This window comes from Phragmites australis, chromosome 12, assembly GCF_958298935.1.
Source record: "Phragmites australis chromosome 12, lpPhrAust1.1, whole genome shotgun sequence".
Taxonomy (NCBI): Eukaryota; Viridiplantae; Streptophyta; class Magnoliopsida; order Poales; family Poaceae; genus Phragmites; species Phragmites australis.
This window is the reverse complement of record NC_084932.1, coordinates 29,103,762-29,175,850: the sequence shown is the minus strand read 5'-3', so window position 1 is coordinate 29,175,850 and position 72,089 is coordinate 29,103,762. Positions and strand designations below refer to the sequence as shown.

The window sequence follows — 72,089 nt, the reverse complement described above, 5'->3', positions numbered from 1 at the left end:
CTCAAGGTCGTTGACTCGCGTGACGAGGTTAGCAATGCTTGTTCTAATGTCTGTCAATAGCCTAGTATGATCCTACAAGGCTTTGTTGAGTTCTTCCTTGGACACACAATCCTTAAAGTCCTACGGAGAGCCATCACCTGACATGGTTAGTACAAAACAAAGGACAACACAATATTATCCCTATCACTACTAGGTTGTGGAAGGTGGAATCACACACACTCAAGCGTCTTACCACGCTCTTACAAATGTTCTTACCAACGCAGCAAGGAGGAACAACCGGTGACGAGTCTGGAAGCGTGGGATGATTGCAAGAGTGAACCTGTTCAAATCAAAAGAGGTGGAGCTTGGAAGGCACAATATGGTAGCAAGGATTAGCAATAACTGTAATCAGAAGGCAAAAAAGTTGGGGTTCCACAAACACTTGTGGCGGCCTAGTCGGTCCGGAACAAGAGCGAAAATCTCACAATTTGTGTGTAGATCAATATCTAAGCAAAACTCAACCCTAATTAGGGTGGAGGCTACTGTATATAAAAAACTAGGGTCGGCCAAGGACCCCTGAACGCGTCCCTAATGGACTCCAACACGTTACACGGCCCAACGGCCCAAAAGATGGTGGCGCAGCACCCTGACAAATTCTGGACGTCCAATTGTTTCGACGAGTCCTCTTGACTCAGAAAGAATTTGGACATGGGACTAGTCCCGTTGGAAAGCTTATCTCCTTAGCTTTCCAACCATGTGTAGAACGTCAAAAACGGAGTCCGTATGCGTCCTGGGCGATGATTTTAGTGCGGGCTGGTCCTGGACTCCGAAACGGACTCGAACTTGATTGGACCTCCACCTTGGCTTGGGCGCCCTTGCTCTTCTTCTCCCGTGTTCCTAAGTAACAATACATCACAATTAATCAGTAGCATCCCATCCTTATCAAAATATAAAGGAACACTAAGGAATGAGCTCACCTTATGATTTAGTTGACGTGCACGAGCTCGTGTCAATGGACCTATTGTTGGAGGAATACTCGGTGTGTGTGTATCCGAAAGAGTGATGTCCTCATCACTACGTTTGGATGGGGGTCAGAGCTGGAGGAACTATGACCCTGGGCTGCCATCTCCTGAAGTGTGGTAGCAAAAGCGGACTGCACGATAGGAGGAGGCTTGACTGAAGTTTATTGCACAGGGACGATTGGCTGCAGTGAGTTCTCAAAACTGAGAGGTCTAGTGGTCAAAGAAGTCATCAACGGAGTAAACACTGGCCTCTGAGAAGTCCCGGTAGGCTGAAAGAAGACTCCAGTGGAGATGAGTGGTGACATTGGGAAGCCTGAAACCGGAGTAGCCAAGAAACCACCAACGCTGTATGGAAGAGGACTCAGAGCTAGAGCAGGGACTCGAGGAGCAGCTAGCAGCTGAAGGTCCGTAGCCTAGAACAAAGATCTCAAACAACCAGAGATGAAGGTGAACATCTTGCCGTTGTTCTCCCTATTTGATTGAAGAGCTGTGAACATGGCCTGTTGCTGCTGCTGTAGAGACTACATGAACACCAACTGTTGCGCCTGCTGGCACAAAAGGTTGGCTTGAAGCTTCACCTGTGTCTCTGCCTGAATGGCCTGCTGCTGCTGCAACTGCTGAAGTATGACGATAAACTCTGAAGGTGGTGCAGCAGGAGCCACGGGAGGTGGCATCTCAAGTGCTGAAGAGAGTGAAGCTGAAGTCTGCGGAGCAGCCTGGGAAGGACCTCCTGCCTCGATGTCGTGTGACCTAGCGACTGGAGGAAAATACTCAATGTCGTCTGAGTCTGAGTCGCTGTCCACATCACAGATAGCATGAGGTAACTATGCCTTAGTCTCAGCTAGGGCCTGGTCCTCAACAGTTACCCTCTCTCGCTCGTCTACTGGAATCTGCTCCTGAGCGTAGAACATGGCACGCTGACCTCGACGTCTGTTTGAAGGTGCAATAGGCGAGTACTACCTGAAGTAGGTCGGAGACTGCTCGTAGGTCTGAAAAAACTCAGGAAACCTGACCGAGCGAGCTAGCATATATGAGATCAAGTGCGCATACGGCTGCTGTTTAGCCATGGTCATCCCCTTTGCTATCACACCGTCAATCTCATAAAGAATCAAATCCACAATATCGAACTGCTGGTGAGTGGGGATGAAAGGAAGTAACCACTGCTGAATATTGGTGATAGCCTCTGCATTGCCGATCCTTGGCAACAAACTGTGTCTCATGGCCATGTGAATGGACTTTGCCTCAGATGTGAGCATATCTGGCAATCTAGGTGAACCTAGGACGAAGGGTTGTTTGAATAGCGGCCTGATTTCCTCATTTGTCAGGAAGTGTCCACCAACCAAAGGTCGGCGAGGGGTGTTGGCATGCAGATGAACGACCTCATGAAGGTACCTGGCACTCACCTGAACCCCTAACGCCTGAAGAATATTGTTTTGGTATAATCTGATCTGCTCACCCTGAAACATAAACTGAATGCAATCCCGCTCTGGTGAGATCCAAACTGTGGCATAGAACACTCTAACCCACTCCTTGACGTATCTCTTCACATCCGTGAGCAGAGCCGATAATCCATGGAATGCATCAAAGTGATGTCTCATATAGACTCCTCTTGCAGCCAACTACATGTAATGCTAGTTGAGCGTCTTATGCTCGCTCAGGCTGACCTTCCTCCTCAGATAGGATACATGGAAGCTCTCCTATAGTATCATCCAAAACTTAGGATTTACCCCCTCATCTCTCTGTGGGGTAAACCACTCATTGACTGGCACAAACCTTAGCTTCTTGATCCTTGGTGACTTGAAGGACATCAAGTCACGCAACCTGATCTCTGCTTGTGTTGGAGGCTGCTCTGTCTGCTGCTCCTCCTCATCCTTCTCTGGCTCTAGCTCCTAGCGAGCCCTCTTCCGGCTGCCTGACTGGCTGGAAGGCATCGAACCCAACTCTGTGGTAGAATGAGTGTGGGTGGATCAACGCGGTGAAGAACTATCACCTCTGATCTGAAACCCTCTCTGGGTGATTGATGCATATGCAGCTGCTATCACTCTATCCCATTCTTTCTGTTTTTTTGTCTTCTTCTTCTTCGGCTGCTCAACCGCCTTGCCCTTGTCGTGGCACTCATGACCCAACTGATAGATAGAATAGATGACACACAGATGAGTGGGCGCTTCGGGTTGAAGGCATAAGATTTGATTAGATTACACAAGATTTAATCGAATTTGAGCAAACTTGAGAAAAAAATTGACTTAGTTTTGCACGAATTACACTAGTGATCAAATTTAGGGCAAGAACATGCAATCCGACCGAGTGATGCTCACCATGATAAAAGGCAAGGAGAAGCTGGGGGTGAGGGAGGGGCACGGCAGCTGGAGGAACGAACGGTAGCAATAGGGTGTCGGCTAGGCAGTGTGCGACTGTGGTGAGGCAGCTGCGGTGGCTGCGGCAAGGCGCTGGGCAAAGGTGTGCGGTGGTGCTCTGTAGTGGACTTGACGGCGGTTGGAGCATGGAGGTGACTCGGCGAGAGGCGTGGGAGCTCGGGCAGCGCAGATAAAAAATGGTGGAAAAAACGCCCGAGAACGAAAGCAATATATGACAGGTGGGACCCACAAAAAATTTTGAACTCCAGACAGTCCACTACTGCTTTGTCTGAACACCAGTTGCTTACGCTGGACCAATTTCTAGGAGAGTCGCAAAACTGAGCCAAAACCAAAATTCACACACCGGATAATCCACTGACCATCTGGTATGAACTCTGGACCTTTTCTGAGGATAAACTTACTTCTGAATGCCGGAAGGTCCGGTGAATAAAACTTTGCACGCCCCGGACAGATTTCCAGAGATTTGAGAACGCTACGAGACTACTAAATGCCGGATGGTCCGCTGAGAAGAAAAATGAGAACGCTGGACCATCCGGTTAGAATAAAAACCTTCTGCAGAACTAAAATCTCCCACTAAGTCCAAATTTCAAATAAACACACAACAAAAACTCATGTTTGGACCAAATATGAGTGAAGACCTTACCTTCTCAAACAATCATTTGCAAATATTTGCCAAATGAGGCTATAGCATACATAATTTTCATAAAAGGCAATAAGAACCAATAAAGAAGGGAGGGAGAAGCTCCAAGGAAATATATGAGCCATATTGCCTATGAAGTTAAAGATTAAGGCTTTAAACTCGCTAGGACATGACTCAATAGGCACTAGGCACAAACATCTATTTAATCACACTTATAAAGGTGTATGTCCACATCGAGAGTGAACAACATTCTCAAAGAGTGATATCCTCCTTTGTAATCTCTCTACTGCCAATGCATATTGTATGACCGAGAGTGGCGACTAGAGGGAGGGTGAAAAGGCGTCTTACCAATTTCTTTCGAAATAGATGACCTTCTCCTTTTATCACCCAACGAAACTCAAAAACCAATAGCGGAAGCAAAATTAAAAAGAATCAGGTTGCTAAGGAAATATCTAGAAAAACACATGACTCTCGTGAATGTATACGAACTCTAGGTTCCATTGAACTTATCTCATGGGTCAACGCCATAAAAGATAGCGACATAAGGAAAGAAGCCTTCGAAGCAAAGAAAAGATCACTAGTAGAAGAAATTCTCCAAGTTGATGATTTAGAGGCAAAGGAATTCAAGACCCGCTGATATACATTGGTATGTGAACTTTTATGCCTCTAGCAACAAGAAGAACAACCTCACACTGAAGAAAAATTTCAGCCCAAAAACCAAAACAAAAATATAATCCAAAAAGAAAAAACTTGCAACAAAGGAACAGAGCCAAAGGAGAGAAACTAGAAGGAGATGAGCACAGGTAAGGGAGACAAAATAAACTTCATTTCATTAAGAGGTCAGCCCTATTCTAGGCAGATTATAAAGTATTTTTTCTCACAAAAAGCTCTCACCAATTAAAAAGGCTAAGTTCTCCACTCTCTCTCTACAAAAACTCAACCACACAACTCTCTAATGGCTGGCTCACTCTCTCCCAACAGCCCTACCCCTCTATTTATATGTCTTGGAAGGTTCCTTGGATGCCAAGTTTTCTTGTTCCCAAAATACCCCTCTCTTGTAGTACACTCCTACCTACCATCGAGGGTATTTTGGTCTATTTTTTGCTCTGTCCATCGAACGGCTGTGGCTTCTTTACAACTTACCTTCGCCTTGACGCTAGCTTCACGATGATGCCATGTGCACTCCATCTACCCTCGATTTTGAGGCCAAACCGAGAAATAGATTTGCACGCTTCTCAAAGCGTGACTCACTGCCGCTTGTTCTGGCCCCAAGCAAGCATCCTGATGTCGACAAGTGTAATCCATCTTGCGATCTTGACCACTTTTAAGTCTTTCCCGCTCCCGATCCCTCGGGCTGAATTATCACTTGCACCAGCATCCCTTTTTCTTGACTTTGTCACCATGTCGTCTTCACCCATCTTCTCATGCTTCACTTGATCTCCACGTGTACAGCTCGGATCACCCTTGACTCCGCTCAGGTCCCTCGATTGTCCGGCACCAAGCTCCCCGCTTAGCCCCGATCTTCCCACCGTCGGCCGCCAAGTTTCATCCATCACCTACACATTATGAGACAAGCAAACATGCATCTCCAACAACATATTGCTCAACTTGCAATTATCCCAAATTGTGATCCTCAGTTCAAAACACATCTCAGAAAAATCGTGAACGCCGGATGATCCGGCGCACACTCCTTCGGAGCGTCGGACCATCCGACGTGTGCAACTCAGTAGAGCCCTCCGTCTAGAATCCTCTCTGCAAGAAATAGTCTGGCGTGCATTCATGCCATTGCCAAACCATCTGGCGTGTTCAAATCTGCTAGAGCCAGTTTACAACCTCTCTACAAGAAATGCTCTGACATTTACTTCACCACTAAGCCGGACCATCCGACGTGTACTTCAAGTTTTGCCTCTGTCTTGAAATGCTCTAGCGTGTACTCCGTCTAAACGCCAGACCATCAGGCGTGTTCAACTTCTAAAGCGCCGGACCATCCGGCGTGTACATTTTTCCTGGACTCAGAGATAAACACGCCAACTCGATTTTCTTTGCGACTTTGGTTAGTCATGATCATAATTGCAGTACATCTACATGTATTTGCAATCCCAAAAACCATCAAACCAAATCAACACACTTGTCAATCACTCATCATATATAAACCAAGGCACATTTCCACTTGGTTTCTCAATCTCCCCTTTGATGAGTGCATTGACAACCCTTAAAGCACAAAGATTTTGGTTTGAAAAAATCAAACAAGAGAAGCTCATCCAAGTGACCAAAATCTCGAGGAGCAGAAAATGTTACTTGGCATAAGAAAATTGCAAAAGCTCTAAGAGAGATAGAGACAAGCCAAAAACCTCAAAAGCCCAAAAAAGCACAAATGCTCATGCTCCCCCTTGATGAATGCACATCTTTCACATATTTTCTCCCGCTTTCATCATGCAAGATTCTTCTTTGTGGCTTAGTGCATATTTTTCTAGCCCTTTGACAATGCAAATATCAAGGACAAAACACCATGCAATGCATGAATATGCAATCCTAATGAGATTTTACAAGTATACCATAAAGTATTTGCAAATGCTAGAGACATCAAAGGGCTATGGACAGTAGAATGTGGAGCTCACAAGCGCACAAAGGCTTAAAAAGATACAGTGTCATAAGAACATAAAGCTAGACAAGCTAAATAGAAGAATTATTGCTGCATTTAAGTTCACATAGCCGAATCATGTTAAAAGTGACCACCACATAAGCATCCACCCGTGCCGAGGTAATACAAGCATTAAGAACTAGCTAACTTCAATCTCAAACTAGAAAAACAAGCATTCATGATAATAGGCTTTGCAAACACTCACATATGAAACCAAGACTTAGTTAGATCAAGTGATTAAAAGATGTAACATTGAGGCACATTTCTTTGTTTTCTTTTTATCCTCAAGTTTCCTCTTATCTAAGCAAAGTATCGCTCGACTGGGTACGACAAATACCTCGAGGCTTCAAGACAACGATATTGAATTATATTTTAGCACAAGAAACTTGATTTCTCAATATTATTCAAATTTGCACAAATTATCAAGTTTTCACATGATCAAGTCAAGTAGTGCCTTTACGACACAAGAAAAACATGTTCCCCCAAAGTACAGGAGGGAGCCAATCATACTCTTGTACTCCCGCTGGTCTATCTCCTCACCATCTTCATCCGGATCAAGCACGGTCGAGGTAGCCATCGGTGTCACCAGGGGCTTTGCATCGCTCTTGTCGAACTTCTTTAGCAAATCCTTAATGTACTTCATCTAGTAGACAAATGTACCTTGCTTGCATTGCTTGATTTGAAGCCCCAAGGAAGAAGTTGAGCTTTCCCATCATCGACATTTCAAATTACCTACTCATAGTATCTGCAAACTTGGCCGCAAGTGTATGAGAAGAGCCACCAAAAATAATATCATCCACGTATATATGAACAAGAAGAAAATCATTGCCATGCCTAAAAGTAAACAAAGTTTTATCCACCAACCCCATCACATACCCATGCTCTAGCAAGAAAGACTTAAGCCTATCATACCAAGCCCTAGCCGCCTGCTTAAGCCCATACAAAGCTTTCTGAAGCTTGCATACTCTATGTGGGTATTTGGAGTGCTCGAAACCTGGGGGTTGCTTAACATAGACCTCTTCTTCTATGAAACCATTTAGGAAAGCACTTTTAACATCCATTTGATACAACTTAAAACCTTGAGATGCCGTAAATGCAAGGAGGATCCTAATGGCTTCTAGCCTAGCTACCAGTGCAAAAGTCTCTCCAAAGTCTATCCCCTCTATTTGAGTGAAACCCTAAGCCACAAGTCTAGCTTTGTTTCTAACAACTGACCCATCCTCCCCCTGTTTGTTCTTGAAGACCCATTTGATGCCTATAGTATGAATGTTAGGGGGTGGCTCTACAAGGACTCAAACTTGGTTTCTCTCAAAGTTTTCTAGTTCTTCATGCATGGCATTCATCCTATTTGAATTAGAAAGAGCGTGTCCAACATCATGGGGCTCAAAAGAAGCAACAAAAACAGAATCTGTGAAATGAGCATGGTGAGCAGATTTTGATCTCGTTACCCTTCATTGAGGTCGCTGATCATCATCTGTGAAGGATGTCATCGCTGAATGTGTTGAGGGACTTCGCGCTGCGAGATGACCTCCCCCTTAACCACCGTTGGTGAAGGCTCGAAAATAGCTGAAGTGGAAGTAGAGCCTGCAGGACCCTCTACCGGTGTAGAAGAAGCAAGAGTTAGCTCGGGAGCAGGGGTGATGAAAAGAAGAAGTGGATCATCCCCATCATCACTGAGAATTGGAAGGTCATCATCTACAAAGATGCTTTTGCTAATCTTTTTGTAACTTGCACACTCGAAAGCAGAACTAGCACACAGGTTTGATTCATCAAAAGTCACATCACATGATTCCATGATGGTGTTAGTGTCAAGATTATAAACCCTGTAAGAATGACCATGACGGGAATACCCTAAGAAAATTCCACCAGAAGAATGAGACTCGAACTTGTCAAGATTGCCACGCTTTAGGATGAAGCATCAACAGCCAAAAACTGTCAAATGTGAAACCTTCGGCTTCCTCCCAAAGCGCAACTCATAAGAAATCAAATTCAAAATCGAGCACAAGAAAATCCGATTAGAGATATATCAAGCTATGCTAATAGCCTATGCCCATAACTTTCTTTGAGTCATATGCTCATCGAGCATCGTCCTAACCATCTCCACCAAAGTGCGATTCTTCCTCTTAACCACACTATTCTGCTGAGGAACGCGTGGGGCAAAAAATTGATACTCAATGCCATGTTCAAGACAGAAAGCATCAAAGAGATAGTTCTTGAACTCGATGCTATTGTCACTATGAATTGCTTTCTATACACTAGGGAGTTCCTTGAACAATCTTAAAGCCAAGCTCCGAAAGTGTAAGAACACTTCATCCTTGCTCACAAGAAAAAAGACCTATGAGTAGCAAGAGAAATCATCTACAATGACAAGTACATACCACTTTCTACCCACCGAACGAACCCGGGAATGACCAACAATGTCCATATGGAGAAATTCTCCCGGTCGTTCAGTCAGCACCAGATTAACTGGTTAGTGAGATGCGGCAACCATCTTGCCATGTTGACAAGGAGCACAAATAAGGTTCTTCTCAAACTTAAGCTTGGGCAATCCTCGGATTAAGACTAGGACACTCAAACGAGAAAGCAAATCAAAACTCATGTGCCCTAGTCTCCTATGCCACATCCAAAGCTCAGAAGAGGGTTGAGCAATTAAGCATCGAGAAGAACCAACAGACTCAGAAAAATCAGCTCCAAAAACTCTCCCAACTCTGGAAATCCGACATATCAAAGCGTCTGAAGAATCAAGAACTCGAGAAGTATCGCGTTTGAAACACACTTCCAAGTCCTCATCCAACAACTGAGATACAAAAAGATAATTGTATCCCAAATGCTACACCAAAGCCACATCTTTGAGAGTGAAACGCTCATTCACCTTTAGCATACCTTTCGCTTTCACCCTTCCTTTCCGATCATCCTTGAAAATGATGTACTCGTGTCTCTTCGTCGGGGGACGTTGGAGAACCATGATGAATCTCTGGTCATATGACGTGAATAATCAGAGTCGATGAACCATTTGTTCTCCAGGCCTCCGCTTGCCACCTACATATGAGAAGAATAATGGGTGGATGACTCAGTACTGGGGTTAGACAAAAACCTCTTGGGAATCCAGCATTGGGTCATCCGCCATGAAGCAGTAGAAGCACGTGCATGGAAATCAATTCTAGTGCGCTGAGGGCGAGTGCCATGATAGGGAAAATGTGGTCTGCCAAAACGATGCAACTCAAAGCCTCTTACACGTGAACCAAAATCATATGAATCATGGTAAGATCTATGCCGGGCACCACCTCTAAGAGGAAGCTGAGGAGCCATCGAGACTCGTGAGTAAGAATGAGACAAAGGCTCATGTACACCAAAAAAGGGGCAATACATGTCCTGAGTACTCCACTCCCACTCACGCTGCTCATCCCTCCTACGGCAAAAGCAAAACCCAACAAGGTGACCTTCTCTCTGGCAGTAGGTGCAATGGTAGCGTATCTCAGGAACTCGATTACCGGTCACTCTAGACTCTTTCACAGGGGCTCTTATCTTGGGCTGTGGAGCTCTCTTGGGTTGTAGTGTGGCTTTCTTCTTTGTGGGTTGTGGAGTGGGTTTCTTGATGGATTGTGGTGTGGCATTGAATTTGGACTTCTCGGCTTCTAAGGTAGTAGGTGAGGTGAAAACAGTGTTACCAACCCCATTGAAAGCCACCATCTCAGAACTCAATCCTAAGGCTAAACCCGCCTTATCAGCACACATCTTGGTCTTGATCAAGAACAAATCCATTTTTCCCTTGCCTTACGAGCACTTCTACACAAGAGAAAGGAGGTACTCATTCTCGGCCATGAGCTTCTCAACTTGCCCTCTAACCCAGCTGAGCTTGTCCTTCAGGATGATGCAGGTGAAATAGTTTGGCTGCACATCCTTAGAACTCTCAGCACACTCCAATCTAGACTCTAGCTCCTTTATGCGCTTAGCTTTCACATCAACATTCTTTGAGGGCAAAGGACAATTCTTGCAAAGGCCTAAGAGAGTAGGTCTAGACTCCTCCTTAAAGAGCTTCTTCTCGGCAGTCTCAAGCCGACTGGTGACTTGAGCATGCAAAGTCTAAAGCTTGGCAAACTCACGCATGACCAACAGACAACTATCACACTCCTCATTATTTGCCCTAGACTTAAGCAACTCTAGCTCAGAAGGTGAACACTCTAGCATAGACTTGAGTTCCTTAACCTCACGAACTGCTTTCTTAAGCAGTCTATCATGGCTAACAAGCGCATCATTCAAGATATCAACCTGAATAGAAAGTTGGTCGTAGGAGGGTGATACCTCAGAAGAATCAAGCTTGGGGTTGCTGTCATTGTCGTCCGCCATGAAGCAAAGGCCGGTACAGTCCTTAGCCTTATTCTTGTTCTTCATGAGCAGCTCCTCCTCCTCAGAGCTCTCCTCTTGAGGAAGTGTTGACGTCCTTGAGCGCCACCACAAATGCCCTTGAAGCCACCTTGGCCGGCTTCTTGACCATCTTGTCACGGTTCTTGAAGAAGGGCTTCTTGGACTTCTTGTTCTTGTCGTGGTCGCGGTTGCGGTCTTCCCTCTTCTTGAGCTTGGGGCAGTCCACCTTGAAGTGGGCAGTGTCACCACACTTAAAGGAAGCCTGAGAACCACCCCTTGTCCAGTCAAGGCGATAATTGTAGAAGCGGGTGAATTTCTTCACAATTAGTGCAATATCCTCATCATCAAGCACATCCACCTGCTCCTCTGTGATAGAGACTAAAGAAGGCAAAGCAAATCCATTCGGTGAAGTGTTAACACAAGAAAAGCTAGCTCCAGCTTGATTGCCACCAACGCCATGTTCTGAGACAGGGGGTTTTTGAGACCTATCCGAGTCGCCTTGGCTATCTCAGTGGACTTGAGCTTGCTGAAGAGTTCATCACAAGTCAATGTGTCATAACTGGATGACTCTTCAATGCTCGAGATCTTAACTTCCTATATGCTATGGTCAAGAGCATAGAGAAGTTTGATCGTGTTCTCATGGTCAGAATAGAGCAAAACACCAGTGGATCTAAGGTTGCTAATAATTCCATCAAATCTAGCAAACATAGCATCCAAGGATTCACCAGGCCCTTACACAAACATTTGATATTCTTGGTTGTATGTGCTTTGATGTCTAACCTTGATTTGATTGATACCCTCATGAAAGACACTAAGGGTAGTCCAAATCTCACAGACAGTACGGAGGTGTTGAACCTTGTCAAACTCATTCCGACTCAGGCTCGCGAAGGAATATTTCTGGCCTTGTTGTTGGTCTCATACTGTTCAATTTGAACTTGAGTTGTGCGAGCAGCAGAGATCTCATAGTTGGAATAAATTATTTCCCATATTGCACTTTCTTGGCTTAGAAGATAGAAATCCATGTGTAACTTCCAGTACGAAAAATCACGACCATCAAACAGCGGAATGTTCCCATTTCTCTCCATTGTTGCCTACGTATCACAAAGCCGGTTAAGGTCAATAGGTGATCAAACCGGCTTTGATACCAATTGTAGAACCGAGAGTGGCGTCTAGAGGGAGGGGGTGAATAGGCGCCTTGCCAATTTCTTTCTAAATGGATGACCTCCTTTTATCACCCAATGCACCTCAAAAACCAATTGCGGAAGCAAAATTAGAAAGAAATAGGTTGCTAAGGAAATATCCAGAAAAACACATGACTCTCATGTATGTATAAGTACCTTAGGTTCTATTGAAACTCATCTCATGGGTCATCACCATAAAAGATAGTAACTTGAGGAAAGAAACCTTCGAAGCAAAGAAAAGATCACCAGTAGAAGAAATTCTCCAAGTTGATGATCTAGAGGTAAGTGAATTCAAGACCAACAGGTATACATTGGTATGTAAATTTTTATGCCTCTAGCAACAAGAAGAACAATCTCACACGCTACAAAAATTTCAGCCAAAAATCCAAAACGAAAATCTCATCAAAAAAGGAAAAACTTGCAACAAAGCAACGGAGCCAAATGAGGGAAACTAGAAGGAGATGACTCACAACTTAGCTGTGACTTCTTCACAACTTAGCTTCGTCTCGACGCTAGCTTCGTGATGACTCACTGCCGCTTGTTCTAGCCCCAAGCAAGCATCCCGATGTCGACACGTGTACTCCGTCTTGTGATCTTGACCGCTGTCACTTGCACCAGCATCCCTTTCACTTGACTTCGGCACCACATCATCTTCGCTCATCTTGTCACACTTCGCTTGATCACCACGTGTACAGCTCGGATCACCCTTGACTCCGTTCGGCTCCCTTGATCATCCGGCACCAAGCTCCCCGCTTAGCCTTGATCTACCCGCCGTCGGCCGCCAAGTTGCATCCATCATCTACACATCATGAGACAAGCAAACATGCATCTCCAACAAAATATAGCTCAACTTGTAGTTAGTCCAAATAGAGATTCTCGGTTCAAAACACATCTCAGAAAAATCGTAAATGTCAGATGATCTGGTGTACACTCCTTCTAAGCGCCGGACCATCCGATGTGTGCAACTCAGCAGAACCCTCCAACTGGAATCCTCTCTACAAGAAATAGTCTAGCATGCATTCATGCCCATCGCTGGACCATCTTGCGTATTCAAATCCAGCAGAGCCAGTTTGCAACCTCTCTATAAGAAATGCTCCGGCGTTTACTTCAACCCAACGCTGGACCATCCGGTGTGTACTTCAAGTTTTGCCTCTGTCTTGAAATGCTCCAGTGTGTACTCCGTCTGAATGCCGGACCATCCAGCGTTTTCAACTTCCAGAGCACCAGACCATCCGGCATGTACATTTTTCCTGGACTCAGAGACAAACATGCCCACTCGATTTTCCCTGCAACTTTGGTTAGTTAGGATCTCTAAAACATTGATATGCCACTTTGGTCGCGTATCCACACCGAACACCGTATCTGATATGGTTACGCCACCGATACATGGCTGATACATATCCAAGCAGTATCCTCTCAAAAATAAATACACAAAAATTAGATACTTGGGCCGATACGTATTGGTCCACGAAGTCGATACGGCCCAGCCCAAGCCGATACATCAAGTCACAAGTGCACCAGTCGGTCGCTCCATGACCTAAACGCCGGCACGCACGGGTGCAAAGCAGTGGTAGTAGCGCCACCTCCACGTCCACAGGCTGCAGCGATGACTGGCGGTGAGTCGGCAGCAGTGAGGTGAGCTCCTTTTCCTCCCTAAGTCCCTATTTCTTCCTCTTCATCGCCAGCTCCTCGCCTACCTCTTCCTTTCAACCGGCAACCACCTTGCCCTCCAGCCGTCAGCTGCCCCACTATCCCATAGCTCCAGACGGAAGTCACTCTGCCCTCCCGCTCGGCCACGCCTTGCTGCCTCCAGCCGGCAGATCCCCGCCTGCCTCCAGCCAGCAGACCCCCACCCACCTGCGCCTCCACTCCTTCCAGCTGGCAACGCCTCCACTAATCTAGTGAGTAGCTGCTCTCTACTCCTTCTCTGCCCTCTAGCCGGCAGCCTGGCAAAGCATGGTATGTTCTTGTAGTTCTTGTAGGGTTCTTGTAGAGCAGCCCTCCACCCCAGCAAGCAGCTACAAATGACAAGTATTTACTAGTGCTTTGTAGTTGCAAATGATCAGGCCCTCAAGCCTTGATTACCATGTCTTTTTCTAATCTCCCAGCATGTACTTCTCACATAAAATTGGGTTCAGCTGAAGAAAAATAGTCTGGCTTCATCATCTTTTCATTGTTGCAGTCTATTAGAATTGAAGAACTGTCATGCCATGTTTCCTTGAGGAATTTTTCATTTATCGATGTAGCACTCTGTTGAATGAGCAAACTTCAAGGAATTTTTCATTTATCGATGTAGCACTCTGTTGAATGAGCAAACTTCACAATAATTCAAAGCTCAGTAGAATTCTGAACTTGTTTCATGCATTTTGCTACCATTTCCACCCCAATTCATTGGCTACTCAGATGTGGTTTTCTTGTTTCCGTCAGATTAAATTTGTGAATTGTGATGTGCGATGTCAGTGCTGACTTGCATCCTGCCAGGATAGTTCTGTCAGCTGCATCCATCTGGCAGGATAGTTTCCCTACTAGCTGTCAATAGCTTGTCTGATTAATTGAGACTTTTAAGTATGTTATGTAATAGGATTTAAGTAGAATATGTGAGTAACTTACTTATGTTTTTTTTTAAATGTAAACGTATTCGCGTATTGGTTTTTTTTTGGGAAAAATAGCATATCTCTCGTATCCGTATCAGTGCTACATAGTTCATGATCATAATTGCAGTACATCTACATGCATTTGCAATCCCAAAAACCATCAAACCAAATCAACATACTTATCAATCACTCATCACATATAAATCAAGGCACATTTCCACTTGGTTTCTCACACATGCATTGCAAAACTTATGCATTAAAGTAAAATGAGTGCAAGCTATATGACATGTGAATGCAAAGCATAAAATAAATCTATCTTGTTATATTACTTCCCTTCTTATGCTTCTTTATGGTGAATCCAACAACTTGCCTTCAATGAAACTAGGGGGCCACCAACTCAAACAAAACCCATGTTCACCACTATCTTAAGAAGGTTAGACAAGCACCTATCATGAAATGCATCTATATGACAAGACATCACATGACGTTTGAAACATCTATCACATTCAGCTCACTTCACAATCTACAAAATGTAGCTTCATCTAGAGGTTTTGTGAAGATATCCACAAATTGATCTTCCGACCTTACACTACTAAGAGAAATATCATTTTTAACCACATGATCTCTAAGGAAGTGATGACGGATATCAATATGCTTTGTGTGAGAGTGTTGAATGTGATTGTTTGCAAGTTTTACGAACTCTTGTTGTCACAAAGGAGTGGAACTTTCTCTAGACGAATACCGAAGTCTAACAAGGTTTGCTTCATATAAAGGATTTAAGCACAACATACTCCGGTTGCTATATATTTGGCTTCCGCGGTGGAGAAGGCTACAGAGTTTTGCTTCTTAGAATACCATAAAACTATGGATCGCCCTAGCAAGTGGCACCCACCCGTTTTACTCTTATGATCCACACGACATCCAGCAAAGTTCGAATCTGAGTATCCCAAGAGTAAGAAACTAGCGCATTTGGGGTACCACAAGCCTATGTTAGGTGTATGCTTTAAGTATCTAAGGATTCTTTTAACTGTGCTAAGATGTGACTCCTTAGGATTAGCTTGAAAATGAGCGCACATGCATACACTAAACATAATATCGGGCCTAGATGCGGTAAGGTAAAGAAGTGACCCAATCATAGAACGATAAAGCTTTTGGTCAACCGGTTTATCCGTTTCATCCATGTTGAGATGTCCATTTGTAGGCATAAGGGTCTTGATTGGCTTGCTATCATCCATCTTGAACTTCTTGAGGATGTCCTTCGTGTACTTCTCTTGATGGATGAACGTCCCTTCCTTCAATTGCTTGATTTGAAATCCAAAGAAGTAGTTGAGCTCACCAATTATCGATATCTCGAACTACCTAGACATCATATCACCAAATTCCTTGCAAAACTCTTTGTTAGTTGAACCAAATATTATATCATCAACATACATTTAACATTAGAAAAGCTCATTGTCGATGATCTTTGTGAACAATGTAATGTCCACCCTCCCGATCTTGAATTCTTGGTTAATGAGGAAGTCACGTAGGTGTTTATACTAAGCTTTTGGGGCTTGCTTGAGTCCATAAAGCGTCTTGTGCAACCTATAAATATGATTATTATATCTAGGATCTTCGAAACCGGGGGGTTGTTCAACATAAATGAGTTCATTAATGAAGCCATTTAAAAATACACTCTTCACACCTATTTGATAAAGTTTAATGTTATGATGTAAAGCAAATGCAAGAAATATATGGATGGCTTCAAGCCTTGCCATGGGAGCAAATGTGTCGCTGTCGAAGAATGAATTCCTCAAGCGGGGATCCTGATGGACCCCCTTTGAGATTCGGCCAGGGGGCTGATTCTGGATCTACCTCGTACATGGATTTAATGCGAGTATATGAGATGTAGGCGGGACGGATGATCGTCTGCTAGTAGGAGTAAATGCACAAGGGATTTAGATAGGTTCAGCGTGCCCAAAATAGGGGCACAAGTTTCCGTAAGACATAAATAGAAAACAACCATCATGGGTCCACAGTTTGATGTTACAGGGGGTTAAAAATGCGCCTTCAGCCGGTCTTGTCGCCCATTACGCCCAACTTTAGCAGATGCAGGGGGGCCACCGGGTAGCCGCCGAACTGCCCTGCATGCTCTCTCGGTCAGAGTAGATCTGACACAACAGGGGGGCAGGCGATATGCCTCAAGCCCAGCGATGATATCTCCAAGCCGTTTCCTTCATGGGCCCCGCAGGGTGACGTGCGATGGGACCTGTCGCATTAAATGTCCCCACACCCCCTGCCAGGCGGTGACAGGGACTGACGTACTCAGTACGACAGGCGTGGGGGGAGTTGTTGGGTGTGACAGGCCATGCTTCCTCTTAAATGCAGGATCGGGCCTCTCACCGATTGACATCTCACCATGGAGCCCTTGCGGGGTCTCCCGGCAAGGGGCTTCTCAAGTCCTCGGGGAACTCTGGGTACTCGGGGACCCCTGTTCATAGCCCCGAGCGCCCTCTCCCCGAACTGACTCTTCTCGGGTCCTCGGGGAACTACAGGTACTCGGGGGGGCCACTTTTCATGGCCCCGAGCACCCCTCCCGGAACTGGCTCTTCTCGGTCCCCGGGGGGATCGATCCCCGAGGGAAGGCACCACGTGGCATTCTTCTGTCCTGGCCTCGGGACTCGGGGATCCCCGGTTCCCATGTCACCGATAGTTGCAAAAATCCAAACTTTCAACTTGTGCAAATTCTTATGCGACTCGTCTTGCCTTGTTGCATACCACCACACCATGTTCATCTTGCTTGTTGCGGAAGACTCACTTGGTTCCAATTACGTTCTTATCTTGAGGCCTCTCTTCTAAAATCCATACTTCATTGCAGGTGAAGTTGTTGAGTTCTTCTTCCATTACAATCACCCAATCCGGATCCTCAAGAGCCTCTGTATATATATATGTGTGTGGGCTCCAAACAAGAGACAAACGAGTAATGTTTACAAAATGGAGCATATTGACGAGAGCATGCTCTTACTCCCTTAGATGGACTCCGAATGATCAAGTCAATTGGGTGATCCTTGGAAATATGTGTTTGCTTCACTTGTGGTTCTTGAGGTGTATCTTGAGGTGGTCAAACATATTGAGCTTGAGCTTCCTTTTGAGAGATATGGACATTTTGTGATGGAAGTGGTTAATCATCCTTCTCATCATCTTGATAAACTTGAGTCACCATGGAGGTATGTGGAGTGGAATTAGAAGGTACATCTTCGTCATCCTCCTTTAGCTTGATGTCCCCAATTGTCATCTTCTTAATCACATCTCTCAAGGGTTCATCACCTACATCATCACAAGAAATACCTTATCCTTGGAAGCCATTAGATTCATCAAACTCCACATCACATGTTTTTCAACAAAACCGGTGGTATTATTGAATACTCAATATGCTTTGGAGTTCGATGCATAATCAACAAGAAAATCAGTAACACAACAATGCTCAAACTTTCCTAGGCGTTCTCTTTTCTTAAAGATAAAGCATATACACCCGGACACCTGGAAGTAGGAGATATTGGGTTTGCTCCTAATGAGAAGCTCGTATGGCGTTTTCTTCAATAGATGGTATAGATATACTCGGTTGGATGCATGACACGCTGTGTTGATTGCTTTCTTTCAAAACTTCTCTGGCGTACCATACTCATCCAGTATTGCTCTTGCAAAAGTGATCAATGTCTTGTTCTTCCTCTCTACCACATCATTTTGTTGAGAGGTGTAGGTTGATGAGAACTCATGCTTGATGCCTCTATCATCACAATAATCTTCAACTTGTGTGTTAGTGAATTCCTTCCCGTTGTCACTCCGGATCTTCACAAGTGTGGCCTCAAATTAATTTTAAGCTCCCTTCGGAAACTTCTTCAAGATCCCAACAGTCTTGCTCTTGTCATCTAAAAAGAAAATCCAAGTGTATCTTGTATAATCATTAACAATGAAAAGGCAATAGAGATTACCACCAAGACTTTTGTATGTAGTTGGTCCGAAGAGGTCCATGTGTAGAAGCTCTAGGGGTCTTGATGTAGGCATCATGGACTTGTATGGGTGAGAGCTTACAACTTGCTTCCCCGCTTGGCAAACACTACACAACTTGTCTTTCTCGAATACAACGCCCTTCAAACTAACCACCATTTCATTCTTGAACACCTTCTTGAGTTGGCTCATTCCAATATGTGCAAGCCGACGATGCTCCATTGAAGTCTTGGTGAAGAGGCACGTTGTCAAACTAGCTTCATTAGAGGAAAAATTCACAAGATAGATATGTCTATGTCTAAAACCTTTAAAGATTAGATCATTATACTTCTTGCTAGTTATGACAATATCAACATCACTAAATAAGCACGTGAAATATAGATCACATAGTTGAGCTACGGAAAACAAATTAAAACTAAGAGACTCTACTAATAGCACATTAGAGACAGAAAGATCATTGGAGATTACCACTTTACCCAAACCTACCACATTTGCCTTAGAATTATCACAAAAAGTGACTTTGTCAAGATCGTCCACTTCATCTTCTAGTGAGGTGAACATCTTTACATTGCTGGTCATATGTTGTGTGCATCCACTATCAAGCATCCAATATTTGCCACCGACTTTGTAGTTCACCTACATATAAGAGATCAAACTTGTTGTTCAGGTACTCAAACAAGTTTGGTACCCTTGAGCTTTAGGCATCCAAAGTTGCATAGGAAACTTGCCTATAGCTTGAGTTCCAATGAATTTTGCCATAACTTTACCATTTTAAAGCTTATGCAACAAGAAATAATTTTCATTGAAAGTGGACTTGTAGTTAGAAGGTAAAGTAGGGAGAGGCTGAGTAGGAATTGGACACTCCCCTGTGTGGTGACCAGTGACTTCACAAAGTTAGCAATATGAACCAACTTTCTTGATGAAGTAATTCTTGATTTCTGGTCACTTGGTAATCTTCTCTACCGGGTTTGGAAAGCACCCAAGACCTCTCTTGTTGAAGTTCATTGCATTCTTCATGAGGATTTTCGTGTGCTTATATTCCCCCTTGGTCAACCGAGTCACACACAAATTGAGATATGCAATCTCATCTTTGAGCTGTTGCTCCCTTGCATGGTTAGTCTTAGAAGATGACATAATATTACATGAAGAGGAGCAAGGTACATCAATAAGATCATCACAAGAAGTAGATGCATTGACCTTAACAATATCAATATTAGACAATTCATTTGTTCTAGGATCAATGACATCATAAGCTAACTCAAGTTCTTAATATTTGCATTTTAAGTCTACATGCTCAAGTTTTAGCTTCTTGTTGCTAACCTCAAGTAACTTGCTAGATGCAACTACTTCATCATGTTTCTTAAGCATATCATTGTATTTAGCAAGTAACTCATCATGACTAAAGCTAAGCTTAGCATTAACATTTTTAAGAGACTTGATTTTAGCTTTTTGCTTCTTGATGATAGTAGCATAGTTATTCATAAGCTTAGATAGATCATTAGGAGAAAGACCATCATCATCACTACTACTATCATCTTCCCCACTACTCACCTTGTTGTTACATTTTGCCATGAGGCACATAGGTGGTGGAGGAAGTGGGGGATTATCATTGGTGATGGCGAGGCCCACGAAGTTGTTGTCTTCATCATCGCTTGAATAAAGACTTGAGCTCTCACCAAAGATCCATTCACCAGCAATGCAAGCCTTGTGACATCCACCCTTCTTGTTGAAGAGCTTCTTCTTCTTCATCTTGTCTTGGCCCTTCTTCTTGTGCTTGTCCTCATCCTCACTTGCATCATTTGGCTTGCTCTTGTTCTTGTTTATCTTATCAGGATGAATGCAATCATATGATATGTGGCCATAGTCACCACAATCGTAGCACTTCTTCTTTTCTCTACCACCGAACTTGTCAAAAAATTTTGAGAGAAATTTGTTCTTCTTGGGATTATGGTTGTAGCCATTCTTGCCCAACTTAGATATCATTCTTGTGGTTCTTCTCATGAGGAGGGCAAGCTCGGTGTCATAGTCATCATCGTCATCATCATCTTCATCACTTTCACTTGATGATGGAAGCTTCATCTTCGTTTTCTTCTTATCAACCATCTTAGCCTTGAGAGTAAGATTCTTCTTGGATGAAGACTCTTCACCTTGATCTCCAAACAAGAATATCTTATGAGCACAAATCATCCTAACGGTATCGGTGACAGTCATATCATTGATGTCCCTTTCATGAAGAAGAGAGATGACGATGTTGTATTGTGACTTAGGAAGCACCATAAAGATCATACGAATAATGTCTCCTTGAGACAATTGAGTAAGTTCAAGAGAATTGATTTCCTCAACAAGTGTATTCATGCGAGAATACATATCATTGCATAACTCATTAGAAAACATCTTAAATTGATTAAGATTGTTTATTAGCACAAGATATCTTCCCTTCTGGATTTTCCTTGAACCCTCATTAATTTCACATAGACCGGTCCAAATATCATGAGCTAACTCCTTGCTTCTTACTCTAGAGAAAACCTCTTCACTAATTCTCTCAAAAATAGCATGTTAGCCTTAGCATTCCATCCAACTTGTTGTTCGATAAAATATTGATCAAACCCAATGAAGATGGCTAGCCAAACTTTGAGCGAAATAGCCTCAAGATAGCTCACCATGCGAACTTTCCAATAGGCGAAGTTCTTTCCCTCGAACTTTGGCACACTACCGTCATTCCCGGGGCCATTGCTCTAGGATGTTAAGCCTATCAAGAGAACAGGGCTTTGATACCAATTGAAAGGATCGAATGACCTAAGAGGGGGGCTGAATTGGGATCTAATTAAAACTGTTTCTACCAAACTCTAGAACAAGTAAGCAACCTTAACCTAGATGAATAGTAAGGCAACTACACAACCAAGCTAGAAGGAAATCAAGTAAACAAGCAAGCTATAACAACTAGCTGTTGGTCTCGCTCCACGATGGATGGCTGGCCCAGGAACTTGTCTACTATTTTGATTGCTTGGTCCAGTGTGAGGCAACTCCCTGAAACAAAAAGGTATTTCACATCTGCTGATTCGATGCTAGACAACGGAGAAGACTCACCCGAACTAATGGTGGGCCCGAAGTACTCGTTCGGCTCGCCCTCCTCACCTTGCTTAAAGGCATGGTCCCAGTCCACCCAAAGGGGTTGGGCGTGTAACATCGTGAACTCCTCTGCGAGATCACGCATGCTCATCCGCCGGGCCACATGCAAAACTGCTGCCACACATGCATTACGTAGGATGAAAAGTGCCTCAAAGTGGCCTTATGGGGGTAAATTATACGGTTTTAATAGTTTTGGAGTGCCGGGTATCAGGTTTTTAGTTGACGCAAACGTGAAAGTTGTAGGAGTAAAGTAGACTTAAGTTGTAGGCGTAAAATAGAATTATAATAATCAATACAACAGGCAAGAGATACAAATGGCTGTGAGGCTGTCCATGACAATCATATATCGGGGTATGTCCTTGAGAAGTACAAGAATTGGTTCACCTTAGCGAGACCGCGCGGGCATGTCGATGAAACCAAATCCGAAAATGGCACTACGAGTTTTGGCGGAAGAAATCACATTTAGTGCGAAGAGTACATACGTGTATCACTCGTTGATGATGGGATAAATCTTCCAGATGGCATTTACAGAATGTGGCTCTGAATTATACATCCCTACGACCGTTCCTTCCTTGACATATCCGTTTATCCCGTTGAGGGTCTGGGAGATGTCTTTGAGCGTTCTTATTTCGGCAAAGCCGCCGGGGAGTTGCACGCCCAACGACCACAGCATCGAGAGCTCCACGGCTACATCGCCGCTGTAGGGAGCCAGCCGCACCACGTTGTTTCTGTTCACCATGGCTTGTCCCGTAGTTCTATTCACCAGAGCAAATGCCCTGCGGCCCTGGTCATCGGTCAGCTTCCCGACGGCGTCGTGGTCCTGGAACCAGTGCTGTTCATACGCAACAACAGTGGCAAATACACGCAAAAAAGAAGATAAAAGTTATCACAAGTACGAGCGATAAGATCTGGGTACGATAAGATTGGTTAAACATATAATCCGAGCCATAGAACAGAAGACATGACTGAGATTTGGGCGAATTCACTGGGTGCAGTTTACAAGCAACTACACCGGATTTGAACCCCCGTCCTACCTCATTCCGGGCACGAAGGTTGCCTAGAGCATCTCCAGTGGCCGAATGGTCGTCCTACGTAACATCCTCTCAACCGAATCAAACCATGAGGCCTTGAGAGGAAAAAGCTCCTCCGCCATCACCTCCCGTCTGTGTACTCTCCTTCGAATGTTTGCCGGGAGATACATTTGAGGCCTTGAGGGAAGAGACCGGTTGGGAGCACATCAAGAGATGCGGCCATGAGGGAAGGGAGTTGGTGCCTGCCTACTTTCTGGTATGGTAGGCGAGCAGATCAGGCGGCAGAAGCTTCATGTGCATAAATCAAGCAACCAGGGAAGGGACTATTGTGCCAGAAAACCAAAAAAGCGAAGCAAAACCAAGCAACCAAGCACGGGAAATGTACCCACTATTCTAGCTTTGAGATTTATAGGTGGGAAATTCCGCACATATATGAATCGGCGGGATCTGTCTATCAAATCAATCTGTATGCATTACGGCAAAAAAAAATAATGTGTATGCTAGTCAGACGTGCATGATCGATCCTTACCTGGGATTTGTCGTTGGAGTCGGCACGGACGAGAATCACCTTATCGCCACGGACGGCCATGTTCAAGGTTGTGTTCCCCTTGCAGAATATCCTCATCGGCTCCATGCTGGGCCGCCTGTTCTTGTTGGCTACCACAGGTATTTGGTTTGATGTACTCTAGCTCTCTGTCTCAGTGGTGTGATTTAACAGAAACTAGAATCTGGACTTGGGTTCCCCCGGAACTGGCTTCCCTGCCGTTGGATCGAGATGCAACAGCACCAGATGGCCTTCACTCTCCTGCATGTTTTTTTTTTAATTGATTAGGAGAGAATCTGAAAGATATTTGTGCAAATCTTGTTCGATTGATTTCCGGGGCAGCCGAGAATCAAGCCTTGCTGGGGTAGTTAGTGAAAGTGGTTGCACCATCTACCAATCAGGGGTTAAATCTTAAGTTTGCTCCTTGTATATCTTATAAAGGCAGAATTTTGTTTCAGTGGTAGGTGACGTACTCGCCGATAATAAGGCGTTTGTGGTGACTTCGACAATCTTCAAGCTCTATATCTCTGATCTTCAGTATGCACTATAGTGATGTAAGTGTGTGAGTACGTCTCCGAGTTGTACTAGTCTTTTTTTTTTTAAATTCCTGAGCAGTCCAAACCTTGAGTTCATTCGGTTTTTCATGCGTGGTCTGCAAATGTGCTCGTCTGTGATGTTCTTGTGCAAAGATCAAGAGTCTGAGGAAATCCCAGATCAGTGTACAGTTGTTGCATGTCCATGTTTTTAAAATTTTATTTAGCATTTATGTTCTCCCTCCATGAGAAAAGCCAGATCAATGTACTTTCTTTAGCATTTACATTTTCCCCCATGAGCAAGCCCAGATCAATGTACTTTCTTTAGCATTGATATCTCCCCACATGTGCAAAGCCCATAGTACATTGCTACAGAACGAGTCATCTGTGCCCCCTTTTCACTCCTGGTTTGAAAATAACCGGCAGTGATAAGGTGTCACTTCTGGTTTATAAGCTCCAACGACCGATCAATCAGTGAGCTGTTAAGAACCGATAGTGATACCCACTGTCACTACCGGTTGGTATCATGGACCTGCAGTTACTACTTTATCACTGCCAGATTGTGTCATGGATCGACAGTGATACATCTTTATCACTACCGGTTGGTGTCTAGGACCAACAATGATGTGTCTCTCTGTTCTGCTCGACAACGGCTCTTTGTGGCGACCTTGCGCAATGAGGCTTCAAAATTTGGAGGAATCCATGTGACATAGGTGTTCAAAGGTTAGTAAGATCATCTCCATTTCATTTGTACTTAGATTTACTTGTTAGATTGCTCTAAATTTTGAAAATAGGTGCTTGTTTCATGATGATGAATTTTGAGCCAGAGCTCCAATTGACTTAGTGAATTTAAGATAATCGATTTTAGGTATACATAATCTAAGTTAGTAAGTTTATCTCCATTAAATTTGTACTTAGAATTACTTGCTAGATTGCTCTAGATTTTGAAAATAGGTACTTGTTCCATGATGATGGATTTTGAAAGAGCTAGAGCTCTAATTGACTTAGTGATTTTAAGATAATCGATTTTAGGTATGCATTATCTAGGAATGAATTTATTTATCATTAGTTAGCATTATATTCTATTTTGTTGATAATAATTAATTAAATGGATAGTTATTTCATATTAATTTGATGGATTTATAATAATTGATAAAATTGCAGATGGACCGAATATGGATGTACGATACTGTCAATAGCGACCCAGAGTTCTTTAACGGCATTGAAGTTTTTTTGAGTGTTGTCGTGGCGTACAAGTCAAATAATTGTGATGACTACATATGTTTTCCATACACTAATTGTGTCACACCCCAAAAACCCTAACCTAGTCATCGAGCATGCATATGCAACATGACATCAAGGCTTTTAGTTTTGTTTAAAGTGCTCAAAACATTTTTAAATGGTACGTCAATAAGCGATTCGCATTTCCACCATATATTTATGAGTGAGAATTATTTTAAAGTAGTCTAGATAGCGCAAAATCATTTAGGAAGGAAGGGAAAGGAATTGGTAGAAAAGGGGGATAAGAGGAGACCTCACTACACATGGGCCGAGCCTGCGGTCTGACCGGGCTTACCCACAGTTTGACCACCAGGACTTAGAGGCATCCACCTAAAACCCATCGACCACCTCTCTTCACTCTCTCCCACACTCATTTCCAATCCACCCCAAAACCGCGAGAGAGAGAGAGGGAGACCACCTCGACCACCACGATGGCCAGGGATCGACAGAGAAGACTTCCCCAAGCTCCCCAAAGCCTCCCCGACCTCCTTCCCGCTGTCTTCCTCGCCTGAGGAGCTTCCTCATGTTCTTCTTCCACCTCAAGGCCAAGCACTACCCCGGAGCTTGATCTTTGAATTGAAGCCTCCCCGGAACTGGCCAACCCCCTAGGAAGCTTCCCCATACCAAGGTGAGATTTCCCCAACCATTTTCCCATCATCCCTGAGCTCAAATCGATCCCCACTAGCTTAGACCCTAGCTCCACCCTTAGCCATGGACGTCATCCATAGGGTCCTCGAGTTTGGCCCCATGCCTGTTTCCCAAACTACCCAAAATGAACTCTCCTAACATTGTAGAGTGTTTTGGTACCACCCTTGGTTGAAGGCATCGCTAGAGCCTTCGTCGGCGACCTCGTCGAGGTGCTAACGGCCAGGCCTAGCGATCTGACTGCCGGGTTGGACTTGGTCTACTAGTTTTTGGAATTAGACGCCATAATCAGGAGTCAGACCACTTTTTGGTCGGTCTGACCGCCAGACCCCATGGTATAACCGCCATGGGTCCGGTTTGACCGCCATGGCTACTTTGTACCATTTCTTCTCTGTTCGACCCTCACGGTCTAACCGCCACCCACCCCATTCTGACCGCCAGCTACTCAGAACCAAATAAGCTTAAGTTGCCTCATGTGTTGTTTAAACCACTTCTAGCCCAATCGATCAAGCATTCTTTTACAAATATTTTCATGGCATGGCACATTGCATCTTAGTTATGATCATGTGTGATAAGCATACCTCTTCATTTCTTCTTTGTTCATTTGATACATTGTTCCATTTATTGGAGAGTGACACATCGATAGTTCAAGAGTTTGAGGCCGCTATCGAACCAGAGGTGTACGTGAGCGAATCACCAGAAAACCAAGGCAAGCATCTATGCATATTCCACCTTTACTTTGGATCATTGGGCTATCTAATTTCGATAAGTTATCGCTATATGTATGTCATGCATATTTAGCGAGTCAATGTTGGGTTTCATGGGTAGAACCTATGCTGATGCATTTGTTCCTACCTTGATTATTGCTGATCCCCATTCTTGTAACCTAGGTATAACCATGTTAATGTCTAACTTAAAGTTATCTAAAATGCTTAGCAATGCATAGGTCATCGGTAGAAGTAGAGTGGTGGAATGTCCATCATTCGCAAGCTATATGGCTTAAAATATTAGTAACAAGGAAAATGATGTTGGGATGAGTAGTTTGTGAGAATGAGACGAGATGTGGGCGGTGTTAGGCAACCAGATGCCATAGGCCGTTTGGATCGATTAAGCACCGTCCATTGTTTGCCTTTGGCTTAAGCACTTTCTGTACTTCTACATATTCAATAAATGTACGAATGAGCCAATTATCATGCGTTGTGCAAACACTTGACTTGTGGCCCTATTATGTGTAAGAGAAAAAGAATGAGGAGAAGCAAGGTGGTGGGGAGCCAAAGGTTTCCGGGACACACTCGCGGTAACCCAGTGCCATAGGAGCAAGCGTAAGTGGGTAGTTCTGGGTATGAAAAACGTTGTCTTGGGGGCCAAATGGATGTATCTGAGTCATGTGGGTAAAGATGTACCCACTGTAGGGTGTAAGATCAATTCGAATTGCCACGCTCTCAGCTATGAACATGCTTATGTACATCCGCATCAATCATAGAGTCCCGATGTTAGGTTGTATATGGTATGTTGGGAAGTGACTCGTGTATGTCTATGTTGAGACGGGCATGTACTTATGATGGTTATGGTTATACATATGTTATCATGGTGGGATAGCATAGGTTTTGAGATATGTTAGGTGCTCACATTCTTGAGTCAATAAATTACTTTTGCGTATAAATTCATTTAACCTTGTGGCTGACTCCTTGCTACTCATTCCAAATGTATTATCGTGGGAGTCGGGTTATTATATGTATCCACTATTTGTAAGTCTTACGAGTACCTTTGTACTCAGGTTACTTTCGTTGAGTTTTTGCGTTGAGGATGATCTAGTGTACGGTTACTTCATTCCCGCCAATGTCGGAGATGGACAAGAGTAGTTGTGAGCTACTCGTGGTGACTCATTGGTTCCTTAGGGCAAATGGTGCCACCTCTTTTGTTGTTTATAGATGTTATTCTGATGTGTAGTAATATCAACAAGCTAGGATATAATAATTGATGTATTTTGTTCCTTCTAGCATTCGTTGATGTTACGTTGAATCTTTAAATCGTTGAACTTGTAATGACTTAATGGCTTGTAATATATTTACATTACTCGCTCTTTATTTTGCCTTGATATGATGAAGCTTGTTGTAAAATGTGTTTGTTCCAATCTTGGGCATAAAACACAAATCGAGACTACTGGGATTGGATTCATCTTAATCATTCATGGCTGCGATTGTGGTTTTAAGATGTGGGTTAGCACATGGCACGTCAAGAGGTGGGTGTGTGCTAGCTCTCATCTTAATGGACGATCGCCCAACTTGATTAATTCGAATACAATTTGGACGGTTCCTCACAGATTGTAAGAATGAGAAGCAATTTTCAAGCATAGAGTAGATCCGTGCATACTTACTTCAGAGTGGTTTCAAGCCTAGCTATACCCGTTGGACCAAACACGGTGAAGATGAGGAGATTGAACATGAAGGGCAATCCATTGTCGAAGAAGATGGAGGCAATGATATGACGGTTGATAGGCCAAGTAGGTTGTATGCTCGTTGGGATTGGAAGTAGAGAAATTACTATATCGCCAAGATTTTGCAGAATTGGATGTATGTCCAGTGTGCGGAGTAGCACGGTACAAGCGACGCAACAATGATGATGATATGGGGGTGAAGCATAAGAAGAAAAGACCCCCGCTAAAGTGGTTTGGTATTACCCTATAATCACCCATTTGAAGCGATTGTTTGTGAACAAAAGGAATGCCCAGATGATGCAATGGCACGTCGAAGAGTGCAAGAAAGATGGAAAGCTCAGACACCTTGCTGATGGCATGCAATGGAGAACTTTGATAGAAAATACAAAAAAGCAATTCGAACATAATGTGAGGAATATAAGGTTCGGGTTGAGTACAGATGAGATGAATCCTTTCGACAACATGAGCTATAGTCATAGTACTTGTCCCATGACTCTATGTATCTACAACCTTCCACCTTGGATGTGTATGAAGTGGAAGTATCTTATGACGCCATTACTGATCGAAGGGCCTAGTCAACCTGGCAATGATATTGATGTGTACATCAAACCATTAGTTGAAGATCTTCTTATAATGTGGAACAATGGCGTACGAGTATGGGATGAGTACAAACGTGAGAACTTCACCCTACACGCAATGTTGTTCAGAATAATCTAAGATTGAAATGCCCTTGGTAACCTATCGGGACAGACAGTAAAAGGATACAATGCTTGGAAGATACAATGAGCCAGTGGCTGAAGAACTCTAGGAAAATGGTTTACATGCGTCACCGTAGGTTCCTTCGCGTGGATCACCCTTACCACCTCAAGGCAATAGCTTTTGACAGGACAAGGGAGACTGGTCAAGCTCTGAAGATTCGCATTGAAAAATAGGTATTTGAGATGATAAAGAATATTAGAGTTGTCCTTGAAAAGGGGCAAGGCAGTACAAAATTCCCGAGTGGAAAAAGAGCTCCTATTTGGAAAAAGAGATCAATTTTTTGGGACCTACCTTATTGGCAGGACATGGAGGTCCGACACACACTCACGTCATGCACATCGAGAAGAACTTATTTCACATCTTGATTGATACCTTACTAGATATAGAAGGCAAAACAAAAGATACACTCCACACACGGATGGACCTGAAAAATATAAACCTCAGGAAGTACCTACAGCCTGAAGAACTGGACAACGGGAGAAAGCGGCTTCCTACGGCTTTCTACACTCTAAGCAAGGAAGAGAAACTCAGCCTGTGCCATTGCGCATGAAGTCAAAGTTCCGCCCGGTTACTCCACCAATGTAAAGAGAATAGTCTCGATCAAAAATTTGAAATTAGTTGGCATGAAGTCTCATGACTACCACGTGATGATCACACAGTTGCTTGCAGTTGCAATAAGGGGCGTTCTGCCAGAGAAAGTTTGAGACCCGATCATAAAGTTGTGTTCATTCTTCAACGTGATCTCACAGAAGGTCATCGATCCGTTAAAACTAGAAAAGCTGTAGGATGACGTGGTCCATACTCTATGCTGGCTTGAGATGTGTTTCCCTCCATCTATTTTTGATATCATGACCCATCTCATTGTTCACATCATAAGAGAGATAAAGATCCTTGGCTCCGTGTTTCTTCATCATATGTACCCTTTTGAGAGGTTGGTGTGGGTTCTGAGGAAATATCTTTGTAACCGAGGTCGGTCGGAAGGTTGCATTGCCATAAGGTGGGGAATCGAGGAGGTCGTTCAGTTCTGTGTCTACATGAGTATCAAACTGATTGATATGCTTGTATCTCGCCATGAGGGGAGGCTATAGGGGAAATGGACAATAGGTGAGAAATCAGTCTGTACCAACGATCGTGTTTGATTCACTCAAGTACATTTTGCAATTTTGCAAGAATCAGTTGTAGTGGGTTTGTATGTCAATATGCACGTGAAAATGCTATGTAGCACAAACCCAACAAAGTCAAAGGATTGGATCATGAGGGAGCACTGATATCATTTCGGTGATTGGTTACGTAAACACATGATGGGTAAGGATACAGAGGATGCTCAGTTGAAACTACTTGCTCATGGACTGTCAACTACAATTCTAACATTCCAAGGGTACGACATCAATGGCTACACATTTTATACAAGACCACAAGATGACAAGAGCACTAACCAAAATAGCAGTGTTCGTATAGATTCCTACGACAACAATGGCAATAGGGAGACTTACTATGGATTCATAGAGGAGATTTGGGAGCTGCTGTATGGACTGTTGAATGTCCCTCTTTTTCGATGCTAATGGGTCACACTCCCAGAAGGAGTGAACATCGACAAGTATGGTATGACTACCGTAGACCTCAAACACATCGATTACAGAGATTAACCATTCGTACTTGCCAATGATGTTACACAAGTCTTCTATATAAAGGACTCGGCTAACAAGGAGCGTCACGTGGTTCTTCAAGGAAAAAGAAGAATTGTCGGAGATGAAAATATCATCGACGAGGAAGACTACTTACATATGTCGCAATCACAATGAAGGTGTAATCATTAACTAAAAAAACTTTGATGTATTCATTAACGATTTGCTGAAATTTGTATTAATTAAGGACATGTTGATTCGTATTAATTAGGATTTGCTTTAATTTTTGTTAAGGATATGCTTTAATGTAAATACTATGATTTAATATACTACATGAATAAACTTCAAAGATTCCTCTAAATACTATTTAAAACCATAAACTATAAAAAAACAAAACTGGTATCACTATCAGTTCTATATTAGAACCAACAATTATACCCTTGAATATAAACCACACCCCCTACACTTAGCAACAACCCCCAAATCCTAGTTGCCAGATGCCTGCCGCCTGACCGCAGCCACTCCGCCGCCCCAACGCCTGACCGCTGCCGCCGCCCCGACACCTGACGCCCTGATGCACGATCGCTGCCACCACCCCCCGCCCAACCAGCTCCTCGATGCCATTCGCCGTTTCTGTTGAGCCGTAGCCCCAATGCCATTCGCTGACCTGCTTCTTCCCCAACTCTGTCAGCTGCACCACCACCTCGCCATCGAGCCACCACCGTTGGTGAGGGTCCCCTCACCTTGCGCCCCGACACCCTCCCTGGTGGTGCGGCTGCTGACCCGGTCGCCGCCTCGACTCCCTCCCTAACAACCCAGCCGTTGACCCGTCTGCGCTCCCTTTCGTTGTCGCGTCGCCGTCGACTTGGTCGCCAACTCCAGTAAGTACATGTGTTAGCAAGTTAGAATAGCAAGTTAGGGCTATCAGAGACAAGCAGAATTCTGATTTGAGGCAGATGTATTATACTTGTGGGCTATGATGTGGGTGATTGGAAGGTTGGATTATTTTGTGTGGCTTATACTATTGATGCTGGCCACTGGGTTGTAATATGGCCTTATCAGTAATTCGACTGGAGATTGGCCAATGTTCTGTGATATGTTAATGCTTGATAGTTTGTCTACATTGTTAGCTGTTTTGTTCTTTTTAGATGTGTGTACATGTTTGAAGAATTAATGAGAGATCCAATTTCAGTTTTGGGACCAGATAGCTGCAACAACAGAAATAATCCTTATGCATATGTTATTTTAATAGATTAGTTGCTCATCTAATTACTTATTTAGTTTAGTTTTTGTCATCTTCATTTCCAGCGAAAAGGCTCAGATTCTGCAGCCCGGGCCCCACGGAGCTAGATCGTCCTAAGTAGAAAAAGTTTTGCTCGAGTTTGTTTATTCGGCTAACACCCAATTTTGTTGGTCTTGTAAAAATGAGTTGGAAATTTGTATCTAAGCTGGAAATTTGTATGTAGGAATGGCACCTCCAAAAGTAAATGGTCTCTCCTTGGACTAGGGTGCAGCCTCAGATGCAGATGGGCACGTGAACATGGAACAAACGAGAAGCAGTAGCCCAAGAAGTGGTAGCCCGAGTGTGTACCTCAACTAGGAGGATCACCTTGACGCTGCAGAGGGCCAGACCTCTACTGATGCACTACTACAGAAAGGCTCATCAGTGCAAGTTCAAAAACACCATCATTGTCGGTTTTTGAACTGGCATTGATAGTCCATGACTATCAGTGCCAGTTTGTGAACCAGCACTAATAATAAGTATCAGTACCGGTCCACAGTTATCAACTGATACTGAAAAGTTTCCCGGAGCCAAAAAATAAACAAGCTTGGCTCGGCTGCCACCGCCGTCGCTGCCCCGATCCGACGAGTCGTCGACCGATTCCTGAAAAGGAACTAAGAACACACAAATGTCTTATAGATCGCATACATCCACAAGAACACACAAGAACATGTACTCACAATTTTATTCTCTAAACAATATCATACATATCGCATATATCCACACTAGCACACACAGAACGGGTCATTTGCACCAGCTCTAACGCAACCAATGAGCACAAGAAGCAGATGGCGCATCCAAGCATCCACAAAAAGAAATCAATGGGAAATTAAAAAAATGCATTGGATTGGGATTGAACCAAAGGGATCCTCAAGCCCACGCCGCAGTACTTGCCGTAGCGGATCCTCACGGCTGTTGCAACAAACAAGAGCTGCATCAGATCAGGTCACCACCCCAATTGAATCAAATCGAATCGAATCGAATGGAATTGGATCAGATGAGGATGAGAAAGGAGAGGGAGGGGTGACACACAGTCGCAATTGAGGGCCGCGCAGGAGAGGCTGCAGGGTGTCAGCTGAGGCACCGGCACTGAGGTTGCGGAGGCGAGGAGGAGGATGAGGAGTGGCCATCATGGCGACATCGGTCGTCTCTCTTGGTTTGGTTGATGGCACACGGACGATGCCAGGGAAGGTGCCGCAACCTTCTTGCCATCGCCGTCACAGAAGCTGCTAATTTGGTAGGGGGGGATCAGAGAGGGATCTCGCCAGACGAGCTGTTGGTTCAGGTAGAGCACGGCGGTCGTGAGCGAGAGACAGAGAGAGGAGGGATGGAATCTAGGTGGCCAGTTTGGACTTGAGATTTTTTAGGCCGCAGACGGGTCGTGGACGACGACTAAAATGGATTCAATTTAATATTCTTGTCCATCTCCTAGTTTCAGTGCCAACCGTAATATGAATCGACACTGATAAAAAGTATCAGTACCGGTTCCTATTAACAACCGGCACTGATACTATCAGTGCCAGTTTATGTTAAGAACTGACACTGATACTCAGTATCGGTGCCGGTTCAACCCAACTCAATCAATGATCGAGCGTGGGATATTACGAACCGGCACTGATACTTCATCAGTGTCGGTTCTGGTCTAATCGGCACTGATGACCCTGTACGGATGACCAGTTCTGTTGTAGTGATGCTACAAATGGTTAGACGTCCGAAGTACAAAGACTGTGTGGCTGAGTTATATGCAAGTTGCCTATGGAACATTTTGTCATCACGGATATTGGTTCAATCGGGGAGCCTACTAAGCCACTGCATGTATTGGGGTCGTACAAGATAACATGTGGGGTTCTCGTTAGGGATCATGTCCCAATCAGCTATAGACATTGGAGAGGCCACTAAGATGACCAGTGGGTGGTTCCCAATGACATCAAGGACCTTATATGGGACAAGTTGCTAGAAAAGTTTGAGTTCCCTCAAGGGTGCAACCTAGAGCGAGCGAAGGGCCACACATTATTAATAATGGGAAACTCGTTTAAGGATTTCAAGGGTACATTGTACAAAGGATATGTGAAGAAGGGTCGAACACCGGATTTTAATGATTACCCTAAGGTGAAAGACTATTGGAATGAATTCGTGCAGTACAAGCTATCAGAGGAAGCAATTCAGTAAAGTGAGGCAAACAAGGCCAACCCCGAGAAGAAAAATTATGACCACGGACTTAGAACGCTTAGGTATGTGAGGAAAGTACCCGAGTAGGAGAACAAGGAAGAAAAACTAGTCTGCATCGGTGTCACACCTATGACGGCTCAGTGGATTCCATGAGCGAAACACTATCTATACGCGAGGGGTGACTCTTTCAGATGAAGGCCACCTAAGCTTCAGAAGCAAAAAAGATCATGAGGTGATGCAAAGTATTGCGGATGCCCATGCCCCGTCTTTCCAAGGCTTTTTCAAGGTAGATAGGGAGATGGATGAGCTAACCTTGGCACCGGATCCTCCTTGTCATCCAGCCAAACATTAGAAAGACCGTTGTATTGGATTCACAAGGAGACCACAAATACAATACCAACCTGTCATAGACTTGCTAAACAGGTAAAGTCCATCATTTCATTAGTTGCTCTAGTAATCTTCCACTCAATTGAATCTAAGTCTAATAATACTATTTATAATCATGCACAGGGCATACACACGATATTGTAAGAAGTGTGTTCGATACCATCCATATGTGAAGGAATTCAATGTCCGAAGCAACTTTCCGGTACGTATGGAATATTCATGTCTCCAATTCCTACTAAATGATTCGTTTCATGCCACTGATGTTTCATATCTTTTTTAGTGTAACAAGCAGGAATTGGGCAACAATTTATGTGGCTTCTATGTATGTGAATTCATGCACGGATTCACCAGAGATAATATGATCCAAGATGATGCAGATGTATGTAAATACATATTGATGCCTACTTCTCAGCTTCTATACGTGTTGAATGATTGATTTCGTTAATTCTTCTAATGACAGCTAATCAAGATGAAAACAAATAAACTCCTGCAACATCACATCAGTGCACTTTAAGAACAACTCATCGGGTTCATCAATAATGAAGTCATAAGTGCAAAAGGTGAGTTTTGAGAGCCGGCATATGGAGCGAACCCTTCAATAAGCACTCGGGACTTACCGAGTTTGACAACTTCAAGTAGCAAGAGAGCTTGAACTAGTTATCGTTCTTGTAGATTCTTATTCCAAACTTGATGTAAAACTGTTGTGAATGACATGTGAATTGTGTATGTATATGTGCTTTGTGAATGAAATGTGTCGAGCTAGAAAGATGTGGCTATTGCTGACAACAGCACATGTGTTTAATGATTTATTTCAATAGCCAGATTTGAGAGGGGGGGGGGGTAATCATTAACAGTTCATGCCATGAACCGGTAGTAATAATCCAATTATCACTGTCGGATTATTACATGAACTGGCAGTGATAGTTGGGTTATCACTTCCGGTTTGTACCATGAACTGGCAATGATAGTAACGTAGTTTTTGAACCGGCGGTGATGAGGGGTTTTGTAGTAGTGTTAAGGTACATTTCATCCATGATCTTCTTGGTCTTGAGCATTTCCATGTGTATTGATGAAAATCATGAAATTGTTGCACAATGTATGAAAATTTATCACTATGCATTTTTTTTTCGAATTGGTTGAATGTACTGTTGGAATACAAGGTGTATATGTGTACATACAGCGTACATTAGCGCAATGTGCGCCAGTGCCAGCATGTTCCGATGGAAGGCGTTTCCCTGCATGCGATAAGGAAGGTCCTCTAGAGATAAGATTCTATATTTAGATTAGTTTGTTTCCTAGTTTGTTTGATCTGATCCCTGTAATTCAGGACGACCATGTTAGTCGTTCCTTTCCCTATAAACGCCACGGCAGAGGCTATTTCTTCTATATATTAACACATAGGCTGTGACGGATGGGTCACCGCTTCCAGCAAACTTGACATGGTATCAGAGCCATCGCCATTACCCACCATATCGCTGTGCTAGACCGCATCTGGAGGTGTGCGCACCATGGCTGCTTCATCCTCTATGCCAAGTGCGGCAGCCATGAACCCGTTGCTAGGCCATCCAGTCACAGAGAAGCTCGTCAAGATTAATCATGCTCTCTGGAAGGTGCAGATCAGCACCACCATCCGTGGGGCTCAGCTCCAGGGGTACCTCACCGGCGCTGCAAAGGTGCCGGAGCCGGAGATCGCTACCATGGTGGATGGGAAGACGGAGAAAACGCCTAACCTGGCGTATGAAGACTGGGAGGCCTCGTACCAACAGGTCTTGGGGTATATCCTCTCGTCTCTAACACGGGACGTCTTGACGCAAATCGCTGCGTGCAAAACCGCAGTCGACGTGTGAGGTGCGATTGAGCAGATGTACTCGTCGCATACTCGAGCGAGGTCGGTGAACACTCGCATTGCCCTCGCTACAACGCAGAAGGGAAACATGACGATCATTGAGTACGTTGTGAAGATGAAGGCTCTCAGTGATGAGATGGCTGCCGGTGGTCGGCCACTCGACGATGAAGATTTGGTTCAGTATATCATTACTGGCCTAGATGAGGACTTCAGCTCTATCGTCTCCACCATATGTGCCAAGGTTGAGCTTATCTCAGTTGGAGAGTTGTATTCACAGCTCCTCAATTTTGAGACATGACAAGAGCTCTACCGTAGCGGCACACAGGGCGGCTCTGCAAACGCTGTCAACCGTGGATGAGGCACTGTGCACGGTGGTGGAACCAGCGCACGTGGTAGCGGTTTTGGCGATAGGGGTGCGCAACAGCAACGCGGCCGGGGTCGCGGCAGTGGAGGCCTTGGTCGCGGCAATGGAGGCCGTGGTCGCGGCCGCAATGGAGGCATCGACAACCGTCCCATCTGCCAAGTCTGCTCCAAGGGAGGTCATATTGCTACTGATTGTTGGTATAGATATGATGAAAATTATGTTGCAGATGAGAAACACGTTGCCACAGCCACAAACTCCTATAATCCTATGGAGTAGACTCAAACTGGTACATAGATACCGATGCTACCGAACACATCACTAGAGAATTGGAGAAACTTACTGTCTAGGAAAAATACAACGGCGGAGATCAGATCCACACAGCTAGTGGAGCAGGTATGGATATTAGTCATATTGGTCATACCACTGTTCATACCCCTAGTCGTGACATTCATCTTAAAAATGTTCTATATGTTCCACAAGCCAAAAAGAATCATGTTTCTGTACATCGTCTAGCCGCTGATAATTGTGCTTTCCTTGAACTCTATCCTGATTTCTTTTCTATTAAGGATCAGGTCACCAAGAACACCCTTCTTAGAGGGAGGTCTCGAAACGGGCTCTATCCTCTTCCCAGGACATCCATCAAGCAAGCCTATGGCGCCTACAAGATTCCTTTTTCCCGGTGGCATGGGCGACTAGGTCATCCCTCCCACTCCATTGTCAAACAAGTAGTCACTAAAAATAATCTCCCTTGCTTAGATGAGTCTGTTAGTGAGTCAGTCTGTAATGCTTGTCAATAAGCAAAGAGTCACCAGTTGCCCTATCCTACCTCATGTAGTGTTTCTACTTTTCCCTTGGAACTCGTATTCTCTGATGTTTGGGGCCCTGCTCCTGAGTCTGTAGGGAGAAAGAAACTATGTGAGCTTTATTGATGATTTTAGTAAGTTTACCTGGATTTATTTGTTGAAGCACAAATCTGCAGTTTACCAGAAATTCCAGACTCTAGTAGAAAGGTTGTTTAATAGAAAAATTATTGCCATGCAGACTGACGGGGGGGGGGGGGGGGGGGGAGAGTATCAGAAACTCAATCCCTTTTTTTCAAAAATTGGCATTATGCATCATATTTCTTGTCCCCGTACTCATGAACAGAATGGGTCTGCTGAGAGAAAGCATCGCCACATAGTTGAAGTTGGCCTCTCTCTTCTATCTCATGCTTCATGCCTTTGAAATTCTGGGATGAAGTTTTCCTAGCCGCCACATATCTCATCAACTGTGTGCCTAGCAAAACCATTCAAAATGCCATGCCTTTGGAATGTCTATTTCACCAAAAACCCGACTACACATCTTTGAGAATTTTTGGGTGTGCATGCTGACCTCACTTGCGCCCATATAACTCTCATAAACTTCAGTTCCAATCCAAGAGATGTGTTTTTCTTGGTTTCAATGATATGCACAAAGGGTTCAAGTGTTTAGATGTTTCCTCTGGCTGTGTGTATATATATATATATCAAGAGATGTAGTCTTTGATGAAAATGTGTTTCCTTTCTCTGAACTACATCCAAATGCAGGGGCTAGGCTTCAATCAGAAATTTTACTTCTGTCTCCTACTCTTTTTTATAACACTGTTCCTGGTCATGGGGGTGAACAGGCTGTAGACCGTATGACTAACAATCCATTACCTTCCAATTTATCTGCTACTATTGCTGCTGATATTTTTTGTGAAGAAAACAATGCAGAAATTGGAAATACAGTGCAGGAAACGTTGGTTGATCCGGTGGAACATCACACAGCAGCCGGTGCTAATCCCTGTCCCGCTGTGCAATCCACTCAGGGATTTGCGCCGGGGGTGTCAGGAGGTGTAGGCACTGCAGGTTGCGCTACAGATGTTACTCAGGTCGGTGATCTGGCCACGCATTTGCATTCTGGTGCAGCACGCGCTCGGACGTCACGCACTGAAGGACATGCTGACAATGATAGCAACATGTGTCACCTATCAGCTGGTGGCTCGGGGGAGACAACGGGAGATGCTGCTGCGGAGAACACATATGCGGCTGATCAGTTGGTCTCCAGGCCTAGGACTCATCTTCAAAGTGGTATTCGCAAAGAAAGGGTATATAGATATAGTTGTTTTACTTTCACTGAAGAACCATCTAATGATGTTGAGGCATTGGGAGATGAAAATTGGAAAAATACTATGGAAGTAGAGTATGATGCTTTGATGAAGAATAAAACCTAGCACCTAGTTCCACCTAAAACAGGACAAAATGTCATAGGATGTAAGTGGGCGTACAAGGTTAAAAGGAAGTCTGATGATACTTTAGATAGATATAAAGCTCGTTTAGTAGCTAAAGGATTTAAACAGACATATGGGATAAATTATGAAGACACTTTCAGTCCAGTAGTTAAGGCAGCTACAATTAGAATTATTCTGTCTATTGCTGTGTCTAGAGGCTGGAATCTTAGGCAACTAGATGTTCAAAATACCTTTTTACATGGGTTATTAGAGGAAGAAGTTTACATGCAGCAACCTCCTGATTTTGAGATTTCATCCAAACCAACACATGTATGCAAGCTAGATAAGGCTTTGTATGGTCTGAAGCAAGCACCAAGAGCTTGGTATGCCCGTCTGAGTAAGAAACTACATGATCTTGGTTTTCAGTCCTCTAAGGCAGACAGTTCCCTGTTCTTCTTTAACAAGGGAGGTATTACAATCTTTGTGTTGGTTTATGTTGATGATATAATTGTGGCAAGTTCTACAGAAAAGGGGACCATAGCTCTGTTGCAAGACCTTAAGGAAGATTTTGCACTTAAGGACCTTGGTGATCTTCACTACTTCCTTGGAATTGAGGTGAACAAGGTAACCAATGGTATTGTTCTGACACAGGAAAAATATGCCAATGACTTGTTGAAAAGAGCTAATATGGCAAATTGTAAACTGGTTAGTACACCTCTTTTTTGTTAGTGAGAAGTTATCTCTACATGAAGGTTCACCTCTGGGTCCTAATGATGCAACACAGTATAGAAGTATAGTAGGTGCTTTACAATACTTAACTTTGACTAGACCAGATATATCTTTCTCTGTGAATAAAGTATGTTAGTTTCTTCATGCTCCTACTATAGTTCACTAGGCAGCAGTGAAGAGAATACTTCGGTATCTAAAGCAATGCACAAGGTTGGGACTTAAGATACATAGATGTTCAGATACACTTGTCAGTGGGTTTTCAGATGTAGACTGGGCAGGTAACCTTGATGATGGGAGATCCACTGGAGGTTTTGTAGTTTTTCTAGGATCAAACCTTGTGTCATGGAGTGCTCATAAGCAGGCTACAGTGTCAAGGTCCAGTACAGAAGCTGAGTATAAAGCAGTTTCTAATGCCACAGCTGAGATCATGTGGGTGCAAACTTTGCTTGCTGAGCTAGGGATTAAAGCTCCACAAGCTGCTAAATTATGGTGTGATAATATTGGTGCAAAATATTTATCTACTAACCCAGTTTTTCATGCTAGGACTAAGCACATATAGGTGGACTACCACTTTGTGAGAGAACAGGTATCACAGAAGCTTTTAGAAATTGATTTTATTCCTTCAGGAGATCAAGTTGTTGATGGCTTCACGAAGGCTTTGTCAGTGCGGCTGCTAGAGAACTTCAAACACAATCTCAACTTGGCAAGTTGTGATTGAGGGAGGCTGTTGGAATACAAGGTGTATATGTGTACGTACAGCGTACATCAGCGCAATGTGCACCTGTGCCAGCATGTTCCGATGGAAGGCGTTTCCCTGCATGCGATAAGGAAGGTCTTCTAGAGATAAGATTCTATATTTAGATTAGTTTGTTTCCTAGTTTGTTTGACCTGATCCCTGTAATTCAGGGCGACCATGTTAGTCGTTCCTTTCCCTGCAAACGCCACGGCAGAGGCTGTTTCTGCTATATATTAACACGTAGGCTGTGACGGATGGGTCACCGCTTCCAGCAAACTTGACATGTACCTCTTCAGTGCGAAGTCTGTTACTGGACATAACTGAGATATGTACATAATTCTGTGTTTCAATCATGGAAATTCTTAAATGTATAAGAATTTTGTGAAGTTCTTGTTCATATTAAAGAAAAAAGTCCTCATTTGTGTGTACTGATCAAACTTTGTGACTGAATATTTATATGCTGAGATTCGTAATTGCAATCTTGTAACATTACAAGATTTTATGTACAATTTTTTATCATCTCAAAGGAGAAATAATTAGGCAGCTCTGGTGTGTGCGAGAGATTTCAGGAGTTACAACCCAATCTGCAAGCCTTTCGAAATTTGTCCCCTAATTCGTAAGCTTTTCCGAATTTTCCACTGCAGCTGCGAATTTCTTCATTTCATGTTGAATTTTCCTCAAATGAACCAAGAGTTAGAGAACATGTTGAGTTTGTGAGATGTTTGAAATGTTTTACAAGAGCAATCTAGGCTGTACATATATTTAAAAATAAAATGAACAATTGAACTTGTGGTTTGTTTGAACTTTTCTAACAAATACAAAGTTCCACGGAACATTGGAGAAAAGGGAGTAAAAATCGGAATGGACCTCAGTACTTCTCCTCAACATTGCCATGGTCCCCGGCGAGCTTTAGTTTCGTCGGTGGGGGGTGAAATTCAGTGTGGAACAGTAATTCAAACCAATATATACTGCATCCCAAATAAACTAAAAAGATGGGGCGCATAGGGAGTTGGAATCAACATGCGACTCCTTTGTAATTAAGGTTGCAGAGCAGGGCGTCTCAGCATCTTGGACTTGGATAGTTGATTCACTAACATCTTAGCATGTGCAAACACCAGATTCCGTATGCAAATTGCACATCAACATGGGCATGTGCATGTTGCGCATTTGTCAAGGTTAAAGGCTTGACCCTGCTCCGCAGTATCAGTTCGTTGGGTCTTTCATATCTTTATCCATCTGTCGGGACATGCAATTTTTAATCAAACAATCAAAGAGCCTCTCAACTACCGTACCGCTAATAAAAATGACACGCGATGTGCGATTTCCGAAGGATTAAATATATAGGTCTAGGCGGACCAGCTGATAGTCTTATTCAAATACAACAAGGAATCTTTGAATGCATCTAATCTAACCAAAGAAAAAGAAAATGGTAAAGACTTTCCAGGGCATAGTTGATATACGACTCATCACACATCCGAACATTAGGGCCGTATTACGGTTTCGTTGGCTACTTGATCATTCCGCCATGCGTCAAAAGAGCATAGAGGTGGGTGATAAGCCCGCCGGTGGGCAGATTCTTGATGTGGCCTGTCACGCAATCCGAGGGCGTCAGTGTGTGTATGTGATGGTGTGAGTGAGTGCATATGTTTGTGAGTTGTACTAGTCTTTAAAAAAAGAAGAATTTTCCGGGCAGTTGAAAACCTGAGTTCCTTTGGAATATCATGCGTGGTCTGCAAATGTGCTCGTCTATGATGTTCTTGTGCAAGTTCGAGAGTCTGAGGAAATCCCAGATCAGTGTACAGTTGTTGCATGTTCATTTTTTTAAAATTTTCTTTAGCATTTATATTCTCCCCCCATGAGCAAAGCCAGATCAATGTACTTTCTTTAGCATTTATATTTCCCCCCATGAGCAAAGCCGAGATCAATGTACTTTCTTTAGCATTAACATTTTCCCCATGAAGCCCAGATCAATGTACATTTCATCGATGATCTTCTTGTTCTTGAGCATTTCCATGTGTATGGATGAAAATCATGAAATTGTTGCACAACATATGAATATTTATCACTATGCATATTTTTGTTTGAATTGGTTGAATGTTCATCTTCAGTGTGAAGTCTGTTACTGGACATAACTGAGATATGTACAAAATTCTGTGTTTGAATCTTGGAAATTCTTAAATGTATAAGAATTTTGTGTAGTTCATGTTCATATTTAAAGAAAATATTCCTTATTTGGTGTGTACAGATCAATCTTTGTGACTGAATATTTATATGCTGAGATTCATAATTGTAATCTTGTGACATTACAGGATCTTATGTACAAATTTTTGTCAAGTTCGTGTTCAAAGGAGAAATAATTAAGCAGCTCTGGTGTGTTAGAGATATTTCAGGATTAACAACCCAATCTGCAAGCCTTTCGAAATTTGCCCCCTAATTCGTAAGCCCTTCCGAATTTTCCAATGCTGCAGCAAATTTCTTCATTTCATGTTGAATTTTCCTCAAATGAACCAAGAGCTAGAGAACATGTTGAGTTTTAATTTGAGATGTTTGAATTTTTTTTTTTTTTACAAGAGCTATCTAGGCTGTACATATATTTAAGTTTCAAAAATAAAATGAACAATTGAGCTTGTGGTTTCTTTGAACTTTTCTAACAAATACAAAGTTTCATGAAACATTGGAGAAAAGAGTAAATATCGGAATGGACCTGTTGGGATCTCAATCTCAACACAGTGAATTGTATTGATTGTGTTTCAATAGTTCCTATCTTACATCAATGAGGTGGGGGTATTTATAGTCATCCCCCTAACTACTCCTGCCCACATTATATTAGTACCCCCACATCCCCAAGAATATTCCCCTGATACTAGGAATAAACTCGGAATATCCTTAGGCATTATGGTCTACATGCAGTTACAAAACCCTAACTCAACAGAGCCCAACACGTATCCACTAGGACACGTGTCGCACCGCCCCTCGGCTCTGACCGCGGTGACCCATCTGATCGAGCTCTGGTGTTGTTCCCTTCGGTTCCTCTGCCTCACTCGTGGTGGTCCTTCGGCCTCGTACCGGTAGTCTCCGCTTCGCACTCAGGCCCCCTCCAGGCCCCGGGACTCCGCTATGCCTTCAGTCACCCTCTGGGTCCTATGCTTCACATCCCCATCCATTGAGACTCCGCTCCATGCCCGGTCACCCTCCAGGCCCGTGCTTTGCATCCCCCTTTGGGAACATTGCTTGAGCCTCCGGGCCTTCTGTTCTCCATCATATGCTCTTCGGCTTTATCCCTTTAAAATACAGTGAAGATAGCTCCACTGTAGTGTTAGTATTGCCACTTTGTTTTTGGGGTTGGCTGATGTGGCCGAAGTCAACGAAGGGGGTTGGTGTGGTACCATTCCCCCAACAGTGGCCCTTCATGGTTTAGGTCCGACTTCGGTGGGCCAAAACCGAGAATCTTTAGACAGCAGGGTAGTACCCCTTCTCTCAGTCCCCCCTTCAGCCAGCCGAAGTCAACCCCAATCTTTCATTAAGTTACTTACATTTCAAGAGAACAGGTACGTTTTACTCAAAATAAATGTGTTGATTCATCTCCCATAATGAAACCAAAACATGCACTATGTGCAGCCTATATACAAAAGATGGTCCTCACTTCTAGCTAAACATACTACTTGAAGGTTGGCAGAAACCATCTCCCTGGTGCCCACTATGAGATCTCGGGAAGGATTCGTTTGACGATGGTTGCTACCCTTGCTGACACATGCCATCTCCACACATAATAGTCAGCTTCGCCGAGGCGGTTTTGCCAGCCAAGTAGGTGGATGCGGTTCATGCGAAGGCCACGAAAGTCCTCGCCCTTCGGGATCACGTATCATGTGTTGTCCCAGCTCTGCTGGATGATTTTGTAGTGCAACTCTGATGTTTCGAGCCAGTTGATGAATGACCAAATGTCTTCGAGCACATCACGCTCTGTGAAAGTCATCGGAGCCCATGGGGGTGAGGCCCAAAAGCTGCCATGGCGAAAGTGGAATACCTGTTTCTTGTGCTGGAAGAGGTGTGCATCTTCTCCATGCTAGGCGGTTGTATCTTCGTCCAGAGATGTTCGGGTCGGCCGCGGTATTCTTAGATGACGGTGAAGACGTCCTTTTCTCTGGTAACTCTGAGTCCACGAAGAAACCACATGCAAGACTGCCACGGCACCACTCCGGCAAGCACGGTAGCATAGTGGTTGCCCCTGTCAGCTGGTTTACCACTACCACCGAGAGGTTGTCATCCTAGTCAATTCATATAAGGTGGCCTTCACCAAAGTCCACCACCGTCATCAGCTTCCCCCTGAACACCGGGATGTGGACTTGGAAGAAGCTCTCGGAGCGTAATGAGTAGAACAAGACATCACCGGATTCATAGACTTCTTCGCTCTTGAGGATCCACCGGGCGAAGTGTGAGTGAGCTTCACGATGGATGTTGTCACCCCACTGTGGGCATACAGCCCGAAAGGACATGAAGTCCCTAGGGTCAGTGAAGCGGGTAATGATATCCCCGAGGATGTGCCATGGGAGTCCAACCCAATCCATAGGGTTGAAAACGGACGGGAACGGTAGGGAAAACCCTCTAACCGTTTTCACTTTCACATTTTATCTCGAAAACAGAATCGAAAACGGAAAAGTCGGAAACGGGAACGAACTCGGAAATGTCAAGATATCGGAAACGAATTAAACCGAACGGAAACACGTCGGTATCGGTCGGGAACCGGTAATTCAAACCGGACATAACCGATCAATTTTCATACACTAAATGTTTGAATAATGTCTTCGTGGATTTTTCCCGCCCGTTTTCAACCCTACCAATCCATGGGCTCCATCGCTGGAACTTACCGCTTACTGAGCTAACGCTGTTAATCGGGGAGAAAGAGCTAGCGAGGTCAGGCTCTACCAATGCTTTCGGTGACTAAAGCCGAGAGAGCCCACATTTATAGTCGGTGAACTGGTAGTCGTTTCAAGGTGAAGGGGCACGGATTACCATGGTTGTACTTTTTCTCTGCGCATTCACCTATGGTTAATGGCAACGCCTACGATTCCCTAGAGACACTACTGCACAATAGGTACTGATAGTGCACCTATCAGTACCGGTTAGTGTTACCAACCAGCACTGATAGGGGTGCTATCAATGCCGGTTGTTTGTTACCAATCGGCACTGATAGGTGTTTCACGCCTTTTTTTAAAAAAACGTGATGGTTGCCGTCAGTACCGTGCCATTTTCAAATTTTGGACGTTGCCAGCAATAGACACGCATACATATCAAGTTTCATCATAGCATATATATACAAGCACATATAAATTTTATTTATAAAATATCAAGTCTCGTCACAATATATATATACACTGCATACATATCAAGTTTCATTACAATAATCTTATGGAGTTTAAGTAAATGATACCATGCCTGCATCTGGCCACTTTCCATCATACACTTGCCACAACCAAACTATCACTTCAAAACTAACTGCGGCCACAATGGTGCTAATATAAGCAGCGTTCAATTCGAAATAGTTACTGCCTGCAATGTAGGACACTATCCCTATGTCGAAACTTCAAATCAAAAGCTAAAAAACCAAAGACCACACCTGTATTTTCAATCCATTCATCAAACATACAGTCTGCATCTGGCCACTTTCCATCATACAGCATGCACAACACCTGGTAACTAGGGTTTTGATGGGGAGGACGGGATGGTGCTTACCCATTGGGCTTGAAGGGGATGGAGGAGAGCAGGAGAGGTGGTCCTCGACGTCGGCGTCAGGGGCGGCGGCGGCTCCTCCTCCGTGGGGGGTGACGGCGGCGAGGGCTCCGGGGACGAATCGGCGTCGGGAGGAGGCGGCGGTGCATCGGGGTGGCGTCGGGAGGAGGTGGCGGCACGTCGAGGCTCGAGTGACTGAAGCAAACGAGGCGACGCTAGGGTGAATACCAGAACGAGGATGTGGCTAAGTGTTGGAGACAAACAAATATAGGAGATGTATCAGTGCCGGTTCTAGTTTCTAACCGGCACTGATACTAGTATCAGTGCCGGTTACTACATAGAACTGGCACTGATAGTTGAAGTATCAGTGCCGGTTACTACATAGAACCGGCACTGATACTAGTTTTCTCAGCAAATATTCTTCTATTGTTAAATTCCCTGGAGGTATAATAAATAATTTTAATATTATAAAATAAATGTTGTAATCTGGAAAATAGTTTTAGAAAATCCAAATTAATTCTTATAATATTTAAAAATATTTTGTTTGATAAAATAAATGCTTTAATATGCTTTGTTGCATATAAAATTAGTTTTAATTCTAGAAAAATGCAAATAAATTTTATAAAATCTTTTTAACTTGTTTTATGTTGAAAAATAATTCTAGAAAATTTCAAAAAAAATGTTTAGGCCTTTTAAAATCTATATGCACTCGATATAAATTAAAGAATATTATTACATCATCCATACATGTCCTTGATACAAAATAAAGCTTAACCTAAATATGATACAAATTTCACCAAATACATGAAAGCTGCTTTCACTAAATGATTAATGCTTCGCTATGGTCGCGACGTATGTAGGTAGCTTTTGCAGTGTCATCAATGAGAGGCAGTTCGACATTCTCTCCAAAAGGAGGCAGGTCTTCGAATTCGTCACAGTCTTCGTCGTCGACAACATCCTCAACACCGACGATCTTTCTTTTTCCTTGAAGAACCATGTGACGCTTCTTTTTTGGCTTCTTGTACGCCGCCGCAGTTAGTTTTGAAGTGATAGTTTGGTTGTGACAAGTGTATGATGGAAAGTTGCCAGATGCAGGCATGGTATCATTTACTTAAACTCCATAAGATTATTGTAATGAAACTTGATAAGTATGCGGTGTATATATATTGTGACGAGACTTGATGTTTTATAAATAAGATTTATATGTGCTTGTGTATATATGTTGTGATGAAACTTGATATGTGTGCTTGTCTATTGCCAGCAACGTCCAAAATTTGAAAAATGGCACTGTACTGGCGGCAACCGCCACGTTTTTTAAAAAAAGGTGGGAAACACCTATCAGTGCCGGTTGGTAACAAACAACCGGTACTGATAGCACTCATATCAATGCCGGTTGGTAATACTAACCGGCACTGATAGGGCACCTATCAGTGCCGGTTCTCATCTAGAACCGGCACTGATAGTGATTTTCAGTGCCGGTTCCATACCCGGCACTGATAGTCACTGACTATCAGTGCCGATTAATCAGTGCCGGTTCATAAACTGACACTAATCACGTTTTTGAACCGGCATTGATCACCTGTTCTGCAGTAGTGAGTTCTTCGGTGCGGGATTGCGGTTTCTCTGGCGGAAGTTTCTCCGGATAGTATTGTATCTTTACCACTTGGAGATTCAACAGCTTACACACAACGCTTTCGTTTGCCTGGCCACTGATAGAAGGAGAGATTTGGGAGAATCAGCCACACTAGGCACAGGGCCAGGGGCGCTACATATATAGGCCAAATAGGCAACGATGTACAGAGATTAATCCTATACAAGACTACCAAAAATGGATGCCTAAGTATGGAAAATGTACAGCTATACAATCAGCTATGAATATCAAGGTAAATCAGGAAGGCACTGATATGGCAGGGCGGTATCCATGGGGTTAGGTGTCTAACAGCCCCCCGCAGTGTCAGCTGGGAGAGTCGGGGACGTTGAGACTGGAGCGAAAGTCTGTGAAAACCGCAGTAGAGAACCCCTTTGTGAAGATATCTGCGTACTGCAACGTAGTAGGGACATGAAGGACCCGGACATCACCAAGAGCAACACGTTCACAAACGAAATGAAGATCAATTTTGACGTGTTTTGTGCGCTGATATTGAACCGGATTGGCGGAGAGGTAGACCGCAGAGATGTTGTCGCAGTAGACGATGGTGGCCTTCAGAAGTGGTCGACGAAGTTCGACTAGGAGTTGCTGGAGCCATGTTGTCTCAGTGACTGCATTTGCAACACCACAGTACTCCGTCTCGGCACTAAAACGAAAAACCGTTTGCTGCCGTTTGGAGGACCATGAGAGCAAATTGTCGCCCAAGAAAACACAATATCCAGAGGTAGACCGTCGAGTATCCGGGCAGCCGGCCCAGTCGACATCTGAATAGGCAATGAGTTCTTCAGTCTTGGAACGCCGAAGCTGAAGGCCATGATGCAATGTTCCTTTAACATATTGCAAAATCTTTTTGAGAAGAAGGTAGTGCTGCTCACGAGGATCATGCATATGTAAACACACCTGCTGGACGGCGTGTGTGATATCCGGATGGGTGAAGGTCAAATATTGTAAAGCATCGGCTAGGCTCCTATAGAGGGTAGGATTGGACACTGGAGGACCGGCAGTAGCAGACAATTTGGAGTGAGCTTCAATGGGAGTGGCACAAGGATTACAGTTCTTGGGAGAGGAACATCCCGCTAGCAGAGCGACGAGCAGTGATCCGGAGAAAATAATGCAAAGAACCAAGATCCGTCATAGAGAACTCCTGACGAAGAGCAGCAATAATTTGGTGCAGAAATGATGTGTCCGAGGCTGTGAGCACAATATGATCAACATAGAGCGGAAGATGCGCTGTCAGCTAGCCCTGTTGGTAAATGAATAAGGAGGGATCACACTTGGAGCCGACGAATCCAAGTGACAGCAAGAAGGACTGAAACCGAGTGTACCAAGCTTGAGGTGCCTACTTCAATCCATAGAGGGACTTGTTCAACTGACATACATGATCTGGCTTGTCATTATCAACGAATCCTGACGGCTGCTAACAATATACTGTCTCGGTGAGGGTCCCATTGAGGAAGGCGTTCTTGACATCCAGTTGGTGAATTGGCTAGTCAGAGCTCAGCGCGAGGGAGAGAACAGTTCGGATGGTGGCAGGCTTGACGACGGGACTGAAGGTTTCATCGTAATCCAGACCGGGGTGTTGAGAGAAGCCACGCAAAACCCACCGAGCCTTGTATCTGGATAGAGTGCCATCAGAGTTGAATTTATGCCGGTATATCCATTTACCTGTGACCACATTTGCCATGGGAGGTGGTGGAACAAGAGTCCACGTGTTGTTGGAGACAAGGTTATGGAATTCTTCAAGCATAGCAGCTCTCCAGTTAGGATCCTTCAATGCACTACGGTAGGTCACTGGAATTGGGGAGACATCCGGTAGGGCATTTGCATGGAGGTCGAAGATGACCTTAGGAACTCGAATACCATCTTTAGCGCTCGTGCTCATTGGATAGTTGTTGACAGGCGCGGGGACCAGTGCACTCGACCGGGTGGTGGGTGCAGTGGGCTGGATGACGGACGCACTTGGCTGGTCATCAGGTGCCTGCACCATCGCTGGGGACGGGAACGCCGGGCTAGGCGTGCACGCAGGGGACGCCTGCCCAGTCCTACGTGTTGGAGAATCCAGAGCCGCCTGCTGTGTCGTGTTTGATGTAGAAGGAAGCATGCACGGCGAGGGTGCAGTGGAGGAAGCCGCGCGAGCTACAGACGAGTCCGGACCCGCCTGGTCAGGACATCGTGTTGTATGCAACCGGCGAACGTACGTTCGCACTGTCGCGAGCGGAGGCGTCACAGTAGTGTCTGGCGGTTGAGACACTGGTGACGCCGGGAAGGAGGCCGCGTTCTGCGCAAGCACTGGTGTGGTCTGCGCAGGGCGAGGTGCATGCGGTGCTATCACCACAGAGGTGGGAGGCGACACCATAGCATCCGAAGGAGCATCTTCCGGCTCGGTGGAGCTGTGAGGTCGTGTGGATGGCAGGCGCACCAGAGGGCCTGTGGGTAGCATCATGGGAGGCTCATCATGACCTGCACTGAGGAAATCATAGGAGGAAATAGGGGTGACAGAGCGGGCTGCAAAGGGGAAGTAGTCCTCATCAAACACCACATGGCGGGAGACGATCACGTGGTTTGTGGTGAGGTCTAGGCACCGATAGCCGTTATGACTAGGAGGGTACCCGAGGAGGATACATTCAGTAGAATGGGGAGAGAGTTTGTTGTGGGTGGTGGAAGATAGGTTGGGATAGCAACGACATCCAAAGACGCGAAGATGACTGTATTGTGGTGGTGAGCTGAAAAGAACCTCGTGGGGTGTACGAAAACTGATGGTTTTGGTGGGAACACGATTGAGGATGTGAGTGGCGGAGAGGAGGGCCTCGGCCCAGTATGGAGGTGGTAGGCTAGCTTGAAAAAGCAAAGTTCGAATCATGTCGTTTGTGGTGCGAATAATCCGTTCGGCTTTGCCATTCTGTGGGGATGTATGGGGACATGAGAAGCGGAAGTGAGTACCATGTGCTAGAAAGAAAGAGCGGGTAGCAGTATTGTCAAATTCACGACCATTGTCGCACTTGATGAAGTGTATGTTAGTGTTGTGGTGGGTGTTGACATAAGCATGGAAGTGTTGTAGGGCGAGAACGGTGTCTGATTTGAGTTTAAGTGGGAAGGTCCACAAGTAATGTGTGAAGTCATCGAGGAAAACTAAGCAGTACTTATTTCCGGAGATGCTAGACACAAGAGAAGTCCACAAGTCGCAATGAACGAGTTCAAAAGATTTATTAGTTCTGGATGATGAGGGAACAAACAAAAGACGAGTGTGTTTCCCTAGCTGACATGTGTGACAGGGAGCATGATCAGTTTTATTACATGGTATTGCTTTTGAACGAGCTAAGCTGGAGATGGCCTGGTGTCCGGCATGACCAAGGTGACGATGCCAAAGCGTGCTGTCGGAGGAAGAGGCAAGCATGGAGTGTGGCAATGTGGTGGAGGCTGGCATGGATATAGATCTCTGGAGCTATTACAGCGTAGAATCACCATCTTGGTATGGAGATCCTTAATAGAAAGACCAAATGGGTCAAATTCCATGGAACAATGGTTATCAGAAGTGAATTTTCGGACGGAAATTAAATTGGCTATCAAACGGGGGGAGACTAGGACATTGTTGAGGGAAAGAGGGCGAGTGTTGGTGGGTAGGATGACTTTGCCAGAGCCGGTGACGGGTAAAACAGAACCGTCATCGACGATGACCTGAGGGCAGGAGGAGAGGGATGTAGGAGTGGTGAGGTTACCGGTGTTGGTGGTAAGATGCGACGAAGCACCGGAGTCCATGAACCAGTTGTACGGAGCGTAGCCTTGGAGAGACATGGCGTTCAGCGCCTGAACGAGGGAGTTTTGATCCCACGAAGGCGACGGCACTCCTGCCTGAGCGCCAGGCACAGCAGCACCTGGGAACGTGCTGTGCACGCCTGGGTGTGCCGCTGTTGTGGGCGCGCCAGGGGTGAAGAAGGCTGGAGCCAGGGCGCGACCCAGAATGCCAGGACCGCCACGAGGGGCAGGCCACATCTGGAAGGTGTCATTCCATGGGTTGAAGGAGAGACCCGGTGGCCGGTTCCAGGAGCAAGCACCGGCAGCACTAGTGGACGGGTTGGTGGAGCCTCTGGACGCGCCGGTAGACTGCTTCGGCTTGCCCTTGTGCTTGTTCTTGCGCCATGTCGGAGCAGACGACGAAGGAGACGGCTTTGAGCCGTTTGTGTTGACGAGGGCAGTAGCCGAAGCTGGCTTGGAGATCTTGAGGTCAGCTTCTTCAAGGAGAAGGAGAGACCGGGCCTCAAGAAAGCTAGGCAGAGGAGTCTTCGTCTTGATGATGGAGGCCATCGAGCGGAAGGGCTTCGTAAGGCCCCGGAGCATCGTGAGGACGAGTGTGGCTTTGGACACTGGCTGCTCGACATCGGCTAGAGCATCGGCATAGGTCTTGAGCCGCTGCGAGTACGTGAGGATGTCCATGTCACCCTGATTGCGAAAATCGGCCTCAAGCGATAGTGCACAGGACGTCTTGTTGTCGCAGAATAAGCCTTCGAGGCTCAACCAGATGGTGCGAGCGTCGGCGCCGCTGGTGATGACGGTGGTGAGGATTTCCTCCGAGACCGATCCATAGAGAAGAGATCGGACAGAGTAGTCGACGGCGAGCCAAGATGAATGGGCGGGGTCGTTGGCAGCCGGAGCAGGGGTTCGCGCCAGCGTGAGTAGTTGGGCGGGTGGAGAGTTAGGGTAAATGGGATGTGTGTGCGCACGTTGATGGTGGAGAGGGTGGAAGCAGGATTGGTTGGGTTGGCTAGTGGTATGGTGGCAAGGATGGCTGCCGCAAGGGTAGTGGCATCCGGGCCATTGGTGGGTGCTTCCTGGCTCATGGAGACGGCAAGGAAGATGGTGATGTGAGGGCAGGAACAGCAGAGAGGAGAGGAAAGGGTCAATTAGGCTGATACCATGATAGAAGGAGAGATTTGGGAGAATCAGCCACACTAGGCACAGGGCTAGGGGCGCTGCATATATAGGCCAAATAGGCAACGATGTACAGAGATTAATCCTATACAAGACTACCAAAAATGGATGCCTAAGTATGGAAAATGTACAGCTATACAATCAGCTATGAATATCAAGGTAAATCAGGAAGGCACTAATATGGCAGGGCGGTATCCATGGGATTAGGTGTCTAACAGCCACATTCACTTGGGCCTAGAAAGTCAAAGGCCAGCGCCCCTCTGGGAGCAGCTTCGCCTCGTTGCACTATACCCACTGTCAGCCAAAGAAGGTTACGATCGATGGGGTAGACTATGTCACCTATGGGAGAGTAAAATCCGTTCCCCTCAGGTCATCCATCGTCCCCTCGAAGGCGTATCAAAACCATGGGAGTTCGGACTGGACGGACTATTGGTTCTACCACAGGTCCATGGAAAACTGCATGTCCTATTCACTCGAAAGCTACAGAGATCATCTACCTTCGGAAAGCCCGGACTCGAATTCAACGGAGACATGGCCTAGAGAGTTTAGGCCATAGCGAAGGTCGCCAATCGGCTTGGAATGCAAATCCTCATCGAGGAATTATGTGCCACTGGCGTCTAGATGCTTAGCTATGGCTCGAAGTGAAAGCTACCAGAGGCGTATGCTGAGGACGGGCTCTACCGCCCTATTGTTCACTGCAAAGATACCTCTTCTGAGCTTTCTGCTTTGCGCTTCCAGCCCTCTTCTTCTCCTTCTCCTTTTTTTTTGACTTGTGCTTATGATCAGGTACCGTCGATGATACCGAAGTTACTACTAAGGAGATTGAAGCTACTGCCGAAGCCCTGTTGGATCCTTACATGAGGGCAGAAGGTGAAGCTACCTCGGCTCAACCGTTGAAGAGATCGGTGACATCCTAAGAGGGAGGAGTGAATTAGGACATTTAGAATCTATTCGGCTCCAACAACTACCCAAGATAAACCTATATCAATTTCTATCTAAATGCTCTCTAGGTTTATCTAGTATGACTACTCTACCGATCAAAAGAGCTTGCAACCTATATAGGAAGGTAAATTGTAAGAATGTAAATACGGAAACATAAATAAGGTAGAGAGAGAAAACTCAGCACAAAGATTTTTATCCCATGGTATCGATAGCATAAATAGCACCCCTAGTCCACGTTGGAGCTCCACCAAAGATATGCTTCCAGACGGCACCCGGTCACAGCTCTTGAGCCACCAATGCCTCAAGCTAGATGAGCCACCAAGCCACCAAGGCAAGGCCTCACCACAAGTCTCTCTTCCGGTCACTTACCGTCGTGATCACTTCGGAGCTTGAGCCACCAAGGCAAGGGTCTCTGCGTCCCAGAACATGTGTCTTGCCGTCGCTTCACACCAAGTCAGAGGGTCAACAAGCCTGGGCAACACCGGATCAAGTTGCCAGCAAGTCACCAAGACTTCAAGGCGCCGGCATACTTCTCAGTACAAGCTAGGATCACTGCTTGATCCACTCTCTAGGCAGCAATCACCTAACAACATTTTCTCTAGGCCTATAAGCACTAATCACTCACTAATCTTGTACTTAATCGCCTTGGATGATCACTTTAAACACTTTGGTGCTTGGATGTCTTCTCAGGTGTATAAGAACTTCTCTGGACTCTAGCACCTTCAAATGGCCGAGTGGGTGGGTATTTATAGCCTCAAATCCGCCAACTAGACATTGCCCCAACGACTCAACTTTACTGTGAACATCGGATGATCCGGTGACAATAGTAGTACTAACACGGATCATCCGGTGAGTACATCCTCATAAATTAGCCGTTGAAACCCACTCAAACCAATTGTGTACACCGGACACTCTGGTGTATACTTCATCTACATGACCAGACTATCCGGTGAGTACACTTGAGCCATCCGAGCCTCTGCAGCCTCTCTGTGTAAATTGCTCCGGTGTACATAGCATAAATCACCAGACTATCTGGTGAGGTATTCTTCGATCTTCACCACTTGAAACCGCCTCTGCAAGAATTAGTCCAGCGTTAAGCCTCCGGTGCACACAATTCTATCACCGGACCATCCGGTGAGTTGAGCCTTCTCTTCTTTTCCCTGGAAATGCTCCGGTGCAACTATCTCTGTGATCACTGGATTATCTGGTGGGTTGATCTTCAATCTTCAATAGCTGCAACCTTCTCTGATAGAAATGCTCTGTTGTGTATCCTCCTCTCATCACCGGACCATCCGGTGGGTTGTTCCATTTTGCATTCTGAGCAGAAACACTCTGGTGAGTACAAGGGCCTCAACACCAGACTATCCATGAGGTCTTTCTCCTCTGCTAAAAATACTCCGGTGAATATAGCCTACAGTATACCGAACCATCCGATGAGAACAAATCTCCTGGGACTTCTCTAATTCAACCAAACTTTGTCCCGGCCATGGCGGCTTCTTCATGTATTGCATTCATAAGACCTACTTAAAGCATATACTTGACAAACATGTTAGTCCCATTGACTATATTGTCATTAATCACCAAAATTACAATCATGACCTAATAGGGCCATTTTCGCTACAATCTCCCCCTTTTTGGTGATTGATGACAACACAACCAAAACAAGTGGCAAATAATAAATGATACCAATTGTAAAGATCATAAAAGAGCACACGGTCTTACCACATTGCTTGGATGCAAATTCTTACCACTTAGTCCCCCTTTGTTGTGGCTCCCCCTTTCTCCATCGCCGCTATCTCCCTTGAATGACCCGTGCAAGAGCTTCTTCCCCTTGGTCAATCCTAGGCGCTTGATGTTGCTTCTAGCATCTTCTTTTTCTCCCCCTTTATCAACTTCGGCATTTCTAGACATCTTGCACTTGCTTTGGTCATCAAAATTCTCCCCCTTTGTCCACAATCTCCCAAAAAGGCTATATTCACATGTTGAACTCAAGGAAAAATATTAGAGCACATGGGAGAGAACTTCACAAATGAAATGATACCAATTGAAGGGATACCACTTGTGAGGATACAATTTCAAGAATATGGTACCAATTGAAATGAAAGCACACGGATTACAATTCATGAAACTCACATAATATGATTTAAACTCCCCCTATATGTGTGCATACATATGATAAGAGATAGACATATGCACAACTAGACAATATGTTAAGATGGAAGTTTAAGCCATATTATGCATGGAGGTAGCTTAAATGAACAAATAAATTGACAATTATACTAATTGAAGCCTTTAAGCATTTCATACCTCCGGGGACATATTGATAGCTCCACAAGACTACAAAAGATACAACTTGCAATACATGTTAGTCTCAAAATCACAACCCATAGGATATGCTCCCCCTAAATATGTGCATACAAGTGTTGAATACTTGTGAGATATATGCACTTGTTATTGATAACAATGGGGATTTTATCCTATAGATTGGACTTATGGCACATAAAAGATATTAAATGAAGAACTAGTGCCAAATAAGAAACCTACTACTGATAAACCATGTAGGTTTCTTATAGGTTAAAGACAAGCACAAGCAACCTACCATATGAAAAATCTACACTAGGTAATGCAATAAATGGAAATATGCATATGCAATCCTAGACAAGGCAAACAGACTAGATACAAAAAGAATTGCACGAATATAAGTCTAGTTACCATTTACTTTTTTTTATCTTTGGATGGCGATTTGGGTATATGATGATCATGATTTTCATCAAAGTGCCCAAACTTATATACTTAGCTTCTTTGCCTGAACCTTCACTTCATCTTGTGAGCCAAATCTCCAAATCCTTATAGCCGCTTCGGGGCTTCAAGTCTTCTTTGGAACCCAAACTGATTAGGACCCCTTCATGTTGGTGATAACTTCCTTAGGCACCCAAATGGATTGGTTCCACCCCCAATCCTTTCTCTTAATCTTGTGTGTAACCATCTTGTCACTGTTCTTCTTTTTGAGCTTGTAGTGGTTGCTCTTGGTCTTTATCTTGTAGTTGGGCTTGGTGAAGATATTGGAGGTATTGTTGGAGAGGTGCATCGTCTTCTTCTTGTCCTTGGTCTCCTTCTTCACTTGCTTGCATTGGAAGGACTTGTGACTTTCTTGATGGCACTTGAAACATGTCACAGTGGACCCCTCCACAAGCTTCTTCACTATGGTAGCACGGTTATCTTGAGGAGGTTGGACATGTTCTTTGCCCTTTATCCTTGCCATGCCCTTCTTGAGCCTCTACACTTTTTACTTGAGCTTATCATTTTCTTATGCAATGAGATCATTGGATGGTTCTACAAAAACATTCTCAACACATATCTCATTGCAAATGGGTGAGCTAGATAAATCAATTAGATAATCACAAGAAGTGGAAACATCTACCTTAGGAATGAAATTAAAGAGAGAGGTAGATTACTTCAAAAGAACCTTAGTTTGAGATTCAATGCACTCAAATTTTACCTTAAGCTCATCATGCTCCTTGTTTAGCAATTGGAATTTGCACCATAATTGTTTATAATTAGAAACAAAGGTAGCATGAATGGCATTAAGTGCATTGAATTTCTTAAGCTCTTTAGATTGTTTCTTAAGGGCCTTTTGTTGCATATTGATCAAATTAATGAGTTCATCATAGGAGGGAGAATCCTCATTAAATTCATCATCACTTGCATCGCTATCCGTACCTTTGTCCATGAGGCACTTGTGTGATGACTTGCGCGATGACGACCTTGAGGGAGAGTTTCTCTTGGAGGAGTGGATGGTGATGCTATCATCACTTGAGCTTGAATCTTCATCATCACTCACCCATCTTCCTATGCTAGCAAGTGCTTTGGCTCTCCCCTTTGTCTCTCTCTTCTTGATCTTGGTCTTCTTCTCCTTCTTGATGTGATCAATTGTTTTGACTAAGTCTTGAATGAAGATTGAATGATCAACCTTGGCATTGATCCTCTTCATGTTCTTCTCCAATTTTGAGAAGATCTTGGCCATCTTGGGATAAATTTCTTCATCACTTGATGTGCTTCAATCATCCTATTCATTGCTCTCTTCATCTTTATCTCCATCATCTTCACTTGAGCTTGATTCTTGCTCTTGTCTCCTCATCTTCGCCTTCATGTGTTGCCATGGTGCTTGCTTGCTTGTGAGGGCAAGGTTCTTGGCGTCGGATGAGGAAGAAGCTTTCACCCCCTTTTCATGGTCATCTCATGGGCGGTGATCTTGTCGAGCACTTGACTTGAAGTCATCCTCTTGATGTCATTGTTGTCATAGATGATGGAGACTATCAACTTATACTTTGGAAGAAGAGCTTGAAGTATTCTTCTCACCACTTGATCATCTTCAATTGGCGTCAAACCAAACCCATTGATCTCACTGACAAGAATATTAAAGCGTGAGTACATGTCATTAGCACTTTCATGGGGTAGTTGCTTGATGCCATTGAGCTTAGTAACAAGCACATGATATTTCTCATTACGCACATCCGTTGTGGCTTCATGTATTTTGATGAGACTAGTACAAATATCATGTGCATTGGTGAGAGAATAAACACGATTAAATGCAAAAACACATATAGATTATAAAAAGATACTCTTTGTCAATGCATCTAATTGCCTCTCCTTGTTGGTGATGTGTTGCCTCATCCCTTCCACGGTGACTCTCCAAACATCTAACCCTCGAGCTTGCAAATAACAAGTCATTAGAATTTTCCACCGAGGGAAGTTTATGCCATCAAAAAGCGGAGCACTATGGGAATCCATCCCAATCCTAGACGTCACAACTCACTAAGCGGTGAAGCCTAACTGATCACAATGAGACTAAGGCTCAAATGCCACTTGAATTGGTGAAACCTTGTGAAAGCTGTGAAACTCTAACACAAATTGAGAGCTAGATGTGAGTCCGAACTCTGGTACCAATTCAAGGGATCGGTGATGTCCTAAGAGGGGGGGTGAATTAGGACATTTAGAATCTATTCGGATCCAAAAACTACCCAAGATAAACCTATATCAATTTCTATCTAAATGCTCTATCGGTTTATCTAGTGTGACTACTCTACCGATCAAAAGAGCTTGCAACCTATATAGGAAGATAAATTGCAAGAATGTAAATGCGGAAATGTAAATAAGGTAGAGAGAGCAAACTTGGCACAGGGATTTTTATCCTATGGTATCGATGGCATAAATGCCACCCCAAGTCCACGTTGGAGCTCCACCAAGGATATACTCCCAGACGGCACCCAGTCACAGCTCTTGAGCCACCAAGGCCTCAAGCCGGATGAGCCGCCAAGCCACCAAGGCAAGGCCTCACCACAAGCCTCTCTTCTGGTCACTTACCGCCGTGATCACTTCGGAGTTTGAGCCACCAAGGCAAGGGTCTCCGCGTCCCCGTACATGTGTCTTGCCGTCGCTTCACACCAAATCGGAGGGTCAACAAGCTTGAGCAACACCGGCTCAAGTTGCTGGCGAGTCACCAAGACTCCAAGGCACGGGCGTACCTCTCAGTACAAGATAGGATCACTCCTTAATCCACTCTCTAGGCAGCAATCACCTAGCAACACTTTCTCTAGGCCTATAAGTACTAATCACTCACTAATCTTATACTTAATCGCCTTGAATGATCACTTTAAGCACTTTAGTGGCTTGGATGTCTTCTCAGGTGTATAAGAACTTCTCTGGACTCCAGCACCTTCAAATGGCCAAGTGGGTGGGTATTTATAGCTTCAAATCCGCCAACTAGATGTTGCCCCAACGGCTCAACTTTACTGTGAACACCTCTGGTGACAAAGTAGTACTAACACCGGATCATCCGGTGAGTACATCCTCGGAAACTAGCTATTGAAACCCACTCAAACTAACTGTGAATATCGGACACTTCGGTGTATACTTCATCTCCATCACCGGACTATCCGGTGAGTACACTTGAGCCATCCGAGCCTCTGCAGTCTCTCTGTGTAAATTGCTCCGGTGTAAGCATCCGGTGTATACAGCATAAATCACCGCCTCTGCAAGAATTAGTCCAGCGTTAAGCCTCCGATGCACATACTTATATCACCGGACAATCTGGTGAGTTGAGCCTTCTCTTCTTTTCCCTAGAAATGCTCCGATGCAACTATCTCTATGATCACCAGACTATCCGGTGGGTTGATCTTCAATCTTCAATGGCTGTAACCTTCTCTAGTAGAAATGCTCTATTGTGTATCCTTCTCTAATCACCGGATCATCTGTTGGGTTGTTCCATTTTGCATTCTGAGCAGAAACACTCCGGTGAGTACTCGGGCCTCAACACTAGACTATCCAGTAAGGTCTTTCTCCTCTGCTGAAAATACTCCGGTGAGTATAGCCTATAGTACACCGGACCATCTGGTGAGAACAAATCTTCTGGGACTTCTCTAATTCAACCAAACTTTGTTTCGACCGCGGTGGCTTCTTCATGTATTGCATTCATGAGACCTACTAAAGCATATACTTGACAAACATGTTAGTCCCATTGACTATGTTGTCATTAATCACCAAAATCACAATCATGGCCTAATAGGATCATTTTCGCTACAACCGTATTATGGATCACCGCCGGATCACTTACGTGCCCCATATTCAAATATTGAGCGCACAACACATAAGGCTTGCCGAGCTCTACTGGAGAGGTATTGGTCACCCCATGGACGTGCAAATGCCCTTCACCATGGCTACACTTCAACTGCAGCCAAGCCATCTGCCTCTCACAGAGGATCCCTATAGGTGGGGGTACCAGCGGAGCCCAGGTGTGATTTTCTTAAACCCTAGCTCTGTCGTAGGTTAGCGAAGACTAGGATAGATGTTATCCATGCTTTTGTAAGGATCTTTTGGGTCGAAGGCCCCACACTATGTAGAAGCATGTTGTTATGACTTAATGGTACTATTATTTTGCTTTGCCGCTTGTTTATTTGTTGTCCATCTTTTGTGTATGTCAGCGTTTTAAATGAGCTGCTAACCAAGGCCCTCATACTTCTTTTGGTCGTGCAAAGGCCACGACTTTGGGGCCGAGGCTGAAGGTTAAGATTGTGCTGCAAGATGTGTGCCCTTGGCACTTCAAGCGTACTACCAGGCGAGGTCATCACCCTTCTCTAGGGTGGGCAAAGTCGCTTTCTACAGGGCCTGGGCCTAAGAGTGGACCTGCCTCGTTGGACGTGCTCCCATTAGCTATTGTTTGCGATGGCTTGCGCCTGGGAGGTGCAACCTGACGGGAGTTCCTGCGTCAGCATCTAGACGGAAACTTTGAGGACTACATGGCGAAGAGTCGGGCCATTCACACAGCCCACAATATCAAAGGTATAAATTTTTGGAGGGATTTCGATGCCTCGGTTCTTGCAGCTTTTAAAGAGCGAAGGGCCGCGTGACAACAAGGAAAGGAGGTTATCCGGACCCCAAAGGTGGAACATGTGGACGAGGCTGGACCCTCTCATGGCGGTGAAGGCACCACTGAGGGTGGTTCCTTTTAGTGGTAGGCGTGACTTCGCTGTTGTGCGAAGCCATAGCACTGCGCCCGAATCCACGCGCAAGCCCTAGGTCTCGCCAAGTGACCTCTTTCCTGTAATGTAACCTGTGTGGTATGTAATAAGTTTCACTTCAGATATTTTATGTGTTGCAGAGCTTGTCTTCGCGAAGCCCCTTTGATGTCATGCGCTTTTTACTTTGGCGATTACGAATATTGTTTGGTCGCTCGCGTGGGACAGTTTCACGACTGTTACATGAAAATTTGCAAGTAGCCCTATGATGCCGATTCATCCCCATCTGATTGTCGACGTGGTTTTGCCTACAGGGAGCCCTTGGGCTTTGTCCTGACTCCAACTGCAAGGAGCCCTTGGGCTTTGTCCTGACTTCACATGCAGGGAGTGCTTGGGTATTAACCTAATTTTAGCTACGAGGAGCTCTTGGGCTTCGTCCCGACTTCGCCTGCTGGGAGCCTGTGGGCTTCTTCCTGACTTCACCTGCAGGGAGCCCTTGGGCTTCATCCTAACTTTGCCTACGGGGAGCCTTGGGGTTTCGTCCGGACTTTGTGTCACATACCTTATACACGCAAGAGAATGTGCAAAAATGCATATGCGATGCTCACACTCAATACAGATGGTGGCTCGATGCTTCATCGGGTGACACATTTATTCACGAAGATAGCAAGGAGTCCTTGGACTGTGACCTGCTTTTAAGAGTCGTTTCTTCAGGAAAGTACCTCTTCCATTTTTGAGGGATTACACAAGGAGGCTGCCTCGTTAAAAACTTTGCACTCGGAGTGGGGTTTCCCCTGCAAGGAAAAGAGTACAGCTCCGAAAGCTTAAATAGAAAAATTACATTATTGAAGAGAAAACACTAACAACAATCCTATCCACCCCGCGGCAACCATAGCTAGACCCAGAATTTGCGAAGGGCAATGACGTTGCATGTATGATGTAGATCCTCCCCATCCAACGTGGCAAGTGATAAGAGACTGGTCTTCGGGACTCTATGATGAGGAAAGGACCATCCCAGTTAATCTGCAACTTTCCCACTATTCCATGGTTCAAGCACTAATGGAGTACCAGGTCTCCGGGCTGGAATGCTTTGCTGTTGATTTTCTTGTCTGTCCACCACTTCATTTCTTCCTGGTAGTTGGCGAGGTTTGCTACTGCTTGCAGACGGTTTTCTTTGATCAAGTCTTTGGATAATTGCTCGCTGCCTAAAGTGCTGGATAAGACTCAGAAAGATCTGGCCCTCGCGTCTTCAGGACTTACTTCTTTGGCTCCATAGAGCATGCAAAAAGGGGTGAAGCCCATCGGTCACGTTGCCACTATTCTGATGGACCATAGGACCTTCGGTAGCTTTTCCACCCATTTGCCCTTGGGCAGGCCAATCAGTCGTTTAACAACTGCGGTGGACACGCCTCTGTTGGCCCTTTCAACTACACCATTAGATCTGGGGTGGCCAATGGAGATGAAGCATAATTTTGATCCTATGCTTTCATAGAAGTCCCTGAACAATGAAGAGTCAAATTGTGTGCCATTGTCCAATGTGACTTCGCTCGGTACTCTGAAATGGCACACGATGGATTGCCAAAAGAAGCGTTGGATATTTTCGCTATGATACGAGTGAGGGGTGCGGCTTCTACCCATTTTGAGATGTAATCCACTACCACTACATCATATCGGAGGTCTCTCGATGCACGGGGGAACGGCCCGATGATGTTGATGCCCCATATTGCCAATGGCTAAACCGGAGGGATGGGTTGTAGCAGGCTTGAGAGAATGTGGGATTGCCTTCCCATCCATTGGCACCCCAGGCACGTTTAGACCAGAGCCTATCAGAAACCAATCTAGGCCAGTACGATGACTACCGCCACGCCTGAACCTGAGATGCCCATCGCCCTATCAGAGTATATGGTCCATACTGGCTCGGGTGCTACCTCCAAAGGTGCCTCGGCACGTGGGGTCCAATCGGCGACAAACTCTACCAAGACTTGGGACTTAATTGCCGTGCGTGTGAAAAAGTTGATGCATAATGGTGAAAGTTTGGTAGCCCAATTGCCTATGCATCCAGTAGCTTCGTGATCCAAGAATATATCCTTTAATGGGTAGGAATTTGAACCATGATGAGATGGGCTATGAAGTAGAGCTTTAGCCTCTGGGATGCCATAACCACCGCATAGACCATCTTCTCCATTTCTGTGTACGGCTCCTTTGGTCCACTCAAGGCTTCAGACACATAATATACTAGCAATAATCAGAGGCCCTAATCTATCTTTTGCTCTTGCACCAAGACTGCACTTACTGCGGAAGGTGACACAGTGACGTATAATAGCAAATTAGTGCTAGGTTTCAGGTTTGCTAATGCTGTAATGTTGACAAGGTGCTTCTTCAAGGCTTTGAAGGCCTCAAAGGATCTGAAGGAAAGGTAAGGTCCTCTCCATGGACCGAGCAATGAACCTATTCAGCGAAGTCATTTTGCCTATGAGACGCTATGAGTCCTTGATCGATTTGGGAGTACTGTATCCTTGATGGCTTGGATCTTCTAAGGATTAGCTTCGATGCCCCTTCGCGAAACTAGAAATCCCAAGAAACAACCAGCTCGAACCCCAAAAACACACTTGTCTGGGTTCAACCACAACCGTGCAGCTCAGAGGTTCTGAAAGATCTCATCCAAGTCTACCAAGTGGCCCTCTTCTCGCTAACTACTTACAACAATGTCATCGACGTATGCCATGATGTTGCGGCCCAGTTGTGATTCCAGCACCTTGCTTACCAGCTGTGCGAATGTTGGCCCAGCGTTTGGAGACCAAATGGCATACACTCATAACAGTAAGTGCCAGAGTGTGTAATAAAACTAGTCTTTGGCTCATCTTCCTTGGCCATCAAAACCTGGTGATAACCAGAGTATGCGTCAAGAAAACTCATCATCTCTGACCCTGTTGTGGCGTCCACCAACTGATCTATCCGAGGCAACAAGAAGTCATCCTTCGGGCTTGCCTTGTTTAAGCTTGTGAAATCCATACACATTCCCCACTTACAATTGCTTTTCTTCACCAGCATCAAGTTCACTAACCACTCAGGGTGTATTACTTCCTTATCACCTCTGTTTGAACCAGCTTCGCCACTTCCTCCATCACAGCTTCTTGACGGTCCAGAGACATCTTACGAAGCTTTTGTTTCCTGGGCTTTTCCCCGGGCAGCACGTTCAAATGATGCTCGATGAGATCTCAGCTCACACCTAGCATGTCCTAGGGGGACCATGCAAAAACATATTCATTCGCCCGAAGCAGCTGACTGGCTTCGGCCTGCAATTCAAGCTCTACGCTAATATTGATGCAATTGGTTGTGTTCTCTGGGTGCAATGGGACTTTTTTGATATTCCCTTTGAGCTTTGCATTCGGTGTGCGAACCTGTTGCTTTTCCAGATCCATACCGGATAGCACGTGTACCTTCATCTGTTGTGAGACTTGTCCCAGCTCAAACCTTCGGACAGCAGCTTAGTCACCCCATATGGCCAGGACTCCCTCCGAGCACAGCATCTTCATGCACAAATAGTTGTGGTGAACGATAATGTCAAAGGATGACAACACTCCTCTCCCAAATATAGCATTATATTAGTATGCGACATCATAGATGTCGAAGTTTATCTCCTCCGTCATGACCCTTTCTCCATCCTCGAAGGTGACCAGGAGGGTGACCCGCCCGAGAGCTTCCACTGGGCAGCCCTCGAAACCCACAAGTGGTGTGCCAATCGGCTGAATGCGGCTTCTGGTATCCCCATTTGGTCAAATGCCTTAACAAAGAGTAGGTCTGTTGTACTCCCCCCATCTATTAGCACCCTGTGCAGTTTGAACCTGGAGATGTTTGCCGTTACCACCAAAGCATCCATGTGTGGGAAGTCCATGAGCCTCATGTCCTCCGGGCCGAAGGTAATTCGGACATGAGACCACTGAGACTTCTTGAATGGGGAACCTGCTCCAATGTGGTTCACCCTGCAGATGTACTATCTTCGCTACCTCTTGGACTGGAAATCTTGACCTGAACCACCAGAAATGGCAAGGAACACAGAGCATTGATGGCCATGCAAGGTGGTGGGGATGGCAGTTCAATCGCTTGGGGGGCAGGGGTATTGCTGATAGCCCCCAAACCAGTGCGAAGGGTGGTACCCCTACTGAGGGGCCAGAGATGGCCCAACGAAACTCCGTGTGTACTACACATTCCCACTATTCCTGGGAGCCTCCGTGTGGTACACTGTCCGAAGCTCGTAATCCTAACCCAAACTGAATGATCCCGCGGTTTGCTTGTGTAGGTCCTCCTTTAATGCCACCATGTGAGGGCACGTCTTCATTGTGTATCTGACATCTTCACTGTGCATCGCACACTACAGGGTTTGGCATGACCTCCTCCACGTCCTCGACCCCTGGCTCCTCCTCTCTCTCTTGTTTGTCCTCATTCTTTTCCTTCTTCAATGTTGGACACATTTCTTTTCTGCCCCTTTGACTGGGGGAACAATGTGGTTTTTGCCTTCTCGAGGAGCGAGGTGTTCTCTTAGCCAATCTTCTCTCTCCTTTCCATGAGACTTGCCTTCGTCCCTGGACCTACGGGATTTGTCTTCATCTCTAGGTTTGTCTTCTCTGGACTTGTAGCCCCTGGAGTCTGAAGGACACAGATCGGAGTGCCTTTGAGATTTGTCCTCCTCGGCCCTTGAGTTTTCCTCTATCTTGGTGAACAACTTATCCACACTCTTATCAGGCATCCAAGCCAAGCACGAGGCCATCGCCATCGGCCGAAGCCCCTGCCGAGCTACGTCAATTACTTTTTCATCACTGAGGCCCTTCACTTGGCACTTCACCCGAATGAAGCGATGCATGTACTCCTTCAAGCTCCCTCCTTCCTTTTGTTTTACCACAACAAGATTTCCAATTGTGACTGGGGATGCGTAGTTGCCATGAAAATGCAAAAAGAGTGCTTCGCAGAGCTGCTTCCGTGAGTAGATTTTTCCTAGAGGCAACGAGGTGTACCATGAGAGAGCTATTCTTTTAATGGCCAGGATGAAGGCCTTAGCCATCGTCGAGCCATCTCCTCTAGCTAACTCCACTCATACTTTGAAGCTCGTGATGAACTACCTCAGATCCGTCTCGCCACTATACAAGTGGAGACGAGGCATCTTGAAGCCAAGAGGCCGTGGCCGCACTTGGAGGTCCAGAGACTAGGTGGAGCTTGCATCCACTGCTCGCGTCTACACATGCTCTCCTGACCCTTGGCCCAGAGACGCCTCTAGCTCCCTGTGTCCCCCTGAGGCACCCAACTGCGAGGCCATGGATTGGCGCAAGGACCTAAGTTCTTCCATGATACTTTTCATCTGTCTGGCTATCTCTTCCGCTTGTCATCAGTATGCCTCTATCTCGACCTCTCGATCTTCAACTTCTTGGTTCCCTTGACCTTCATGTTCCTGTTTTTCTAGGGCTCCGGGTTCTTGACACCCTTGAGTCTCGAGGTCGGAGGGGCCCCCTTCGGCCCTCTCGGGCACTGACGTTTGCCCTTTCGAAGGTTCACCTTCAGGTTACCCCTCCAACACTCGCCCTCGCCCTCCTAATTTTGGGTGGCATGACCGGTTATGTTCGATCCCCACGGACGGTGCCAATGTTGGGATCTCAATCTCAACACAGTGAATTGTATTGATTGTGTCTCAATAGTTCCTTTCTTACATCAATGAGGTGGGAGCTATTTATAGCCATCACCCCATCTACTCATGCCCACATTACATTAGTACCCCCACATCCCTAAGAATATTCCCCCTGATACTAGGAATAAATTCATAATATCCTTGGGCATTATGGTCCACATACAGTTACAAAACCTTAACTCAACCTAGCTCTGACGTTGCACCCTTCAGTTCCTCTGCATCTCTCATGGTGGTCCTTCAGCCTCCTACCGGTGGTCTTCGCTTCGCACTCATCCACCCTCCAGGCCCCGGGACTTCGCTTCATGTTATGTCACCCTCTGGGTCCTATGCTTTGCATCCCCATCCTCCACGACTCCACTCAATGCCCAGTCTCCCTCCGGGCCCCGTGCTTTGCATCCCCCTTTTGGGACATTGCTTGAGCCTACAAGCCTCCTGTTCTCCATTGTATGCCCTTTGGCATTATCCTTGCAAAATACAGTGAAGATAACTCTGCTACAGTGTTAGTATTGTCAGTTTGTGTTTAGTGTTGGCTGATGTGGCAGAAGTCAACGAAGGGGACTGGCTTGGTACTATTCTCCTAATAGGACCTCGGTACTACTCCTCGCCATTGCCATGGTCCCCGGCAAGCTAAAGTTTCATCGGTGGCCCACTACTACAGAATCTATTTAGTGGGACGCCCCATTATAAATCGTTCTACGAAGCTGTCTATGCAAATATTACGACAGATGGATCTAAACTAGAACCATTTGAGAAAATAATGAGGAGCAGTCCCAACATGCTGGGACACTCCAGTACAGAATGTTCCCTACCAGTATTAGTATAGACGGTTTCAAATATGAGCCATCTGTACTATTAGTACAAACGGTTCCAATTTGGAACCATCTGTACAATGGGCATATCATCCCCCACCTCATACTCAAGCTTGTCAAAAATAGAACAGAGGAGCTCCTCTGTGTACGATGCTAGTTGTTTGGAGAAGAGGCTGGCAATTTTGATCAAAATATTGCTAGATTTCATTGAAAACTTGAAGATTTATTGGCATTTGTTACTCTAAAGTGGCAATTATGTTATAATTTGGTTTAGATAATCTAGATTTAGTTTGGAGAGCTAGCTAGATTTATTAGATCTAGATCTAGATCCAAACTTTTTTCATGATGAAATAGAATTATTCTACGTATTAGATGATCTAGATGATGTAGTTTGGAGAGTTAGCTAGATCAATTATATATATCTAGATCTAGATTTTTTTCATGATGATCTATTATTAATTATTCTAGGTATATATAGATCTAGGTTTAATTATATATTACCATAAATAGCTAGCTTTAATCAAGTGTTTTAGATAAATTTAGGTCTTTTATTACATGAAGTTTGGTATATAAACATAAAATTATCAATAAATAATATTTAATGATATGTTTTTAAATAATTTTAGCCCTTAATTGTAGGTATACATGTATATAATGTAATGATAATCATTAATTATTTTTGGATTAATTCTTATTTGTATGGTTAATGCATGCATGGTAGCTTCATTTTTTCGATGAAAAGCTAGGTTGCTCTCTTTTATTAGGTTCATTCAACATTAATTTACTCCAAGCATTTTTAGATGGATCGCGGTTAGATGTACCGTTCTTGTACGAACTAAGGATACCTTGATGGTATGATGATTTTTCTGACAGCTGTCGAGGAGGATCGTTTGAAGATGAATTTATATATTCTCCTTGTTTTGATTGTAGAAACGAAAGATCATTTCTCTAAAAGAATGCAGTACTACATATCCAAAAACACTTTATTATTACAGGCTTTAAACTGGACTACACGTGTTGGACTCAACATGGTGAAGAGCAGAATGTATTCTATTATGACATCGGTATCTTCGAAGAACACAAAGTCGATGAAATAAGAGAATATGATGAGGAATTTGGTGCAGATGATGATTGTGGTGGTGTAGATGACGATGATTGTGGTGGTGCAGACGACGATGATAGGTTGGATCAGATGTTGTGTGATGCAGACGTGAACTTTAGTACTCAGAGAGACTTTAACAAATTCATGTGCTTGATTGAGGACTCCAAGAAACCGTTGTTCCCTGGTTGCAAGCCAGAATATACAAAGTTGTCATCTGTGCTTTAATTGCTTAAAGTGAAACCAAGCTATGGTTGGTCAAACAAGAGTTTCACGACGCTATTAGGTCTCCTACCGGACATTCTTCCAGATGAAAATGAGATGCCCAAAAACACATGCAAATTAAAGCAGGTTCTTTGTCCATTAGAGATGGATGTAGAAAGGATACATGCATGTCCGAATAACTATATCCTCTATCATAAAGATTTGCTAGACTTGCATTCATATTTAGTGTGCAAAGTATCTCAATACAAGCATAAGAGTTAATCAGACGACGCCAAGGTCAATAAAGGAATTCCCGCTAAGGTGGTGTGATATCTTCATGTAATTCCATGTCTGAAGCATTTGTTTGTGAATCCAAAAGAGGTCTAATTGTTATGTTGGCACTCGGAGGGCCGTAAGCAAGATGGAAAGCTAAAGCACCATGCCGATTCTCCCCAATGGAGAAACATCGATACAATATTCAAAGACTTCAGTGTGGAACTGAGGAATATAAGGTTTGCATTGAGCATGGACGGAATGAATCCTTCTGGCAACATGAGCAGCCGACATAACACTTGGCTAGTTGTTCTCAGTATTTACAACCTACCACCTTGCTTGTGTATGAAGCTGACGATGGGTAGTATAGAACTACCATATCTGGATACCTAGGGTTTTCTGTTATTCTCAGGGTATATTTTTATCTCTGGGAGGGGAATCCCTGGATGCATGGAAACCAACTGTAGATACCCAGGATATCTTGTAAACAGGAAGTTTATCTCTAAGAACGGGAAGGAAGGACTCCAGAGGACGTATGATGCCCCCTATATATACAGAGCCTGGGGACCCTGCATAGGACAAGTGCTTACAATTCTACATAAGCCATCACACACCCTGGAAGCCTGCTGAAGCTCTGACCCTCCAAGCCTTCTGCAGTTTAGATCTGTATTAGCATCTCCCCCTGATTACATGCAAGGAAGCCATCCGACTAGGTTAGATCCATCTAGACTAGCCACACACCCTCTTGTAAAAGTCTCAAAGAATAATACAAGACAAACGGGATGTAGGGTTATTATCCTAAGGGAGGCCTGAACCTGTATAAAAACCCATCCATGTATTCTATGATTCATCCACTCGAAGTATCCCCTACTATTTTTACAAGTTTGTGAGAAAGGAGGTTCACCAATCGTCGACAGAAGTGGAAGTATATGATGATTTTGCTGCTTATCTAAGGGCTGAAGCAACCTGGGAATAATATTAATGTATACCTAAGATCATTGGTGGAAGATCTAAAATCACTATGGAAGGAAAGGGCGCAAGTATGGGATGTGTACAAAAGACATAATTTCACGCTACGCGCCTTGTTGTTCTGCACGATCAATGATTTGCATGTCCTACATAACCTTTCAGGCTAGAGAAAAGAAGCAGACATGTTTTGTTCTCATTGCTTAGAAGGTACTGCGAGTATGTGGCTGCCCCACTCACTCGTACCGCAATATGAAGGAACAATTCGATGGAACGAGGGATAGTGGTTTATGTCCAAGACACTATAGTGGGCAAAAGGTGTAAAATATTTTTAGGATATCAATGTTGTGTTTGGAAAGGGAAGTAAAAAAAAACAAAGGATATCGGTGGCATGTGGAAGAAGAGATCAATATTGTGGGAGTTACCATATTGGCAGCACCTTGAAGTTCGCCACTACATCGACGTCAAGCATGTAGAGAAGAACGTGTGTGAAAGCTTGATTGGTCTTTTACTTAATATTCTAGGTAAGATGAAGGACGGACTCAATGCAAGGCCTGACTTGGTTGATATGAAGACCAGGCCCGAGTTGGCACCTGAACCCTCCAAAAAAAGGCAAAATGAGGCTTCCTCCAGCCTGCTATAATGTGAAAAATGCTGAGAGAACTGAACTGTAGCGTTGCTTGCATGGTGTGAAAGTTCCATCCACTTACTCCACCAACATCTCGAAACATTTCCTCCATCTAAGTGGAACCTTGATCGTGCCCTTAGATGATTTATTCCTCCTCTACCGCCATGACGCCCTTGATGTCGATCTAATAAGATGCTAAACATTGTAAATGTTCTTAATCATGATCTATACTAAATGAATTGCCTAACTCATTGATACATTCTTTCAATAACATTACTCTTATGTGTAGACGTAAGATTCGAGAAACCAGGAAAGACAATCCTAAAATCGGATTCCTTGACCCACAAATCATCTGTGGCACAATAGTCCAGTACAATTCAAATGACGTCGAAGATTACATTGGGGAGGCCATGCTCATTCTCTATAGCACTAAGGACCTCATTCTTCTATCGTACAACTATGGATTCCACTAGATGCACATTTGTATCTTTCCACAAGATCAACACTACATATACTTCGACCCTAGGAACTACAAAGTAGAGAAGTATGCAAATTTGACAAATTTTCTCACAAGGGCGTTCATGAAATATGTTTCAACAGGGGTGATCATACGGAGGCCAAAAAACAAAGTGACCCCCTAGCATCATTTTCCGGTAATAATTCATTTATTGCACATGAATAATCCTCTCACACGTTGTAATATGTATTCCTTAGAACTAAATTTACCATGCACGTAAACAAATTTTTGCATTGCCACAAGCAGTCGCTAGGCAACAACCATTGTGGATACTATGGTGCCCAATGAGCTTGACATTGATATGGTCACGTATATTCAAAGACGGCTCATCAATTTCATAAACGGGCAGATCTTAAAGGAGACCGACAGATTTCATGATCCCGATCACTTTGTGGCATAATGACTTGAGTTTAAGACATTGTGACATCGTGACATTTTACTTTTGTTTATGACTTAGTGAGTTTCATAATGACTTAGTGATATTGATCTGTTGTGTATGACTTTGTGACATTGATCTGTGTATGACTTTGTTGAATGAATGATTATCTGTTTGATCTGTTGTGTATGTATGTACATTGATCTGTCTATATTTGCTTGATTTGTTGTGTAAGACTTTGTATGATATGTTGTTGTATCACCTGGGTTGTG

The 72,089-nt window shown here is 44.5% G+C and overlaps 1 protein-coding gene and 1 non-coding gene across 2 annotated transcripts; one reads left to right on the top strand and one right to left on the bottom strand.

Moving 5' to 3' along the window:
* Positions 1–22,306: 22,306 nt before the first annotated feature.
* On the bottom strand, positions 22,307–23,589 carry LOC133887242 (ricin B-like lectin R40C1). Its single transcript, XM_062327188.1, has 2 exons — positions 23,474–23,589; positions 22,307–22,745 (listed from the first exon to the last, which is right to left on the bottom strand). The coding sequence occupies exons 1-2, from the start codon at positions 23,576–23,578 to the stop codon at positions 22,401–22,403; spliced, it is 450 nt and encodes a 149-aa protein (XP_062183172.1). The 5' UTR covers positions 23,579–23,589; the 3' UTR covers positions 22,307–22,400.
* Positions 23,590–36,606: 13,017 nt separating this feature from the next.
* Positions 36,607–36,745, top strand: LOC133887571 (small nucleolar RNA Z247). Its single transcript, XR_009903608.1, has one exon. It is a non-coding gene; the product is annotated as a small nucleolar RNA Z247 (small nucleolar RNA).
* The last annotated feature ends 35,344 nt before the right edge of the window (positions 36,746–72,089 follow it).

Bases quoted from the DNA above. Each gene is read 5' to 3' on its own strand.
- LOC133887242 (XM_062327188.1), bottom strand. From the start codon at position 23,578: ATGGAGCCGATGAGGATATTCTGCAAGGGGAACACAACCTTGAACATG. The intron at 22,746-23,473 runs GTAAGGATCGAT...GCGTATGAACAG, and splicing joins ACTCCAACGACAAATCCCAG to CACTGGTTCCAGGACCACGA.